Genomic DNA, 72089 nt, shown 5'->3' on the forward strand with positions numbered 1-72089 from the left:
TCTATATTTTTAGTGCATTTTGTAGAAATAGTCTAGGGTTTAATTGTCAAAAGAACCTGGAGCTTAGCTAGAGATTTTAGCCATTCTATAATGGTGCACATCTTGGAAAGTGATCAAATTAAGCAACAATATAAAGAAAATGAATAGGTTAGTGGGAGAATGTGTTTAGAGATTTGGGGCCTCAGTTATCCGTCACAGTGAGTGACCTAAAAGAGTACTGTTTGAAAAATGGCAGAGCTAGACTAAATTTGCCAGTCCATCATCAGGCAGGGTTCTTGCCCTTGGGTTACCTTGTTGGTTTGCTGGATTCAATTATGCAGGCGAAGTTCTGCAAACCAGTGTCAAGATCGAGCCAATTTCTCTAGCCATGTAAGTGGCATGGAACCAAGTTTATGTGCTAAAGGAGAGTACAGGAGAGAATCCAGGAAACAAGCAAGGGTCAGGAAACTTGAGTTCAAGCTGTACCCAAGACATAAAGCACAGGGAGAAGTCAGAAGAGTAGTACAAAATACAGTTCCAATGGTCAGCAGCCAAGTAATCTGTCTGAAACAAGTAATTTAGCAAAATGGCCTGCAAAAGATAAGATTTAGAAGGCAGGCCAAGGTCGTAACAGGAAGGGAGGATCATGAATGACAGATCTAACCAATAGCCCAATAGCATTTTCACAGGCCTTTTAAACCTTTACATGCCATTTTTGGTAGAAGTTCTGCCTCATAGTCACTTCCATTGTTGGGGTAACACATAGCATTGTCCTCAATACATAACTCACAGTCTGCACTATATTTAGAGCGTCACACATTGCACTATACTTAGTATACCCCTCCTCTGAATCATTGCTACACTCAGAGCTAATTTCCACAGCTTCTTCCCACACACACATAAACGGGGTGGAAAAATATTAATATGGGCTAATAGTCTGGGTAAAAAAGTTACAATTCCATTCAATGTTAAAGAAAGGAAAAAAGTCTCATCCACTGTAGCCTGTAGCCTGTAAGCTCTTTGAAGCATAGCCCTGCTCATCCTGTACTAACTTGTTTTGTTTAGTCTGTTATGTATTTACAGTATATTTTACCAAAAATCGTTGTCTTTGTATACCCCTATTTTTGCATACAGCACTACAGAACTTTGCGGAGCTGTATAAATAAATGGTAATAATAATAATAATATTAATTTTAGTAATTCCTTACTTGTCTAGGACTAGTAAACTTGTGGAAATCTCTAGACATATTGGGCTAGATTATGAGTGGAGTGCTATTTATCGCTAGAAGTTGTATGCGCGCGTTGGGCAGCACGCATATTACAAGTAGAAATAAACAATTTGCTTGTGCGCCACTTGTAATCTAGCCCATATATGGTAAGGTGATGTTTGAAATAAAGTTAGCGATGTATTAAAATATATTAAACGATTGCTAAATTATATAACAGATGATACACTATTTCACCAAAAAAGTGTATATTTGGATTTGTTAGGAATATAGCTTTGTGAAAGGAGTATTAAAAATAAATACTGAATGGTTGCTGTAGTCTAGAACTAACTCAAAGGGCTTTTTGGTTCTTATGTGCTGTTAAAATCTATCTTTGTATGAGTGTTTCTTCCCTTCTTCTTCATTGGCTTTTTTTTTTTGTATGGAACTATTATCACTTATTGTTTTACTTATGAGCATTAGCAATTGTAATGTATTTGCATTAATTTCTGTATATATGTGCAAGCCATAATGCTTACTTTCTTGCTACAAACTAACTGAATTCCTTCCACCAGGGTTTTTATATAACGCAGCATGTTTCCTGATCACATAAGTTTAAAGTTAAACATTTAGAAATGTGTCAACATTACATTTATGAGAAAGAATTGTCTGGGAAGGTATGAGGTATGTTTCGCTATTTATCACTCCCAGTCGTGCGCTAACTAATCACTACTTCTGCTTTTTGCGTGCATGGGATACTGCACGTATTACAATTTAAGAGTAAAAAAGATTTCACTTGCACGATAACCCGAAGCGCAAAAAGCCGAAGTTAGAATATCACAACCGCGTTAACATATTTTTCCTTAGACTTCAATAGAGCGCAAAAGGGGTAAAAGAAACTAACATCCAACAAGTCGTGCTCAAACCCGATAGCATTTTCTCATGTGCCCTAACCTGACATGAAAATATTACTATTTCACATTCCAATGTTCTTCAAATAGCAGAATATGTTCTATTTATTCATTAAAACATATTACTATATGCATATGTTTGTTTGTATTTTGTAAAATATATATCCATACCTATATATGCAGATGTATATATATATATATATATATATATGTATATATATATACTGTATATATATATGTATATATATATACTGTATATATATATATATATATATATATATATATATATATATATATATATATATATATATATATATATATAGGAATATCTATTTAAAAATACTTAGAACATATTCCCCTATGGGAAGAACATACATTGAATTTACAAGTTGTCAGCTACTTAACTGCAAAGGGCTCCAATGCCATTATACAGTATATGCATATATTGTATATGTATTTATGTGTTTATATGCGAATATATGTCTGTAAATACATATATACACATATTTATACAAAAATACATATGTACACACATATATACATACATATACATCTCATCTACATCTCTAGATATTTATATGTATGTATCTCTTTGTTAATGCCCTTCTTTTTCTAACACCTGAGACCTTATTACTTTGAGCCCTTATAACTTTTTATCACAATTTAAAAAAAAATATAAGATAATGTTATTATGAATGTACCTGTACTATTAAATATGTTTTTAATGTTTATTGTGGAACTTTTTATTTGAGAGCAAGAGTTAACCCCAGCTTTGAGGTTGTTCTAACCCGATGCTCATCAAATTAAATTGGGCTTGAATGAACGCTTTTACTTTCAACTCGTAATACTTGTGCAACTTCTGATGCACGCAAATAGCCGCAATAAAATCGTTATCGCTCGCTCACAATTGTTTGCACACCACTCGTAATCTGGCCCTAATATTGTTGCTAAATAATTAAGGTACATGTTGTGCATTAGTATTTTGCTTTTAAGATATATTTTATTTAAACGGCGCTATTAAAAACAAAATAAGAAATTATTCTGTTCAAATTTGGAAAGCATTTCTAGTTTTATAAATACCTCAGAAAATATATTACAAAGCGTGGGATAAAATGTAGAAGTGTGATCACATGAACTCCCCACATACACCGTGTGAACACTTTTCACTGATCCGGTACAAGTTAAAAGTACACAAGTGAGAGTCACTTAATGGGAGGACACCCTCCAAACATTCCCCACAGAAACAATGGCGGTAAGGATCTGGAAACATGTTATGCACCACTAGCCTTTCATGTGCAAGATGTGTGATGTGTATAATAGGACTCGTACCTGTCGACCTCCGGAACGTATCAGGCAGAAGTAGGGGCTGACCGCAGATCCGTCGTTTCACTTCAATACATAGTGCCTCTTTTTCTTTCAGGGTATTTCAGCTGAGTCCTATACCCGCCCTTACTGGCGGTTGCTTCAATTTCCAGTCCTCCTCCCGTTTGAGAAACCTGAGCTGTGTGTGCAATACGGTGATCACCTCCGGTCCGTGCTCACTCTGTAGGCCTTAGACGTATACAGGGACAAAAACAGAAATAGAGGAGCATAGACCGGGTGGTATGCAGGTAAAACGATTTATTTCAAGTTAGCGCCGTAGCGCGACATGAGTGAAGTCAAATATAACAGAATACACAAAAAATGTGGAGGGGATAAATACCCCGGGTTAAACACGGAAAAAATCTATATACACAGAAGGGCTGGAAAATATCAGGTAAACGCGTTTCAGCGTGTAGCGTGTAGCCTTACTCGTTACCAGTAATGAGTAAGGCTACACGCTGAAACGCGTTTACCTGATAGGGCTGGAAAATATCAGGTAGGGCTGGAAAATATCAGGTAAACGCGTTTCAGCGTGTAGCGTGTAGCCTTACTCATTACCAGTAATGAGTAAGGCTACACGCTGAAACGCGTTTACCTGATAGTTTCCAGCCCTTCTGTGTATATAGATTTTTTCCGTGTTTAACCCGGGGTATTTATCCCCTCCACATTTTTTGCGTATTCTGTTATATTTGACTTCACTCATGTCGCGCTACGGCGCTAACTTGAAATAAATTGTTTTACCTGCATACCACTCTGTTTTTGTCTCAGAAAATATATTATTTTTCCTTGTTTTAAATTTGTTTTCTAATGTAATATTCATAAAACAATAACAAGAGTCCAAGAAATCAAAGGCCAGGAAAGACTACGGAGTATAGAAAGTGCTTTCACTTTTGGCTTCATTAGTACTAAATTATGTTACAAGGTGTTCTGATATAAATGGTATAAGTTGTCTGATCTTTTATTTAACAAACATGTTATGAGGAATATAACTTTTAATCCATTTAAACATAGTATATATTTATACATGTATATGGCTAAAGGTAATATCCTTTTAGCTTTAAAATATACAATGTTTACAAAATAACCTCTTTATACCTTGACATGTAAACAATGAAAGAGATTTCCACCGGAATCTAAACTTCAGAATTATAGTGATGGTAAAGTGTAGCATTTCTGTGATGCTAGCTTTATCCAAGGGTTAATATAAACGGTCCTTCATTCATGAGTTTTAATTAAACATGCTGTAAAATGTACCTTTATTTTCTTTCTCTTTATACTAAAATATCACCCTCCGGCCGCCCAAAGCAAAGCCAATTTCTTTTTCCCAAGGTGACGTTTCCACCTCTTCTCCAGTAGCTGTGCTAGTCATACGGCACTTAACGGTTGCCAACACTGCCAATATTAGCTGTATAAGGGATCACCATTCTTGAGCCATTCACACAAGTTTTGTAGCCTCATTCTGGAGCACAGTGAACCTCACTCATGGGCAAGCACACCTGCCATAAGCACGCCTGTCCAATCTATTAGAGACATTTGGAACCCTGTTTGCTATCTTAAAATTGATTAAACTTATCTCCAGGGGTGGAACTACCCTTGGTGCAGCAGGTGCAGTGGCACCTGGGCCCAAGTGCTGGGGGGACTCGTAGCGGCCAGTATATAAATGTGCATGTGCATAATCTGTATAATTCTAATGCAGGGGAGCCTTTTTTAGTGTAGGTTGCATGCTCAGGTCCATCTTATTTATCTATCTATATTCAAAATCATTATACATAGCAGCATGTATATTATTACTGTTGCTTACTACTGAGTTACCTTTAGGGGTCACCAAAGAAAAAATTACACCAGGGACTTCCAATGAGTAGGTCCGCTACAGCTTACCTCAGTTTGAACCAGATTAATTTTGTACCTAAGAAGAAAAAAGAAAATCTTAAAAAAAAATCAGTTATAGTTTTATTAAAATTTGAAAATCATCCCCTCTAAAAAGTAATGAGAAAATATAGAAAAGGTACAAAGCCTGATTAAAATATGAATTAAAAATTGTAATAATAATAATATTGGAATTTGTTTAAAAGTGGTTCTAACTATAAAGCTTCAATATAGAAACTGAAAAGGAATAAAATAAAAATGCTGCTACATAGTGTAGTAAATCAGTAAGATAGGTAGTGTGAACACCAGACCACTTGTGCAGCACTTTAAGATATCAACAAAATTATGAGTGTGGCTCTTTGAGTTTTAATTCAAAGCAAGGTATATAATCTATGGTTTTACTGTATGTGGCGCCCCTTCTTTGTTTTTATTTTCTAATTTACGATTTCTTTTTATCCAGGGGATTGAATAATAAAGGCCTATCATAAGGCCGAAACGCGTTGATAGTATATGGTAACACTATTTCCAATTATTCTGTATTATTCCTTGCGATATTGCACTATTGTATTTTCTTTATTTATAGGTTTCAAGAGATAAAAATAGCTCTGGATAACTCAGGACCTATCCTTCTAAGAGATATACATTCACCATTTGTTTGTCAAGATATACATTCACCAATTTTTTCGTCAGGGTGGACATTGCACCATTTTTTTATTCTTTTGATGGTTTGGATTTTTTGAATTTTTTATATATTTTTTTCACTTTATTTTGTCACATTTTTACACTTTTGTATTTTTATCTTTTTTTCCCCTCTTTTTTACTTTTTGAGTTTTGATATCACCAGTCAAGGATTTATCTACATATCACGGCATCCACATAAGGAACATTCACAATTCCACTAATTTGGAACGACAGACTCATCCTATACCAGTATTCCCATACACGTGTTTTGTTTGGACATAGGAATCTGCTTTAAACTACAAGTATTCTGTTGTGTAACATGGATCCATGCTAATTTGTACGCCATATATATGGTGCATTTTTAAGTTTGTTTTTAACATCTAATGTTTTTATACTATATATTTTAAGATTAAATGTGTATATTTTAAAGATCTATATCTGAGTTTTAATTCAAAGCAAGGTATATAATCTATGGTTTTACTGTATGTGGAGCCCCTTCTTTGTTTTTATTTTCTAATTTACGATTTCCTTTTATCCAGGGGATTGAAGTGGAGCTGCTTTTAGTGAGATCTCCCTCAATACTTTTATGTTTACTGTTTTGATCAACCCCTTCTATTTTCATTATCTTTAGGTGGGAATTCAGGCGAATATTAAAGATTCATCATACTCCTTTTTTGTTGTTGTTGTTGCTTATTCCCTATATTTGTGTGTGCCCCTTTAAAGGACCACTAAATACAGTAGCTTTGCATAATCAACACATGCATAATAAAAAGACAATGCAAAAGCACTTAGTCTAAAATTCAAATAAGTCATAGATTTATTTATTTATTTTTACAAATTTTAAAGTTATTTTTATTTTCCATCCATCAGCTAATCACAAAATGCACTTACGTATATAGTATGAATTATTGCAGATGCTCCGTAGGAGCTGGTGCCAAGGAAACTGTGCATAGAAAAAGATTGTGCACATTGATTGGTTGTTTAAAATGTGGTGCTCTATCTGAATCGTGTTCCTTTAAGAAGGATTTTTTACAAGAAACTCTTATATACACATATGTTACGCATACCTTCGCACCAGCATTCAAATACTACACCTACTCAGAGTTGGAGGTATCCTGTAAGGCTCAAATTGAGTCATTACTGACATGATACACATACAGAGACAGCATCAGAACTTCAGCAGCAGCGAAGGGGGTAAGTCGTGCAGCAATTATAAATATATATGTATATGCTAATATACATATATATTTATGTGTTAATATGTGTATATACATATATATATATATATATATATATATATATATTTATATTTACTGGGAACACACAGTTCCCATAGAGTGCAATGTAAAGGCACCCCACTCCCGCCAACTTTAACCCCAAAATATTGCCTAGTGCAGTAATTTTATTAAAAATTAAAGATGACAGCATCTACAAACTACTCTCGACAGTATTTTAGTAGATTCAGGAGTAATTTGAGGAAGCACTTCTTTACAGAAAGAGTGATTGATTTATGGAATAAACTTCCTCAAGAGGTAGTAATGGCAAACACTGTGGGGGACTTTTAAAATGCCTGGGACAAACATAAGGCTATCCTAAGAACTAGATACGTTTATACTGTTAGGTAATATCAGGGAGATTTGCTGGGCCTATGGCTTTTATCTGCCGTCAATATCTATGTTTCTATGTTTTGGGGCCATTTGGGTCAGATTTATAAAATTAACCAGAGATCTGATTTCTGGTTAATTTTATAAGCACTAATTGCTTGTAATGGCTGATTAATTATCTCGGTCCCGCAAAGTTGCCCATTTGCGGGAGCTCGATAATTTAGCACTCCACTTAAAATGTAGCCCAAGATGTTTAATTATGCATAATTTAAATATTTTGCAGAGCCCTTTCATTATTTATTTTGCCTAGTTTTCCTGTAATTTAACTCTGAAAATGATATTTTTCCATTGAGGCAAAAGTGCAGCTCAGTGGAATGCAGAGGCTGACATTTCAACATTGCACAGTGATTGGTTGATATATGCAGAAGTTTGATTACATCTGTCTCTTAATTTGCCATAGTTGAACATTCAAGAGGCTTTTCAAAGGTTGTGTCCTAGACCTGAAAAACTGTTATATTTTTCTAATAAAATTACAGTTTCACATTCTTTTAAAATGTTTATTTTACATGCAGATCTTTTGCAATGTAGTGAATCATTTCAGGTGCATACATTTAAAAAAATGACTTAAATGTCCCTTTTAATTGGATACAATTAGGTATGTGACAGAAATAAGTAATCGATGGTCAAAGTCAAAATTCTTAAATGTCATAAGCTGTAACTCAGAAGGTAAAAAAATAGATATTTTCCATCTCTAACTATTGTTTAAAACCCAATTTCTCAGCTCTATAATACCAAATTTGAGATAAGCAGATACTGGATGGGTCCCTCCCTTCACCTTTAGGGGTAGTGGTTTTACTTTGTCACTTATGATTGAATAGTGTTTGTCCTCTTATCTGTCAATTTGTACAAGAGTTATTATGATTATTTCAGAGCTACAGCCTTCTAACCACACAAACTCCTCTCACCATAACTTTATATAATTAAAATTTGAGTTATAATTGCACATTTGTTGATCGATTACTTCTGTTTAATATTAAACATACATCTCGATGATTGTGTTTATTGTTTTTGGCTCCCAACATTGGAATGATCACAATGTAAATTACTTTATTTTTTTATTGGAAAAATATCCTATTAGATATTGAAAAAGTCACCCATAAAATGTATTGACATAAGTGACTTTGGAGAAGACAATTTATTTTCTTACGTGCTAACAAGGTTTTTTTTTCCAGCACACCCTTAAGACAACACTGTTATTACGAGTTGTCTGAATGGCTATGTTAGCCTCAGAAAAGAGAGTGTTGAGCATAATTTAGCTTCCTTTCAACTCTCAATACCAGCGTTGCCTACAGTAGCGGTAACCTGGAAAAACGTGCTTGTGCACGATTTCCCCATAGGAAACAATGGGGCTGAGCTGGCTGAAAATAAACCTAACACCTGCAAAAAAAGCAGCATTCAGCTCCTAACGCAGCCCCATTGTTTCCTATGGGGAAAGACTTTCTAAGTCTACACCTAACACCCTAACATGAACCCCGAGTCTAAACACCTCTAATCTTACACTTATTAACCCCTAATCTGCTGCCCCGCTATCACTGACACCTACATTATATTATTAACCCCTAATCTGCTGCTCCAGACACCGCCACAACCTACATTATAGCTATGAACCCCTAATCTGCTGCCCCTAACATCGCCGACACCTATATTATATTTATTAACCCCTAATCTGGCCCCCCCAATTTCGCTGCCACCTACCTACAATTATTAACCCCTAATCTGCCGACCGGACCTCGCCGCCACTATAATAAATGTATTAACCCCTAAATTGCCGCAGTCCTGCCTCGTAAAACTAAATACTTACCTATAAAATAAACCCTAATATAGCTACAATATTACTAATAGTTACATTGTAGCTATTTTAGGATTTATATTTATTTTTTAAACTATAGTACAAAAAACCCCACTAATTACACCTAATCTAAGCCCCCTAATAAAATAACAAAGCCCCCTTAAAAGGGCTTTTTGCGGGGCATTGCCCCAAAGTAATCAGCTCTTTTACCTGTAAATAAAACTGCAATCCCCCCCAACATTACAACCCACCATCCACATACCCCTACTCCAAAAAACACCCAATGCCCCCTTAAAAAACCTAACACTACCCCCCCTGAAGATCACCCTACCTGGAGCCGTGTTCACCCAGCCAGGCACCGATGGGCCAGAAGTGGACATCCGGAGTGGCAGAAGTCTTCATCCGATCGGGGCAGAAGAGGTCCTCCAAGAGGCAGATGTCTTCATCCAAGCGGCATCTTCAATCTTCAATCAACCGGAGCGGTGCCATCTTGAATCCATCCGACGCGGAGCCATCCTCTTCGTATGATGTGCTAAGTCCGAATGAAGGTTCCTTTCAATGATGTCATCCAAGATGGCGTCCCTTGAATTCCGATTGGCTGATAGGATTCTATCAGCCAATCGGAATTAAGGTAGGAAAAATCCGATTGGTTGATTTAATCAGCCAATCGGATTAAACTTCAATCCGATTGGCTGATTGGATGAGCCAATAGAATTGACCTCACATTCTATTGGCTCATCCAATCAGCCAATCGGATTGAAGTATTTCCTGTTGGAGGCGGGGCATGCAGGTAGTTGCAGGTAACTGCAGGTGCCGTGGAAGCTCCGCTCCTCTATGTGAGGCCTAATTCACCACCAACATATGCCTTTGTTCCCCTTGGCCATACATAGGCTTGGGTATTAGGATTTCTATCCTGCATGGGAATTTAGGATTGCAGCCTAAGAACGCACGTTGGCTGGTGCACACTATTTTTGCACGGGCTCTCAGGTGCTGGAACAAGCAGCTCTCGGATAAGCCCTTAAAGTTGCCTGGGACTCAATATTGATGGCTGCCAATTTACCACGCTACTGCATCTGGCATTTAACCTTGTCTGCCTAGAGACACCTGGACTCATCTACACAAGCGCTGCTCTCTGGGCAAGCAAGCTGCACTCCGGAGTGTACTGAACAGAGCCGCGACTTATCACTTACCTGGCTGAGTGTACTCTACAAACAAGCGGCGGTCCCTCCGTTCCCTGGCAGGTATCGAAGTGTACGCTAAAGGTGACGTGACTCCTGAGCCCACCTGGATGGGCCAGCACCATAGGCGGCAGTGCTCCTCTCCCTGGTTGAGAGTGACCAATGTCAAAGTGACTCAAGCACCAGTGATAAAGATTCAGTATGTAACAAGTGCAAAGAAATTCCAGCAGCACAACAATAGTGAATAATCTTCCAATTTTATTAGGTACCTGGAGGTAAAGCAATGACGTTTCGGGCTCAGTAGCCCTTAATCATATATGATTAAGGGCTACTGAGCCCGAAACGTCATTGCTTTACCTCCAGGTACCTAATAAAATTGGAAGATTATTCACTATTGTTGTGCTGCTGGAATTTCTTCGCACCTGGTTGAGAGTGAATCAGTGCTGAGTTTCCTGGAAGGAGCCAGGGCCCCCTGGAAGGGCAAATAATAAAAGTAGTTCTGTCTCTCCTAGCGGAAGGAGTTGCAGGTATCACTGCATGCCAGTCTTGGTTATTATACAACCAGGGCCCTTTCACCTCAAGCTCACACATGATTGGAGGAAGCGTGTCTGGGATGGCCGATCTGACCGATGTCTACATTGCTCCCGGTGGCGGACGGGCTGCCACGCCGTGGAGCGGCTTCTTTCTTGTTTACAGCAAGGGGTTCCTCCGCTCTTACAGTTCATAGCCTGGGAAGATTAAGTGAGTAGAATACCAGCCGAGGCTCACGACATCTGTGGCGAGGTATCGTATCCTTGTATGACTGTTTGTTCTCCGCTGGGCATAAAAGAACATTGAATTCACTATAGCTGTGGGGCTTGCCTTGGTGGACTATCTATTGCGGTGCGCGGAGCACTGGACTCTCTTAGAGCCATTATACGAGTAGCTGTCTTTGGCTGACAGAGCAGGTTGCTGTGGATGCAATGAAGAAGATGTACTGTTACCTGTTCTGTTCAGTTTATTAATGTGGCTGTTTGTGTGGGAACTGTAATCTCCATCTACTGTCATTTTCTGGCCTGTTAGTATCTCACGTGTATAAATCCTTTCTATGCAGGTTTATGGTAGAAGGGTTTTACACCCCTGAGCGTGAGATTACTGGGAACAGTATATATGTAAGGAATCTATCACAGGTACTCCCCAGGTATTAAAACATAGCAGGTTATTTTTATATAAGTTCTATCTTGCATTACGCATTTGAAGAGCTCACTAATGTTGATATTTACATGCTTTATTTAAATGGTATATACTGTTATTATATTATGCCTGATTTGCTAAGTCTAAAACAACAGTTTTTCCTGTGATTGCTTTTTCGAACCGGTGGGCTGTATTTAAGGATATGGCGTTTTATCTTAAAGGGACATAATACTCGTATGCTAAATCACTTGAAACTGATGCAGTATAGCTGTAAAAAGCTGATAGGAAAATATCACCTGAGCATCTCTATGTAAAAAAGGAAGATATTTTACCTCACAATCTCCTCAGCTCAGCAGAGTAAGTTCTGTGTAAAAAGTTATACTCAACTGCTCCCAGCTGCAGGTAAAAAAAATTTAAAAAAATGAAGAAATGAACAGCAGCCAATCAGCATCAGCAGTGCTGAGGTCATGAACTTTTACTGTGATCTCATGAGATTTGACTTGACTCTCATGAGATTTCATTGTAAACTTCCTTTACCTGATTGGTGAAATAAGATGAGAGCGCACGATGCTCATCCCTTCAGATGTCCCAGGGCAGACACACTAAAATGCTGCTTAGAAATCCTTTACAATGGGAGGTGGCTATTGAGGAACTTTTGAGGTAAAATATCTTTCTTTTTTACATAGAGATGTTCAGGAGATATTTTCTAGTCAGCTTTTTACAGCTATGCTGCATCACTTTCAAGTGTTTAAACATTTGGGTATTATGGCCCTTTAACCAAACTAACCCCTTTTAGTCATATATTATTGTATGCCTTATATACAATTTTTTCTATGCAGCTTCTCGCTGGGCCACTGTGAATTATGAAACTATGCTAGCATATATCCCAAAACGTTCTGTGCTACAAAGCTTAATTTCATGCTAGAGCATATTCTAGATATAGTTTAGAATTAGGGAACACTATTTAGAAAGTGATACACTTTAGATAAAGTTCAAATTTAGGGAATACATTTAAATTAGAATTGATGCTTGAAGTATAAGCACTTTATCACTTTGGAGCATATACTGTTATATTTTGTCTTGGGTAGCAATAATATAATAGAAATTTAAGCACTTTACACATTTTTTTAGGTCTGCTCCTTTTGTGTTTTTTTTTTTCTTTTTTTAAAAAAAACAGCTACTATAACACTAAATATAGGATTTTTTGCACGATGGGTAATATTTGGAGATAGTTTGTTAGAGTAACACAAGTACGAATTGCTGACACATAGATATCACAAGAACTATCTCCCTGGGGTGTTAGATGACCAATACTTATATACATTTTTTTATTTTTTTTTCTCACATTCAATAGAAGTGTACTTATGTAATTGTTATGGAAATTGTTTAGTAACTCTGGAAACATTGGAGAAATCTGTTCTGTTCCCCATCTTTCTAAGCTACACAGATAGCATTTGCCCCATTGTAGATAAATAAAGGGTACGTCCTGTCCATGGACAGGTATATGCATCAAAGGAGCTCTCCCTCCAATATGCCTCCTAAATCAAAGCAAATAAAAGGGAGTAGCAGGAATCTGGAATCTAGCATTGTCTCCCCTCAAGAAAAAGGTGTCTCTAACCCTTTCCCCAATAATATGATAGAATTTGCAGCTGAAGTGGCAAAAATTTTGATACCCCAATTTGATATGATTAAACAGGAGATCAGGCATGAGATATCAAACCTCACTATAGAGGTTAGGCAGTTCTCATCAAGATTAGCTGAAATCGAGAATAGGATCTCGGACCTGGAAGACAGATTTAATGTACTAGATCCAACTATGGATACTTATAGCAAAACTATTACTTCCCTGCAAGCTAAGATTGAGGATCTTGAGGACCGATCGAGACGTAATAACTTAAAAGTGATTGGTCTGCCTGAATCTCCTGAATTTCAAGATCTAATAAATTTTGTCACTACTACATTACCACAGGCTCTGCAGATTCCAGCTCCTGCTTCTCCCTTCCAGATTGAAAGGGTTCACAGGATAGGCCAACGACGGGAACAAAGTGAGGCCCTGAGACCTAGGCTAGTAATTTTTAAATTTGTGAATTTCCAAGATAAATTATTGTATCTTAAGCATTACAGGAAATGTAACCCTTTTTCTTTAGGCCCTCATAAGTTATTAATGTTTCAAGATTTCTCCTCTGAAACTCTAACTAAGAGAAGAGATATGTCCTTTTTCTATGGGAGACTCCAGAGGGAAAATTACAACATTAAGTTGATCTACCCTGCAAAGTTAATAGTGTTGAAAGATGGTACCACACATACACAAAATAATGTTATGGAGGCTGAGACTTTTTGCAGGGAAGCAGGTGTACCATGAATACGTATCCAATACCACCAGGCAGATGTTCTATGATGGTAGAGTTACTATGATGGTAGAGTTAGAATATTTTTACGTTAGGCGATACCCAGCTGATATATATGGCCCTTTCTCTTGGTTTTTCGTTTTGTTTTGTGTGTTTCAATTTTGCTTAATTCAAATTGTGAAATATGCTGGTTGTAGAAATGGTGTTTTTTGTGTGTGTGGAGGGGGGGGTTCTCCTCTTTCCTCTTCTCCTCTCTCTCTCTTCCCCCCTCTTTTTGTATTTCAGTGTATTTCCTCGATTCTCCTTAAGGGTGGGTAATTTTATGGGTTATTCCCTCTTGTATGTTTGGCCCTCAAGATGAATAGAGTCGATGGCTTTTAATTTCAATCTATTATCTTGGAATGTAGGTGTTCGCACCTATACGTGTGTATCCCATGTCCAGCGATCCTTTTCTCGGCTCGACTATTTCTTAGTATCAGAATCAATGCTTGCCTGGAATTGGGCGACCATAATCGAGGACATAGTCATCTCTGACCATGCCGTCATAACATTGAATTGTGGTATTGGTAATAAGCGCTTAGGTAAAAATCATATTTATTTCCCCAGATATTTGGGTAATAATATTAAGTTTCAGAACCAGTTACGTCTGAAATGGGCAGAGTATTTTAATAATAATGAAAATATATATAGATAAAATTGAAGTATTATGTGATACCTCTAAGGCTGTTTTACGTGGAGAGATTAAATCCTACACGCTCCATTGGACAAAAAATTGTAGTTTAGTGGCCAGACAGCTAGCCAATCGGGTTAAGAATACATATAGAGCTTATATCATTAATCACACTAGAGAATGTTGGGAGGCTTATGTCACAGCAAAGACACTTCGAGATACACATATGAAACAGAATAGTGCCCAGGAAGAACTTAGAATGAAAGAAATATACGGGGGCTTTACAGGAAGATCGGCTAATTTTTTAGCCAGATTAGCCAAATCCTCTCCCAGATATGCAATTGCTTCCATCAAACAAGGAGCTATAAGATATACGAAACACACAGATATTGAAAAAGTATTTTTTGAATTTTTCCAAGATCTGTATAGACAAGATACTCCCAAGCTAGATTAGAAAGACACATTCTGGGAAAAGATCAAGGTGCCAAGACTATCCATAGAGGCCAGAGACACTATTAATGCGCCCATCACCGAAGAGGAAATAATATGGGCAATTAAGAATGCGAAACCCAACAAAGCGGCCAGATCAGATGCACTCCCCATTGAATATTATAGAATCTTACAAACCCAGGTGATGCCTATACTAATCAAGTTATTTAATTTCTACTTTTCAGAGAACACGAGCTGTTCTGCCTCTTTTACATCCGCAAACATTTCGTTGATCCTAAAAAAGGATAAAGATCCCGAGCTGCCAAGTTCTTTCAGACCTATTTCTGTCCTAAACACCGATTATAAGCTGCTCGCAGCTATTGTGGCCTCACGATTGAAACCTCATATGGGTGACCTAATCCATGAGAACCAATCCGGTTTTATGCCTGGGCGGAACCCCGTAAGAAATACAAGGAAACTGTTAATTTTGATTGAGTCTTTCTGGAATAAGTATAAGTATTTTGAGCCCTACGAAAGTATGGATAAGGCTATTCTAACGGTCAACGTGGAGAAGGCCTTTGATAGGGTCAGTTGGGACCATCTGTTCTCCGCTTTGGATCAATTTGGATTCTCGGGATACTTTAATAACTATATACGGTTAATTTATAGTGCCCCCTCATCCGCGGTTGTTATCAATAACACGTCCACTCAACGATTCGATCTATTCAGAGGGACTAGACAAGGTTGTCCACTTTCCCCTTTCCTGTTTAATCTTAGTGTAGAACCTTTGGCCATCCGATTAAGGCAAGAACTTGATGGGATTTCATTGGTGTATGAGAAATTGGTTCTGCTTCTTTATGCGGACGACCTCCTATTATTTCTAGCTAACCTTAAGGTTTCTTTACCTATTTTACAGGCTACTATTCAAGAGTTCGGGGAAATTTCTGGGTTCAAGATCAATACGTCTAAATCAGAACTAATGTGGATATATAAAAACCCCTATCTTTATATTAATCACCCTTTCCTAGAGGTTTCCCAGATTACATACCTTATCCAGAAACCCGGAAGAATGGTATAGGTTCAATTATAGGGCGGGGCTGGACCTTTCTAAGAAAAAACTGGAGGAATGGGCCATGCTACCTATATCTTTATCTGCCCGTGTGACTTTGATTAAATCAGTCATTTTTCCAAAACTCCTCTATATCTTTCAAAACATCCCTTGGTTTTTACATAAAAAAGATATCGCTATATATAATAAGGCATATTCTAAATTTCTATGGAATGGAAAGAGACCACGGATTGCTTCCCATAGGCTTATGAATTCTAAGGTATCAGCTGGCCTTGCACTCCCTAATATCCAGACATACAACCTGGTTATTATAGCTAGATTTGCATTAAACTGGCTAACTGGGAAGGATCAAATTTCTTCGTTTATATGGGAATCCCAGATTGTGGCTCCCTTTCAGTTGAAAGCTCTTTTGCACTGTCCACTTACCTCAATTCCATCCAATATATTTTATCTGTCCACCTTTAAGAATGTCATTGTGCTTGGCAAAGATTATGTACGGAATTAGAATGTTCACCTTATGTCTCACAATATTTACCCATAGTCGGTAACCCTGAGTTCAGTCCAGGCCTTTCTAAGCAGATATTTAAAGATTGGGAGTCAAAAGGTCTTAAAACCATGTGCCAAATACGGGATACAGGAGGCCATCCATTATTATTTCAAGAAATTGCAACCCAATTTGATTTAGGTGCACGTGAGTTCTATGCCTACCTTCAAGTTAGGCATTTTCTTCAAGAGTTGCTCACAAAATATGGGAATAATTGGACTATGGGCGAATTACAGGCTAGGATTTCTATTTACACGGCAGGAATACATGCAATCTCTCCATTGTATTTACTTTTAAATCAGAAAGCGTCAAACTTACAAGTGAGTGAAATGGTTGCAAAGTGGGTCATCCAATTTCCAGACATAAATGAGCAGACCATTATTGGGAGCTTTAAAATAATTCAACAGAACTGGGTCCAGACAATAGGGAGGGAGTCACAGATAAAAGTTGGTTTACAGAGATATCTTACACCTGCTGTTCTTTCAAAATGGTATAAGACGAAGGTCCTATGCTCTAGATGTTCATCCATAGGAGCAGATATATTCCATTGCTTATGGAGTTGCCCTAAAATATGCCAATATTGGGGAAAAATTACATTCTGGATGACGGTAGTTTTGGAATTGGATCATAAGTTATCCCCAAATTGAAATTTTCTTTCTGGTTAAATTCCAGGGAATAAGTAAGAACTATAGTCTGATAAATACTATAATATTAACAGCACGTAATCTTATTTTTAAATCATGCAAAGCATCCTCTGCACCTACAATGGCACAATTTATTGGTTGTATTTCTTAAAAAATGGGAGATGTTTGTAAGATCCCTGCCCTTAGTACAACAAAAAAAAATAAACGGCTAGATTTAGAGTTTTGTCGGTAAAGACCCACGTAGCTAACGCCGGCTTTTTTTCTGGCCGCACCATAAAAATAACTCTGGTATTGAGAGTCCACATAAAGGCTGCGTTAGGCTCCAAAAAAGGAGCGTAGAGCATTTTTAACGCAGCTTCAACTCTCGATACCAGAGTTGCTTACGCAAGCGGCCAGCCTCAAAAACGTGCTCGTGCACGATTCCCCCATAGGAAACAATGGGGCTGTTTGAGCTGAAAAAAAACCTAACACCTGCAAAAAAGCCGTGTTCAGCTCCTAACGCAGCCCCATTGTTTGCTATGCGTAAACACTTCCTACGTCTGCACCTAACACCCTAACATGTACCCCGAGTCTAAACACCCCTAACCTTACACTTATTAACCCCTATTCTGCTGCCCCCGTTATCGCTGACCCCTGCATATTATTATTAACCCCTAATCTACCGCTCCAGACACCGTCGCTACTTACATTATCCCTATGTACCCCTAATCTGCTGCCCTAACATCGCCGACCCCTATATTATATTTATTAACCCCTAATCTGCCCCCCACAACGTCGCCTCCACCTGCCTACACTTATTAACCCCTAATCTGCCGAGCGGACCTGAGCGCTACTATAATAAAGTTATTAACCCCTAATCCGCCTCACTAACCCTATAATAAATAGTATTAACCCCTAATCTGCCCTCCCTAACATCGCCGACACCTAACTTCAATTATTAACCCCTAATCTGCCGACCGGAGCTCACCGCTATTCTAATAAATGTATTAACCCCTAAAGCTAAGTCTAACCCGAACACTAACACCCCCCTAAGTTAAATATAATTTACATCTAACGAAATTAATGAACTCTTATTAAATAAATTATTCCTATTTAAAGCTAAATACTTACCTGTAAAATAAATCCTAATATATCTACAATATAAATTATAATTACATTGTAGCTATTTTAGGATTAATATTTATTTTACAGGCAACTTTGTAATTATTTTAACCAGGTACAATAGCTATTAAATAGTTAAGAACTATTTAATAGTAACCTAGTTAAAATAATTACAAAATTACCTGTCAAATAAATCCTAACCTAAGTTACAATTAAACCTAACACTATACTATCATTAAATTAATTAAATAAAATACCTACAATTACCTACAATTAAACCTAACACTACACTATCAATACATTAATTAAATACAATATCTACAAATAACTACAATGAAATAAACTAACTAAAGTACAAAAAATAAAAAAGAACTAAGTTACAAAAAATAAAAAAATATGTACAAACATAAGAAAAATATTACAACAATTTTAAACTAGTTACACCTACCCTAAGCCCCCTAATAAAACAACAAAGCCCCCCAAAATAAAAAATGCCCTACCCTATTCTAAATTACGAAAGTTCAAAGCTCTTTTACCTTACCAGCCCTGAACAGGGCCCTTTGCGGGGCATGCCTCAAAAAGTTCAGCTCTTTTGCCTGTAAAAAAAACATACAATACCCCCCCCAACATTACAACCCACCACCCACATACCCCTAATCTAACCCAAACCCCCCTTAAATAAACCTAACACTAAGCCCCTGAAGATCTTCCTACCTTATCTTCACCATACCAGGTTCACCGATCGGTCCTGAAGAGCTCCTCCGATGTCCTGATCCAAGCCCAAGCGGGGGGCTGAAGATGTCCATGATCCGGTAGAAGTCTTCATCCAAGCGGGGCAGAAGAGGTCTTCCATCCGATTGAAGTCTTCATCCAGGCGGCATCTTCTATCGACATCCATCTGGAACGGAGCGGCAGCATCCTGAAGACCTCCGACGCGGAACATCCATCCTGGCCGACGACTGAACGACAAATGACGGTTCCTTTAAATGACGTCATCCAAGATGGCGTCCCTCGAATTCCGATTGGCTGATAGGATTCTATCAGCCAATCGGAATTAAGGTAGGAATATTCTGATTGGCTGATGGAATCAGCCAATCAGAATCAAGTTCAATCCGATTGGCTGATCCAATCAGCCAATCAGATTGAGCTCGCATTCTATTGGCTGTTCCGATCAGCCAATAGAATGCGAGCTAAAATTGATTGGCTGATTCCATCAGCCAATCAGAATATTCCTACCTTAATTCCGATTGGCTAATAGAATCCTATCAGCCAATCGGAATTCGAGGGACGCCATCTTGGATGACGTCATTTAAAGGAACCGTCATTCGTCGTTCAGTCGTCGGCCAGGATGGATGTTCCGCGTCGGAGGCCTTCAGGATGCTGCCGTTCCGTTCCAGATGGATGTCGATAGAAGATGCCGCCTGGATGAAGACTTCAATCGGATGGAAGACCTCTTCTGCCCCGCTTGGATGAAGACTTCTACTGGATCATGGACATCTTCAGCCCCCCGATTGGGCTTGGATCAGGACATCGGAGGAGCTCTTCAGGACCGATCGGTGAACCTGGTATGGTGAAGACAAGGTAGGAAGATCTTCAGGGGCTTAGTGTTAGGTTTATTTAAGGGGGGTTTGGGTTAGATTAGGGGTATGTGGGTGGTGGGTTGTAATGTTGGGGGGGGGGGTATTGTATGTTTTTTTTACAGGCAAAAGAGCTGAACTTCTTGGGGCATGCCCCGCAATGGGCCCTGTTCAGGGCTGGTAAGGTAAAAGAGCTTTTAACTTTAGTAATTTAGAATAGGGTAGGGCATTTTTTATTTTGGGGGGCTTTGTTGTTTTATTAGGGGGCTTAGAGTAGGTGTAATTAGTTTAAAATTGTTGTAATATTTTTCTTATGTTTGTAGATATTTTTTATTTTTTGTAACTTAGTTCTTTTTTATTTTTTGTACTTTAGTTAGTTTATTTCATTGTAGTTATTTGTAGGTTTTGTATTTAATTAATGTATTGATAGTGTAGTGTTAGGTTTAATTGTAGGTAATTGTAGGTATTGTATTTAATTAATTTATTGATAGTGTAGTGTTAGGTTTAATTGTAGGTAATTGTAGGTATTTTATTTAATTAATTTAATGATAGTATAGTGTTAGGTTTAATTGTAACTTAGGTTAGGATTTATTTTACAGGTAATTTTGTAATTATTTTAACTAGGTAACTATTAAATAGTTCTTAACTATTTAATAGCTATTGTACCTGGTTAAAATAAATACAAAGTTACCTGTAAAATAAATATTAATCCTAAAATAGCTATAATATAATTATAATTTATATTGTAGCTATATTAGGATTTATTTTACAGGTAAGTATTTAGCTTTAAATAGGAATAATTTATTTAATAAGAGTTAAGTAATTTCATTAGATGTAAATTATATTTAACTTAGGGGAGTGTTAGTGTTAGGGTTAGACTTAGCTTTAGGGGTTAATACATTTTATTAGAATAGCGGTGAGCTCCGTTCGGGAGATTAGGGGTTAAAAAAATGTAATCGAGTGTCGGCGATGTGGGGGGACCTCGGTTTAGGGGTACATAGGTAGTTTATGGGTGTTAGTGTACTTTAGAGCACAGTAGTTAAGAGCTTTATGAGCCGGCGTTAGCCCAGAAAGCTCTTAACTACTGACTTTATTCCTGCGGCTGGAGTTTTGTCGTTAGATTTCTAATGCTCACTTCAGCCAAGACTCTAAATACCGGAGTTAGAAAAATCCCATTGAAAAGATAGGATACGCAATTTACGTAAGGGGATCTGCGGTATGGAAAAGTCGCGGCTGAAAAGTGAGCGTTAGACCCTTTTTTGAGTGACTCCAAATACCAGAGTTAGCCTAAAACCAGCGTTAGGAGCCTCTAACGCTGGTTTTCACGGCTAACGCCAAACTCCAAATCTAGGCCTAATTAAACCATTCAGAAATTCTGAGTTTGTTCAGATGAATATTTTGGCGGGCCACTTCCCTGGAGAATGGGCAGCGGGTATTGAGTGAGCTGCCCGGGAGAGACGGGGGAGAGGGGGAGGGGAGGTGGGAGAGGGGGAGGGGAGGTGGGGGAGGGGGAAGGGAGGAGAAGGAATTTTTTTTTTTTTTTCTGGGGGGGAGAATAAAGGTAAAAAATAAGCAAAGGAGAAGAATGATTAGTAATTTGATACACGTGTAGTTGGTTACCTTATGCACTTGTAGCCGGCCATATATATGTCCGTTCTACATAATTTTTATGACTTGTATTAATGTATGGGGTCTATTGACCCTTACTCTGACATTTATTGTTATCACTTAAATATGTATGTATTTTTTCTATTAATCGTGACACACAGTTTTTATAATTGGCAACTGACGTTGTTGTAATTTCTTCAGTCTTTGTTATAAATAAAAGTAAAAAAAAAAAAAAAAAGAAGATGCTGCTTGGATGACGTCATCTGCCGCTTGAAGGACCTCTTCTGCCCCGATTGGATGAAGACTTCTTCCGCTCCAGATGTCCACTTCTGGCCCATCGGTGCCCGGCTGGGTGAACACAGCTCCAGGTAGGGTGATCTTCAGGGGGGGTAGTGTTAGGTTTTTTAAGGGGGGATCGGGTTTTTTTAGAGTAGGCGTATGTGGGTGGTAGGTTGTAATGTTGGGGGGGGATTGTATTTTTATTTACATGTAAAAGTGCTGATTACTTTGGGGCAATGCCCCGCAAAAAGCCCTTTTAAGGGCTGGTAAAAGAGCTGATTACTTTTTAATTTAGGATAGGGTAGGGCATTTTATTATTTTGGGGGCTTTTGTATTTTATTAGGGGGCTTAGATTAGGTGTAATTATTTTAAACTTCTTGTCATTCTTTTTTTTTTGTAATTTAGTGTTTGTTTTTTTTGTACTATAGTTTAGTTTATTTAACTATATTTTAGTTTAGCTAATTGTAGTTAATTTATTTAATTAATTTATTGATAGTGTAGTGTTAGGTGTATTTGTAATTTAGGTTAGGATTTATTTTACAGGTAATTTTGTAATTATTTTAACTAGGTAGCTAATAAATAGTTAACTATTTAATAGCTATTGTACCTAGTTAAAATAAATACAAAGTTGCCTGTAAAATAAATATATTGTAGCTATATTAGGGTTTATTTTATAGGTAAGTATTTAGTTTTAAATAGAAATCATTTATTTAATGATAGTAAATTTATTTCGTTTAATTTAAATTATATTTAAGTTAGGGGGGTGTTAAGGTTAGGGTTAGACTTAGATTTAGGGTTTAATAACTTTATTATAATAGCGGCGACATTGGGGGCGGGAGATTAGGGGTTAATAATTGTAGGTAGGTGGCAGCGATGTTAGGGAGGGCAGATTAGGCGTTAATAAAATTTATTATAGTTTTTGCGAGGCGGGACTGCGGCGGATTAGGGGTTAATACATTTATTATAGTCGTGGGGATGTCCAGTTGGCAGATTAGGGGTTAATAATTGTAGGTAGGTGGCGGCGACGTTGGGGGGGGAAGATTAGGGGGTAAGAAATATAATATAGGTGTCTGCAATGTTAGCGGCAGCAGATTAGGGGTTCATAGGTATAATGTAGGTTGCGGCGGTGTCCGGAGCGGGAGATTATGGGTAAAAACATTTATTATAGTGTTTGCGATGTGGGGGGGCCTCGGTTTAGGGGTACATAGGTAGTTTATGGGTGTTAGTGTACTTTGTAGCACAGTAGTTAAGAGCTTTATGTTCTGGCATTAGCCCATAAAGCTCTTAACTACTGACTTTTTTTTGCGGTTGGAGTCTTGTCAGTAGAGGCTCTACCGCTCACTTCTTCCAAGACTCGTAATACCAGTGTTAGGCAAATCCCATTGAAAACATAGGATACGCAATTGACGTAAGGGGATCTGCGGTAGCCTTGAGTCGCGGAAAGAAAGTGAGCAGTAAACCCTTTCCTGCCTGACTCGTAATACCAGCGTTAGATAAAAAGCAGCGTTAGGACCCCTTAATGCTGCTTTTTAAGGCTAACGCAGAACTCGTAATCTCGCCGTAAAAAATTTTCAACAGTTTTTTTTTTTTTTATGATTTTGCACAAATTTAATTTATCTGCTAAATGGGATTGATAAAGTGACCTTCATAATATGTTTACGAGTATTCCAAAATGATTTGGAATAATTCTATAATGTTGTGTGTCAGATATACTGTATATACTTATCTATGGTCTAGATGCATTAAACCTATTTTCATCACTATAGTATAGTAGATATATAGTTACAAATGTATATGAATTTTATAGACACATGTAATCTGCAGGAAATGTGAGAAAATCAAAGTCACAACAGCAACATCTAGAAATGGCGGCTAGCAAACGCTTTCTTAAATTTATTTCTTTTTATTTCATACTCACATTTTTGTAATTGTAGTTGACAGTAATTTTTTTTAAAACTTCTTTATTCAAAAAAAGAAAAGGTTACATGACATGAAAAGTACAGGATCAAACATTATTTATCTCAATTGTAAACAGTTTTGTTACTGGTATATAAAGGATATGGAAACATCTTGCTACGCCTTCTGTTAAATATAAAGGACATGGTTTGAGATACAATACTCCACAATAAACAAAGTCGTTGTCTGAACAAGAGCACACTAAACCTTAATATTAGAATTTCTCATTGTTTGGATAAAGTCCCACCTGTTTAAATATTTTGGGGAAAAATAACCAGGTATTAACATTAGTAACCCAGACAGTTTGGTCCACAGTACTATCCTTATTGCAAGGTCACCAGTGGCATTATATTTTAATTTACATATCATTAAAAGTTAAAAAGTAGACTCTAGTTATATTATGTGCTTGGAGCGTTATATTCAAATAGATAATTTCTCACTCCTCTATTTATGCTATGTTTAGGGGTAATTGTGGTTTCGTTTCCTACAGGAAAGTTATATCATAAAAGATAACCAATCTATTAGTAGACATATAAAAATACCTTCCAAGGACAGATTTGTTGTTATTTGTTGTAACCAATTTTGTATAGAAGGAACTTTATCCTGTTTCCAAAGTCTTGGAATGAGCTGTTTTGCACTATTTAAAATAGAATGGAATAGTCTAGCATGCAATTTCGAAGGGGGTTTAGGAAGCACATTAAACAAAAATATCAGTGGGTCCAGGGGCCAGTTGCAATCAAACATGTAGTTTACATGGATTCTGATTTCCTCCCAATAATCACTAATTTTTGGACAATCTCACCAGATATGATAAAGTGTAAATAAATATGTGTTTTAGTCTTTGTAGTGTTAAGTACCAGTGCATGAGGAGTTTATAATTTGTTTCTAGTATTGTCGATGAGTGTGATGAGTGAGAAATGGATTAGAAGACAGAGTTCCAATCAGATTGTGTTATTTGTAAGGTAAGCAATCTTGTAACTTTTTGGTGTATGATGGTTGCTTTTGATATTGTGGTGAGAGTAGGATTCTATAAACCAAAGAGATTGAGTGTTTTAGTGGATTTGGTGTAATACAGAGCGTTTCAAATGGGGTTTGTGGCCAAAAAAAATATGATTTCTATTTATGATGTAGAAAATGTGCTAGTTGGTGATAATGGTACCAGGTCTTAAAGGTGTCTTTACATAGGTCTTGTATTTGTTCTATAGGTAGAAGGTTAGAGCCATTAGTGGTCAAATATATGGGTATGAGTTTGTTTATATCTGTTATATCTGTATTTATATGTCTTGTCCCTAATGGTATTTCCGGATTATATAAGATTGGGGTGAGGGGTGAAGGGATGTTTGATATATTAATATATTTTCGTAATATTGTGTACCATGTATCTAATGTTTCTTTAATAATCAGAGACTGATAAATTGTATGTGGTCTAAGCTGTGGTGGTAGCCAGCAAAGACTACCTATTTGAGGGAATTTGACTAGATCTTGTTCAATCATAATCCACATTTTGGTATAAGGGTTCCCATAATGACACCAGTCTACGATTCTTGTTAGGATGGTTGCAAATATATAAGCTTGGAGGTCTGGGATACCCAATCCACCCTGCTGTTTGGGAAGGTATAATGTTGTTCTGGCGATTCTCTGTGGTTTTCAATTCCATATGTAAGATATTAAGGTATTCTGTAGTTGTGGAATATACATTTTTGGCAGTGGTATAAGAACTGTTTCGAACACATATAGTATTTTAGGAAGGAGGGTCATTTTGATGGCGCTAATTCTGCCTGTCCATGATATTGGTTTGAGGAGCCAATCCCTGGTTAATTGGTGAAATTCATGGATAAACTTTTCATAATTTAGTTTAAATAATTGAGAGGGGTAAGGTGGTAAATAAATACCCAAGTATTTTAATGCAAGTGTGGATATTACAAAGTGGGTAGATTGGGATAGTTGTATTTTATTTTGTTGGGTCAATTGTAAAGGGAGGAGTTCTGATTTGTTAAAATTAATGGAATAGTTAGAAAATTTCCCATATGTATCCAGAGCTGACATGGTGGGAGGTAGGGAAATTATTGGATTAGACAAAAATAAAAGGAGGTCATCAGCAAACAAGGGTAATTTGTGTGACTGTGATTCTAAGGTGATTCCGTGGATAAGAGGTTGTTGTCTAATGTGTATAGCTAATATTTCTATGGAGAGAACAAAAAGTAGAGGGAAAAGGGGGCAACCTTGTCTCCTTCCATTTAAAATGGGGGGAAAATCGGAGAGGATTCCATTAACTCGGATTCTGGCTGATGGTTGGGAGTATAGGGCAAAGATTTTTGTTAAAAATTTATCCGGAAATCCAAATTTCTGAAGTGTGAGAAGTAGAAAAAATCCAGTCCAGCCTGTCAAAGGCCTTTTCCTCGTTCGTCGACAGGAGGACTGAAGGGATATGGGTCTTGGTAATGTGATGAATTAGATGTAAGCTTTTAACGGTGTTATCCCTCTATTCCCTTCCCTGTACAACGCCCGATTGATCTTGATGTATGATGCGGGGTAGTATAGGATTGATCCTATTAGCTAATATTTTTGAGTATAGTTTTAAATCTACATTAAGCAATTAAATAGGCCTAAAATGGGCTGGTCGGTCTGGGGTTTTTCCTGGCTTTGGGAGGACACTTATATGTGCTTCTAGCATGTTGGTCGGGATTGGGTTATCGGAATCTATATTTTGGAATTATGCCAATAGATGTGGACTGAGGAGGTCTTTAAAAGTTTTGTAATATGCTCCAGAAAAGCCATCTGGCCCTGGGCTCTTTCCAGGGGATAAAGATTTAATTGCCTCTTTGAGCTCGTCACAGTCTATTGGCTAAATAAGGGTCTCTTTAATTTCTGGAGTAATCTGATGGATTTGTAACGTGTTGAGGTACTTCTGACAATTTTCTCTATGGTTATTCATGTCCCTATGTGGAAATAGGTTATATAGGTTGGCATAATATTTTCTGAATATATCTCCCATTGAGAGAGAGTCTTTTATACGCGTGCCATTTGGTTAAGTTAAGTGGTGTATATAGTTTGCGTTTTGTTTTTTCTTAAGGGCTCTTGCAAGGAGTTATTACCCTCTGTATGAAATTTTTGTTTTAGGAAAAAAGAGGCTTTTTGTGCTTTAATGTCTAACAATCACCGAGATTACGAGTTTTGCAGTAATAGGAGTGCGTTGCTAATGCTTAGTTTCAGCTAGTATTACAGGTTTTTTTTTTTTTAAACCCGGCGTTAGCCGCTAAAAAGGTGAGCGTAGAGCAGAATTTAGCTCCACATCTCACCTCAATACCAGCGCTTCTTACGGTAGCGGTAAGCTGGCTAAACGTGCTCATGCACGATTTCCCCATAGGCATCAATGGGGCTGATTCGGCTGAAAAAAAGTCTAACACATGCAAAAAATCAGCGTTCAGCTCCTAATGCAGCCCCATCAATTCCTATGGGGAAACAAAAGTTATGTCTACACCTAACACCCTAACATGAACCCCGAGTCTAAACACCCCTAATCTTACACTTGTTAACCCCTAATCTGCCGCCCCGACATCGCTGCCACCTGCATTATATTATTAACCCCTAATCTGCCACTCCGGACACCGCTGCCACCTACATTATACTTATTAACCCCTAATCTGCTGCCCCCAACATTGCCGACACCTACATTATATTTACTAACCCCTAATCTGCCCCCCCAATGTCGCCGCCACTATAATAAAGTTATTAACCCCTAAACCTAAGTCTAACCCTAAGTCTAACCTCCCTAACTTAAATATAATTTAAATAAAACTAAATAAAATTGCTATAATTAAATAAATTATTCCTATTTAAAACTAAATACCTGCCTATAAAATAAACCCTAAGATAGCTACAATATAACTAATAGTTACATTGTAGCTAGCTTAGGGTTTATTTTTATTTTAAAGGCAACTTTGTATTTATTTTAACTAGGTAGAATAGTTATTAAATAGTTATTAACTATTTACTAACTATCTAGTTAAAATAAAGACACATTTACCTGTAAAATAAATCCTAACCTAAATTACAATTACACCTAACACTATACTATCATTAAATTAATTACCCAAATTAAAATAAATTACCTACAATTACCTACAATTAAATAAAATAAACTAAAGTACGAAAAAAAAACCAACTAAATTACAGAAAAAAATAAAATAATTACAAGAATTTTAAACTAATTACACCTAATCTAATCCCCCTAATAAAATAAAAAAATCCCCCCAAAATAAAAAACTCCCTACCCTATACTAAATTACAAATAGCCCTTAAAAAGGCTTTTTGCAGGGTATAGCCCCATAGTAATCAGCTCTATTACCTGTAAAAAAAAATACAATACCCCCCAACATTACAACCCACCACCCACACACCCAACCCTACTCTAAAACCCACCCAATCCCCCCTTAATAAAACCTAACACTAACCCCTTGAAGATCACCCTACCGTGAGACGTCTTCACCCAGCCGGGCACAAGTGGTCCTCCAGAGGGGCGGAAGTCTTCATCCAATCCGGGCAGAAGAGGACCTCCAGAGGGGCAAAAGTTTTCATCCAGGTGGCATCTTCTATCTTATCCATCCGGAGCAGAGCAGGTCCATCTTGAAGCCAGCCGACACTGAGCATCCATCCAGTCCGACGACTACACGACTAATGACGGTTCCTTTAAATGACATCATCCAAGATGGTGTCCCTTGTATTCCGATTGGCTGATAGGATTCTATCAGCCAATCGGAATTAAGGTAGGAAAAATCCTATTGGCTGTTCCAATCAGCCAATAGGATTGAGCTTGCATTCTATTGGCTGATTGGAACAGCCAATAGAATGCGAGCTCAATCCTATTGGCTGATTGGCTCAGCCAATAGGATTGAACTTCAATCCTATTGGCTGATTGCATCAGCCAATAGAATTTTTCCTACCTTAATTCTGATTGGCTGATAGGATTCTATCAGCCAATCGGAATTCAAGGGACGCCATCTTGGATGATGTCATTTAAAGGAACCGTCATTCGTCGTGTAGTCGTCGGTCTGGATGGATGCTCCACGTCGGCTGGCTTCAAGATGAACCCGCTCCGCTCCGGATGGATGAAGATAGAAGATGCTGCCTGGATGAAGACTTCTGCCCCTCTGGAGGTCCTCTTCTGCCCGGATTGGATGAAAACTTCTGCCCCTCTGGAGGACCACTTGTGCCCGGTTGGGTGAAGACCTGTCAAGGTAGGGTAATCTTCAAGGGGTTAGTGTTAGGTTTTATTAAGGGGGGATTGGGTGGGTTTTAGAGTAGGGTTGGGTGTGTGGGTGGTGGGTTGTAATGTTGGGAAGTTATTGTATTTTTTTTTTACAGGTAAAAGAGCTGATTACTTTGGGGCAATGCCCTGCAAAAGTCCCTTTTAAGGGCTATTTGTAATTTAGTTTAGGGTAGGGTTTTTTTTTATTTTGGGGGGCTTTTTTATTTTATCAGGGGGATTAGATTAGGTGTAATTAGTTTAAAATTCTTGTAATTATTTTATTTTTTCTGTAATTTAGTGGGGGGGGTTTTCGTACTTTAGATAATTTTATTTAATTGTAGTTAATTGTAGGTAATTTAGGCAATTAATTTAATGATAGTGTAGTGTTAGGTGTAATTGTAATTTAGGTTAGGATTTATTTTACAGGTACTTTTGCATTTATTTTAACTAGGTAGTTATTAAATAGTTAATAACTATTTAATAACTATTTTACCTAGTTAAAATAAATACAAACTTGCCTGTAAAATAAAAGCTAGCTATAATGTAACTATTAGTTATATTGTAGCTATCTTAGGGTTTATTTTATAGGTAAGTATTTAGTTTTAAATAGGAATAATTTATTTAATTGTAGTAATTTTATTTAGTTGTATTTAAATTATATTTAAGTTAGGGGGGGTTAGACTTATGTTTAGGGGTTAATAAATGTAATATATTAGCGGCGACGTTGGTGGCGGCAGATTAGGGGTTAATAAATGTAGGTAGGTGTCGGCGATGTTAGGGACGGCAGATTAGGGGTTAATAAAATTTAAATAGTGTTTGTGAGGTGGAAGTGCTGCGGTTTAATATATTTATTAAAGTGCCGGCAATGTCCGGTCGGCAGATTAGGGGTTAAAACCTTTATTTAAGTGTTTGCGATGTGTGGGGGGTTCTCGGTTTAGGGGTTAATAGGTAGTTTATGGGTGTTAGTGTATCTTTTATCACTTTAGTTAAGAGTTTTATGTTACGGCGTTAGCCCATAAAACTCTTAACTACTGACTTTTAAATGCGGTAGGAGTCTTGACAGGAGAGGGTGTACCGCTCACTTTTTCCAAGACTCGTAATACCGGCGTTAGGCAAATCCCATTAAAAAGATAGGATACGCAATTGACGTAAGGGGATTTGCGGTAAGCTCGAGTCGCGAAATAAAAGTGAGCGGTACACCTATACCTGCCAGATTCGTAATACCAGCGGCGTTAAAAAGCAGTGTTGGGACCTCTCAACGCTGATTTTTAAGGCTAACGCAAGACTCGTAATCTCGTCGAATGTGTTTAGTTCATGTCTACGTTGGGTCAGGTTATGTAATATAGAAACATCTAGAGGATTTAGTTTGTGTAGCTGATCAAGTTGGCTAATTTGTTGTATTAGGTCTTGTTGTTGCTGTCTAAATATTTTAGAGTTGACAGTAATTTTGTCTTCTGAAACTGGATTTCTCTTAATAATCAATTTTTTGTAATCAGGATTTAACTATTTGCTGTTCCAACTTGTTTATTGGTGACTGTGATTGTACAGGTTGTTACAGATAACAAAATTATGAATTTAAATAGGGAATAAGGTAAGAAGGTGGCACGTTTCAGCAGCTGAGATCAAATGTGAATCAAATGGCAATATATTATTACAATAACTAGTATCTACACAGTATAAAAAAACTATATTATTGACATTTTTAATGTTTAGCCAAATAATTTTAGAGACGTATTCCTCTTCTTTACCTTCTTCTTCTTCTTCTTCTCATTATTATTAATAATATATATATATATATATATATATATATATATATATATATATATATATATATATATATCATTGCCTAAAGCAGTAAGCAAAATTAATAATTAAATAAACATTGTTATATTCATTTTTGTAAAGCATTTCTAGTTTTATAAATACCACAAAAAATGTGCACAAAATGTGTTTTTTTCCAGGGAGAGTAAAATGGACATTTATAGGCATTGTTTGTTCAATTCTATTAAAAACAGCCAGAGCTAGCTTTATTTTAATCTGTTTTCTAAAGAACTATTTACAAAACAATGAAATTGTGGAATCCAGAAAATCAGAGGCCAGGAGAAGACTCAAGAAAATAGACTTTGATGTCACTTTAGGTATCACCAGCATTGGGTTATAGTGACATTTTTTGTGATATAACTGTTAAAGGGGCAAGGTACTGTTTTTTTTTTTTTTTTTTTTCCATATTAAAGAGCATGTTTCAAAATGTATAGATGTAAATTAAAAAAAAATGAACACAGAAATGGACTGCACTTTCAAACTGGACTGGGTACACATCCCATGCCCCTGCACAATTCACAGCTCAGGGTGCTCACCAGTACTCACAGTCAGCTGAATAGCTTTCAGTAACTCAGGCAGTTAAAGGGACACTGAACCCAAATTTTTTCTTTTGTTATTCAGATAGAGCATGAAATTTTAAGCAACTTTCTAATTTACTCCTATTATCAAATTTTCTTTATTCTCTTGGTATCTTTATTTGAAATGCAAGAATGTAAGTTTAGATGCCGGACCAATTTTGGTGAACAACCTAGGTTGTCTTTGCTGATTGGTGGATAAATTCATCCACCAATCAAACTGCTGTCCAGAGCTCTGAACCAAGAAAAAACATTAGATGCCTTTTTTTCAAATAAAGATATCAAGAGAATGAAGAAACATTGATAATAGGAGTAAATTAGAAAGTTGCTTAAAATTGCATGCTCTATCTGAATCACAAAAGAAAAAAATGTGGGTTCAGTGTCCCTTTAATTCCAAAATATTTTGGGTGCAAATCCCATAGGAAAAATGACAAAACAAAACCGTTAGCACAACACATATAAAGTCTGGCACTCTCTTGCAAGTGCACAGCTAGATTAAAAGCAAAATGGAAAAGTTAGTTACAGCATTTTGAGAAATGGTGATAGGCCCAGAACCACGTTAAGGTTGCTCCCTCCCTGGGTACCTAATTTATAGACATAATGCATGCCTTTAACCAAACACACTAAAATACAAGCAAGGGCGACAAAGGCACTTTAAAATTTCCCTAGACAAAAAACAAAACACAGAAATGGACTGCACTTCCTAACTGAACTGGGTCATCCCATTACCCTGCAAAACTTACAGCCCTGGGTGCTCACCAGCACTCAGAGCCAGCTGCATAGCTTTCAGTGATTCAGGCAGTTAACCCCAGACTAGCCTGGGTGCAAAGCCTATAGGGAAAATTACAAAACAAAACTATTAGCACAGCACATAGAAAGTCTGACACATCAAGGGGCATATTTATCAAGCTTCGTATGGAGCTTGATGCCCCTTGTTTCCAGTGAGCCACTGCTCTATAACCTGTCCGTCTGCTCTGAGGCGGCAGACAGAAATCAACCCGATCGAATACGATCGGGTTGATTGACACCCCCTGCTAGCGGCTGATTGGCCGCGGATCTGCAGGGCCAGAGATATGTTTTTAAACAAAACGGCTGCTTTATAAACTTTGATGAATGAAAGTGCCCCTGTTTTTAATACTATTTTTAAAAACCGGGCATTCTTTCATCAAAGTTGACCCTCACTTTAAGTAAATCCATCAATTACTGTTATTTATTTTACACAGCTTGTGTATACTGACGATGTATAAATATTTATTTTTCACATCATAAAATATATTTGTTTGTATTAACAATGAATAATATTAATGGAGTACTACGTAGACAGCAATATATAATCAATAAAAAAATAATATTTATGAGCATGAGACTAAGGTCAAAATTGAGAAATGGATTCCTGCATCATCTGTAATAATGTTCTTTGAGTCTGAATATACTTGATGTAAGAATCTGATATTTTTATAATATCATGACATGATTTATTATATTACCTTAGCCTAAGCCCGAAGCACAATCTTTCATTTTACATCAACAGTGTGCAATAATGTCAAACTTGATTATTTACTTATTAATAATAGATAAGCATAGTAATTTATCTTACAATGTAGTGAGTCATCCAGCTATCAGATGCTTACAAATTTTAAAATTCATTATTTAACAACATTTAATCTATAAAATTACTTTAAAAAGTTAATTAATGAAAGCAGAAACAATCTAATGCACAAAATGCATTGGTTTTCTATACATCTTATCAAGAAAATGCATTTGTATTGCCCCAAAACCTAATGAAACGTAACACACATAAAAAAAGCCCTAGGATATCACATTCATTGTAATAATTCTTTTTCCATTAAATGAATGCTTACAAGCTGTGAACAAACATATTAGTTGGGCATTCCAGTCTTACGTTCCATCTACCTTCCTTTGATTAACAGAAGATAACATTATATTTTCCATTGCATTGTTTTCTTACACTGACAGTGTTATACAGTGGATGTGAAAGGTATATGGTAGACTTATTCACGTGCGAACCCTTCAGGCTTCTTGATTTCCTTGTCAGTTTGCCCCATTAATTTGCACTTGTGGAGGAGCATAAGAAATAGGTGGCAAGACGAGAGTTTAAACTCATTACCTTCAGTATCTGCTAGAGTATTCCTGTTACAATCCTCATTAATCATTTGCAAGTTCATTAATTAATTACGTAAGACAGAAAAACGCGTACTTCAAGAACTTGTGCTCATTTTATTTAGAGAAGAGCTGCTATAACTTAAAGAGACATGAAGCTAAAAATTAAAATTTTTATATAATGTTTATATTTTATTTTATTTTACTATGCATACTTAAAGGCACATAAAACCCAAAATATGTTTTTCATGATTCAGATAGAGAATACAATTTTAACCAACATTCAAATGTACTTCTATTATCTAATTTGCCTAATTCTTTAGATATCCGTTGTTGAAGAAATAGAAAAGCACATGCATGAGCCAATCACACGAGGCATCTATGTGCAGCCACCAATCAGCAGCAACTGTGCTTTTCAACAAAGGATAACAAAAGAATGAAGCAAATTAGATAATAGAAGTAAATTGTAAAGTTGTTTAAAATTGATGAGAGAGCAGGAAATCATTTATATCTACACTTATCTACACTTAGGGCTAGATTACAAGTGCCACCCTAACTGTAGTGCGCAAGCGATATGGGGTATTTATCAGCTCTTTGCACGCCACGGAAATAGTGCACGTATTATGAGTTGAAAGTAAACGAGTTTGCTTGAGCACAATCAAATTTAATGTGCGTCAGGTTAATGTGGCTTTAGAGCTCTGTTTAACTGTTACACAAGACAAAAAAGTTGCACAAAATACTTCAAAAATACATATAACAGTACAGTTACACTCATTTTAACAATGTCTGATAAAATTATTTTAAAAAAATGCATTAGAAAGTTAAAAGGGTTCAAAGATATGAGGTCTCAGGTATTAGAGGGGAAAAAAAGCCTGCAAAGGGCTATAACAGAGATACATACACACATGTCATGTGTGTGTACAGTATATATATATATATATATATATATATATATATTTATGTATAAAAATATAGGCATAGATATATATTTTACCAAAAAATTATCATATATATATATCTATATATATATATATATATATATATATATTATTTTTATTTTTAAATTTAGCATATTCTTTTATGTGAAGAACATTGGAATGGGAAATATTCATAATTTATGTCGAGATTAGCTCACTTGAATAAACGTGATTGGGTTAGCTCAAGGGGTATGAGCTTTTTTTTGCCATTTTTGAGCTCCATTGAAGTCTATGGGGTCTATTTATGCAGGTGCAGGCAGGAATTTATTATTGCTTCAGCAGTTCTGGTGAACTGCTGGTGCAATACCGCCCCCTGCAAATTTGGCCGCTAGCAGGGGGTGTCAATCAACCCGATCGCATTCGATCGGGCTGATTGCTGTCCGCCACCTCAGAGGTGGCGGACGAGTTATGGAGCAGCGGTTTTAGGAACGCTGCTTCTTAACTTCCGCTTCTGTCGGAACTGAAGCAGAGAGGGTCGGAAGCAGCATCTGCTGCTTCATAAATAGATCCCTATGAGAGAATACTTTAACGCATTTGCAATATTCGAAGTTCAACTCTTTTTACTTGTAACTTGTAATACAAGCACAACATGCACGCAAAAAGGAGCACTCCACTCATAATCTAGCTCTTAATTGGTGCCAGCAAAGGAAACAAGATAAACATGTTCAAGGTTTTCCAACGTTTGTGTATCTTGAAGGCAAAAGAACACACATTTTTCTTTAAAAAAAAAAGTTTTAATTGCCTTTCAAACATTGATTTTTTTTATTTCTTTCATGTAATTAGCAAGAGTCCATTAGCTAGTGACGTATGGGATATACATTCCTACCAGGAGGGGCAAAGTTTCCCAAACCTCAAAATGCCTATAAATACACCCCTCACCACACCCACAAATCAGTTTTACAAACCTTGCCTCCCATGGAGGTGGTGAAGTAGGTTTGTGCTAGATTCTTCGTTGATATGCGCTTCGCAGCAGGCTGGAGCCCGGTTTTCCTCTCAGTGTGCAGTGAATGTCAGAGGGATGTGAAGAGAGTATTTCCTATTTGAATTCAATGATCTCCTTCTACGGGGTCTATTTCATAGGTTCTCTGTTATCGGTCGTAGAGATTCATCTCTTACCTCCCTTTTCAGATCGACGATATACTCTTATATATACCATTACCTCTACTGATTCTCGTTTCAGTACTGGTTTGGCTTTCTACTACATGTAGATGAGTGTCCTGGGTCTCGGTGCCCTTCTATCTGTAATCAGAGAACAGGGTATTGTGGTATTTCCTTATTTGAATGATATCTTGGTACTTGCTCAGTCTTCACATTTAGCAGAATCTCATACGAATCGACTTGTATCGTTTCTTCGAGAACATGGTTGGAGGATCAATTTACCAAAGAGTTTGTTGATTCCTCAGACAAGGGTAACCTTTTTAGGTTTCCAGATAGATTCAGTGTCCATGACTCTGTCTCTGACGGACAAGAGACGTCTGAAATTGGTTTCAGCTTGTCGAAACCTTCAGTCTCAATTATTCCCTTCGGTAGCCTTATGCATGGAAATTCTAGGTCTTATGACTGCTGCATCGGACGCGATCCCCTTTGCTCGTTTTCACATGCAACCTCTTCAGCTCTGTATGCTGAACCAGTGGTGCAGGGATTATACAAAGATATCTCAATTAATATCTTTAAAACCGATTGTTCGACACTCTCTGACGTGGTGGACAGACCACCATCGTTTAGTTCAGGGGGCTTCTTTTGTTCTTCTGACCTGGACTGTGATCTCAACAGATGCAAGTCTGACAGGTTGGGGAGCTGTATGGGGGTCTCTGACAGCACAAGGGGTTTGGGAATCTCAGGAGCATTTAAGAATGAAGCTTCGGTTGATCAGATTTGCAAAGCAGCAACTTGGTCTTCTTTGCATACTTTTAGTAAATTCTACCATTTTGATGTGTTTTCTTCTTCTGAAGCAGTTGTTGGTAGAAAAGTACTTCAGGCAGCTGTTTCAGTTTGATTCTTCTGCTTATGATTTCAGTTTTTTTCATTATAAGATTTAAACTTTGTTTTGGGTGTGGATTATTTTTCAGCGGAATTGGCTGTCTTTATTTTATCCCTCCCTCTCTAGTGACTCTTGCGTGGAAGATCCACATCTTGGGTATTCATTATCCCATACGTCACTAGCTCATGGACTCTTGCTAATTATATGAAAGAAAACATAATTTATGTAAGAACTTACCTGATAAATTCATTTCTTTCATATTAGCAAGAGTCCATGAGGCCCGCCCTTTTTGTGGTGGTTGTGATTTTTTTGTATAAAGCACAATTATTCCAATTCCTTATTTTTTATGCTTTCACACTTTTTTCTTATCACCCCACTTCTTGGCTATTCGTTAAACTGATTTGTGGGTGTGGTGAGGGGTGTATTTATAGGCATTTTGAGGTTTGGGAAACTTTGCCCCTCCTGGTAGGAATGTATATCCCATACGTCACTAGCTCATGGACTCTTGCTAATATGAAAGAAATGAATTTATCAGGTAAGTTCTTACATAAATTATGTTTTTTCATAAACAACAATCAACTCAGACAACTAGCTGATAAGAATTCATTGTATTCAAAGCAGCTGCAGGAAAACCCTTTCAAATGAGTTCTATCTCCCATCACCCACTAGGAGGTAGATTTCTGCTTTTACCTCTTGTTAACGTAGCTTTTCTATGGTCAATATTGCAGCATTGAAACTTTTAGTACAGATGACAATTTCAACAGGCAATAGCAGATATTTCAAATGCAACGCTAAACGATCTATTTTTAAACAATTTAATATACTCAAGCAGTTAGAATAGCTTACTGGGGCACATCAAAGGGTGAAAAAAGTATAATATATACCTTTATTTCCAAAGTATAATTAGTGAATTTGTTACCAAAATATCAATGAGTTTGCATCACACTTCCATGTGTTTTTGTTTTTTAATATTGCGTATTTAAAGGGACAGTCTAGTCGAAAATAAACTTTCATGATTCAGATAGGGCACGTAATTTTTTTTTTTGAACAACTTTCCAAAAAAATGTATCATCAATTTTGCTTTGTTCTCTCGGTACCTTGAGTTGAAAGCTAAACCTAGGTAGGCTCATATGCTAATGTCTTAGCCCTTGAAGGCCACCTCTTATCTGAATGCATGTTGACATTTTTTTTCATGTGTGCCATATGGATAACATTGTGCTCATGCCCATGGAGTTACCTAGGAGTCAGCACAGATTGGCTAAAATGCATGTCTCTCAAAATAACTGAAATAAGGGGGCAGTTTAGATAAAAGGTAATCACAGAGGTAAAACGTTTATTAATATAACTGTGTTGGTTATGCAAAACTGTGTAATGGGTAATAAAGAGATTATCTATCTTTTTAAACAATAAAAATTCTGGTGTAGACTCTTCCTTTAATGAATCAATTTCCAGTTAGTATAATGCATACATAATCATACATAACACATATAAACTTGCATTAGTACACAATAAGAATTTGGTATTTTATTTCTAAATGAACCTTAGATTCTTATTACTAAAACTACAATACCCGTTGCAGTCTTTCTGTAATTTCAGGGGTGATAAAAACTATTATGTCACTGTAGTGAAAAAAATAGCTACCACCAACACGTTGCTACACCAATATTATGCTGACTGCATTTTCATCACAGTGATATAGTAGGAGATGTTGTTTAAATCAGTCACCATGGACAAAAGTCAATAAGGGCCTGATATTCAAAACCTCCCGACATGGAGAGAAATTTCACAAAATCTTTGGGATTTTTTAGACCTTGCATTGTAATGTATGAGTCTCTGTTTCACATAAAGAACATGACAAAGCAACATAAACTTTTCTCAAGATAAAATTTGTGTTTCTAAAAAACTTTTAAGGTCCTAGCTGTACCAACAAAATGTATTAGATCTTTTCACCTGAGCAGCGAGGTTTTGTATATGAGGCCCTTAGACACAGCTACAGGTGTAGGGGATTTAGATGATAAATAGGAACATGATTTTCTATACAGACAAATTGTTATTTTTTTCCTTATATTATTTACACCAATGTTAGATGCAATTTCTTTTTTAAATGATTTCAAACAAAATGTCTGGCTTTGCTCTTCCCAAAAATTGTCCAGGATTCCAGTATACCCCAATGTCTTTCCAAAACTTTCCAGATTGTTATCTGTTATTGGACATAAAGTGATAGGTCAAATTGAAATATACATGAATGCATTTTCATAACAGTGTTGTAGTAGGAGATGTTGTTGCCTCCAAAATAATATCAAATGTTGGTGGAAAGTAATGTTGAGCCTTTGTATAACAGAGAGGGCTGCAGTGCATTAATGGTCAATGCATTGCAGCTCCCTCTATCACTCAGAGAATTAATGGGACACTCAAGTCAAAATTAAACTTTCATGAATCAGATAAAGCAGGCAATTTTAAACCACTTTCCAATTAACTTCCACTAACAAAATGTGCACAGTCTTTTTATATTTACACTTTTTGAGTCACTAGCTTCTCCTGAGCATGTGCAAGAATTCACAGAATATAGGTATATGCATTTGTGATTGTCTTGTGATTGCCACATGATACAGAAGGAGTAGAAATAGACATAACTTTGAAACATGTCAGAAAAAAAAATCTACTACTCAATTGAAGTTCAGACTAAGGGGTTGATTTATTAATGTGTGGGCAGGCTTGATCCGCTGTAGATAAAAACCTAAACTCCTCTTATTCACAGCATACATTAATCATAGATACACACAAACCAAATTTCACCCCAGGCGTCCCTAGGGTACTCAGGTAGGTACTAAGGCCGTCATCTTAGGTGCAATATATAATAATAGTCTCAAGGAGAATTTGTATTCCAAAATCCGGTAATATTTTGTAATTCCAAAGATGAGGGCAGTATTAGAATAACCGTCTTAGGAAAAGTTAGCAAGCAGAGTTAATGTCTACTAGTACCCAGTGGCGTAGCGTGGGGGGGGCAACAGAGGCGGTTGCCCCGGGCACATAATTCTGAGGGGCGCTTCCAGCCTCAACTTAGCAAAGGGAAGAAGGGAGGCTAAAAATTCTGACAGGCCCCCAGCTCTGTTCTGCGATCCGTCAGGAATGTGGTGATGCCGCGACTAAGGTAAGGTGTCAGGACCAGACTTACTTATAGCCCTGTTTTTGCCTGATACTAGCAACATGCAAAATGCAGCTTAATTACGGTTCTATTATTACCCAACAATTAAGTTCCCTTCCAACAAAGGACCCAGAGCCAGAATGCCACGCATTGCCTGGGACACTTTTTAAGGATCTCTAAGCAGAGGTGGGGGGGAGGAATCCTTAAAAAGTGCAATAAATCTCTTTCAAACCCGTGGCACTGGTGGCAGCATGGCTGGGCTATGCTTTTCTGTTAACCCCAGTTACCTAGTTAGTGGGATCGTGGGGTGATCAGAGACCATACTTTCATGTTTGACCGGATTCTGATTACAACTTACGCCATCTTGTCCTTGCACAAAAAAAAAAGTATATTTGTGACTGTTGACAAAAATGAGGCCTTGTTTCCTGTATTTGATTTTTCCCCTCCATGATCTTCCCAGGGCAGAAGTAGATTTAGGGATTTGTGTGCTGTCTGGCACCAGGATTGTGCTGCTCACCAGGCATTTCACTGTGTTTGTCTCCTATCAAAGAAGTCCTATGAATTCACCATCTTGAATCTATTTCTTGCTGGACTCCTGAGGTGTGGACTTTTACCGATTTTTAGGGTTTGTGTGCTCATTGCCTTTTTTATTTACATTAAACCCACCCTTACTGCATTTAAAGTAAAAAAAATAACTATAATTTGTGTTAATAAATAAATTTAACAGCACCCCCCTAAATACCATACACCCTCCCCCCATATATGTATGTAATGCTGGGTTGTCTGTCCCATGCCCCTTTTATATTGATTACTTACAATTGTTATATTTATTAAGGTAGAATATATACCCCACTTTTATATGTCATTGGCACCCAAAAGACAGTCTGCCCAGCAGGGACAACCTTATGTAACAGCTGCCAACCTGTGTGTCCCCTTTTCCTCTTTTTAACGACTTACCAAAAACCTATTGCACCACATATACAATATGGGTTGCTGCAATGTGGGGGTGGGTGCACCCTGTGGTCTGCAGTATTTGTACCATGAAGTTTTACAGATCAGGACGTCACCACCAGATGGGGGTTAAGGGGGGCTTTCCACCCCTGTGTAAAATGAGAATAAATCTTAAAATTTAATATTGTATATATTTGCCCAGCTCTGGAGAGCTGCAGACAGGGTTTGATCACAGGGGGATAGCACATAATGCTTGCAGGCTTCACCCACTGCCTCTTGTATTGCAAATATATTATTTTCATGGCTTTGTTTGTAAGGCGCCACTGATTAGCAGCTACTTATGACAAGGGACATATTTTGGGGATATGGGTATCATCAGCAATAACTGTTAGTTATCCAGTAAAGATGGTTAAGGGAGCATTTTGTGGGAGAGGAGACAGTGTCCCTTGCTTTATGTGATCTACCAGGCTTGGGTCTTTGCTTGGTTTGTCCCAAATGTAAGAAGAAGCAGCATATCTAAAATGGGGTTGGGGGGGGCGCAATACTTGCCTTGCCCTGGGCACTGACAACCCACGCTACGCCACTGCTAGTACCATCTGTTATTTAGTGTGTTAGCTTGTCAGTATGTTACAACACTGAACAAAGTTCCTCTCCTCCTGAACCCTTAATTAGTATTATGCATATGTTAGTCCCATAGTATGAGATCTCACTCTGTTCACTCTATGCTGAATGCGAGCACCTCTAGTGTATAATGTCAGCATCACAGCCCAGTGTAACAGGTGATAAATAATAGCCATCTACATTGTTAGGAATCAATACTTGTGGTTACGTGAGTAAAGCAACTTCCGTAGTATGTACTTGTCACATGCAGTTAGGCCATCATTTCATCAGGGTAGCTCCGTGGTTCCCAAACAACAGACATGCAAGCAATCTAATAGAAAGGGTTCAACCATGTGGATCAAAGTAACATCCCGGCAAACAAACAACAGACAGGTACTATAGCGAGTTGACGGCACCAGCAAAAAACTCCTCAAAATACCTTCAAATTTATCACAGTATTCACTGTCCCTAAATAGGGTAGGATGTAGATGACTCCTCAGTACCCTAGGTATTCTTTTTTGCCTATAGTATTCTATATATATTTGTCAATCAAGTGGACAGTGTTCACGTTAACAAGGAGGCCCAAAGATTAAAACATAATCAAAACATAATGTAACAGTACCACTTTATAATAGCATCAATGTGATGAAAGATAATAATAAATAATACCTTTTTCTATATGTAAGAGGGTGCACGAGTATAGTTTTGCTAAAATACTCCAACAAATATAAACAATAGTACTCAGCACACCAAAATGATTTCTAACTGTACTTTATTCACTATATAACACTTGAATAGAAATGTGATGCAATCTATGAAAACAAGAGAAGACAGATGCGCCACATGGCCCAATATTGTTTGGTCCAAATATGTTTTTGATAGATGTACAAAGATTGAACTCACATTTGTTAAAGCACCTCAGTCAGTGCTATAGAGGCAGTCTGGGATATCTTACAGTCACCCAGGGGACCAAACTCCGGTAGTAATATAATGTCTGTATCAGAACGACATAAGAGACATAGGTGCCAATATGGCCTAGTATTGTTTTTGACACAGTAAGCAATATAAAGTGATAGAATGGTACTCACAATAGTTGTAGCATCTCCTTTGATGCTATAGAGGCAGGATGGGATCAATATAGTCACCCACCAGACTTGAGCACAGGCCCACTGGACCAGAATGGATGTCAGGACCACAGGTCGTCAGGAAATATCCAGGATAGGATAACCCCTCTCAGTCAGAGAGATAGCAGGCAGGCAAGCAATAGGATAGCAAGTGTTTAGATAATTTAAAAAAGTTTTATTAAAATAATAAAAACAAGGCAACGCGTTTCTCAGATACAAGCTGTTTCATCAGTTGAAGCCTGATGAAACAGCTTGTAGCTGAGAAACGCGTTGCCTTGTTTTTATTATTTTAATAAAACTTTTTTAAATTATCTGAACACTTGCTATCCTATTGCTTGCCTGCCTGCTATCTCTCTGACCGAGAGGGGTTATCCTATCCTGGATATTTCCTGACGACCTGTGGTCCTGACATCCATTTTGATCCAGTGGGCCTGTGCTCAAGTCTGGTGGGTGACTATATTGATCCCATCCTGCCTCTATAGCATCAAAGGAGATGCTACAACTATTGTGAGTACCATTCTATCGCTTTATATTGCTTACTGTGTCAAAAACAATTCTAGGCCATATTGGCACCTATGTCTCTTATGTCGTTCTGATACAGACATTATATTACTACCGGAGTTTGGTCCCCTGGGTGACTGTAAGAGATCCCAGACTGCCTCTATAGCACTGACTGAGGTGCTTTAACAAATGTGAGTTCAATCTTTGTACATCTATCAAAAACATATTTGGACCAAACAATATTGGGCCATGTGGCGCATCTGTCTTCTCTTGTTTTCATAGATTTCTGCTTTGGGTCCTGGCCTGGATCTCTACAGATAGCTGCCTGATCATCATCTCAGTGATTCCTCACTATACACCAATAGAGACTTTCATTTATATAACCTCTGTCTAATTGTTTACATCATATTGAGAGGTTGCACACCTAGGCTATATTGCCTGTATAATATCACTGTCACTTATATCTCTGTGTCTTTCTCTTAGGAGGTTGTGCTACATAATTATTCCTTTTAGGTACACCTTTTTCTATATTATTGTATATCATTTCCACTTATTTTTATTTTTGTGTCTTTCTCTTAGGAGATTTATCTTTCTCTTAGGAGGTTGTGATACATATATATCATATCAGGTACACTTACCTGTATTACCATTGTACACCACTCTAAACTATATCTTTCTCCTAGGAGGTTGTGTTTCTATATATATAGAATCAATATAATCTTATCCATATATATGTATATTGTTGATGGAATAGATCACATTCTTATATATTAAGCACTAGATCTTGTTCTTTAGAGGTTGCTGGTTATATTTTCTATATATAACTCCTGCCTCATATTATACCTTGCCTATTATTGACGGCCATAGCGATTTGACTACATCACTTTTATAGTCGTTAGGAACACTAAGTATCCTATATAAGGGCGCCCCCTCCTCTATATTTTAGTGATGCAATCTAAACTCCTCTTATTCACAGCATACATCAATCATACATACACGCAAAACAAATTTCACCCCAGGCGTCCCTAGGGGAAAATACTCAGGTCATCATCTCAGGTGAGATATATAATAAAAGTCTCAAGGAGAATTTGTATTTCAAAGTCCGGTGACATTTTGTAATCCCAAAGATGAGGGCAGTATGTTAGAATAACCGTTTTAGGAAAAGTTAGCAAGCAGAGTGTCATGATGCAGGACATATGCAGGATACAGCAATGATGGTACAACTCTATTTTATTACAGAGCATGGAAACATACATCTAGTCAGGTTGATTTCACTAACTAACTGCGACACAGACTACCGGACCTAAGCCCCGCCCCCAAACTAGTGACATCACTTCCTGCTCTCATCACATCTTCCCCCTTTTCAAAGGGCGAAGCATACATTTAAATATAACAAATAACAGGGTATACAAAGAGCATACAAAAACATTTTTGAACAGTATATAGCAAACTGGTTACAGAAAAATAAACAACATTAATTACATCCTGACTTGGACATCGGGGTAGACTACCCTAGTCCACAGTGACCATGGGATTATTCTGCCCATACTTCCAGTCACTGTTCTAGCTAAAGTCAGTCCCTATATCGGGCCGGAAGTTTCACCACTCTTCCGCTTGATGTAACTTTGCATGAACTGTCCTCTGATACAGAAGAAGGTGAATAAGAGTCTGCTGGAGGAAAAGACATATCCCTGATGTGATCTTGCTGAGGGGAAGGCACCTCTCGTAGAACAGGGGACCCCACCGGCGGTGGTACTGAGGCATCCAGTTCCAGACTCTCTGGTACAGGCTGAAGATGTCTTCGGTTACGGCGTGTAACCGTCCCTCCATCGGTAAGGACTACATAAGACCTTGGTTCTGGAGAGCGTCCAATTACCGTAGCAGGCGTCTTCCATTTATTCTCATCATCCAGTTTAATTCTGACACTTTGCCCACGCATTTAGTTCCTGTAAGGGCCTGACAGAATGTCTCCTGTCGTAGAAGAAACGATAGCCCTTTTTGGCCTCTTCATCCCTCCTAAGGACTTTGTCCTGAGGAACAGAGCCAGTCGGCTTGAAGACACCCACTGAGGGTAAAGTGGTGCGAATCTGGCGTCCTAGCATCAGCTGTGCCAGGCTAAACCCAGTGGCTTGAATGGGCGTCACCCTGTATGACAAGAGGGCTAGGTATGGCTCAGATTGCTTTAAAATGAACTTTGTTGTTTGAACTGCCCTTTCAGCCATTCTGTTGGCCTGCGGGTAATGTGGACTTGACGTGGAATGTACAAAGTCATATTCCCTGCTGAAAGCACTGAACTCTGTAGAAGCAAACTGCATGCCATTATCACTCACCAGCTCCATCGGAATGCCCCACCGTGCGAACAAGCTCTTCAGACAAATGATAACGGCTTGACTTGTGATATCATTCAAAGGTGCAATTTCCAAATACCTGGAATAGTAGTCGATCACAAGAAGGAACTTTTTCCCGTGCAGTTCACACAAATCAGCAGCTATTTTCTGCCACGGCCCAGCAGGCAGCGGAGTAGAAATCAAGGGCTCCCTTCTCTGAGTAGGCCGGCGTTCCCGGCAAAAGGCACATTTAGACACATGATTTGCAATGTCGGAGCTGATCCCAGGCCACCACACAGCTGTAGTTGCCCTTTCTCTGCACTTTGTAATGCCTAAGTGGCAATCGTGAATCCTGTTTAACATCTCCTTCCTCATGCTGACAGGGATAATGATGCGGTCTTGGAACAGCACTAACCCCTCCAGCTCTGTGAGCTGCGACCTCTCTGACTGGTAAGAACTTAAAGACATCCAGGCTGCCCGGCTCTCGGGCCAGCCTTCTTTTATGTACTTTATAACCTCTTGCAGATCTGTGTCCAAATATGTCTCTTTCTTTATTTCTTCTAGTTTCCTTGAAGAAATGGACTTTGAGGCCAGAACCGAATCAACATACACTTTCACATCAGATTCGGTTGAGGATTCTTCAGCAGCAGCCAGCGGGAGCCTGGATAGTGTATCTGCCACAACCAGTTGTTTGCCCGGCACATGCACTGCCTGAACATTGAACCTGAGTAGTCTCATTAAAAGTCTCTGGCATCTTAAGGGTGTTTTGTCGATATCATAAGAGTTGATTAGAGGGACTAGCGGTTTATGGTCAGTCTCCAGACTAAATTTCTCTAAACCCACTAGATAACGCTGAAAGCGCTCACAGGCCCAAACTGCAGCCAGGCACTCTTTCTCAATTTGAGCATATTTTGACTCAGCAGCCATCAGTATGCGGGAACAGTAGGCGATGGGCTGTAGTTTATTTTCAATTTACTGCAGGAGAGCAGCCGCCAACCCATAACTGCTTGCATCAGCACTAACCACAGTCTTTTTAGAAGGGTCGTAGAACCCCAGCACTGGGGCAGACCCCAGCAGGGACTTGGCCTGCATAAAAGATTTTTCTTGTGACGGTCCCGAGACCCAGGCAACGTCTTTCTTTAGCAACTCTGTGATAGGGTGTAGAACTGTTGATAAATCTGGAAGAAACTTGCCCACATAATTTACAAAGCCCAATATCTGTCTCAGCTCATGTACATCAGAGGGACTTTTCATCTGTTCAATAGCACAAATTTTCTCGGGGTCTGATTTGATGCCATCCCCATTGATAATATGCCCAAAGTAACATAATTCAGTTTTCCTAAAATGAAATTTTTCTTTATTTAACTTCAGCCCAGACTCTTTGATAGCCTGCAGCACACAACTTAAACGCTGATCATGCTCCTCCACTGTAGACCCATACACTAGAATGTCGTCCATGATGACTGTCGTGCCCACGTGGTCACTCAGGAGAGAACTCATTTCCCTTTGAAAGATTTCAGGAGCAGAGGATATCCCAAAGGGGAGTCTGCAGAAGCAAAACCAACCTACCGGTGTGATAAAGGTAGTCAGTTTGCGGCACTTTGGATCTAAGGGGATCTGCCAAAAGCCGCTAGAAGCGTCCAATGTAGAAAAGAACTTCGCCCCAGCCAACTTTGGAGCCATATCTTCTAATGTCGGCAGCACAAATCTCTCTCTCTTCACTGCCTTTTCAGATCCACACAGATGTGCACCTTTCCGTTTTTCTTTGCAACAGGAACAATGGGGGCACACCAGTCAGTCGCTTCAACAACCTCTTCAATAACCCCCATAGACTTCATGCGCATAAGCTCCTTCTCCACTTGAGGCATGAGCGGGAACAGAATTCTACGGGGAGTAGAAATACTGTATGGGACTGTGTCACTTTTAAGTGCTATACGGACTGGCTTGCAATTCAGTAGGCCCAATTCGCCAAACATATCTTCGGAGATCTCATTCACTCTGGCCACGAGGTCCAAGTCACAGGCTGCTTTTCTGCTCAATAAATTGCTAACACACTGACCTTGAATCACATGCACCCACATGGTAAATTTCCTTTGCTTGTACTCACAGCTGGCAAGAAATTTCCCCGCACAATCAATGCGGCCACCAGGACTATGGACATTTATAGTAACCTTCGCCAGCTGGGGCTGTCGAGGCAGTTTCATAAATGCAGCGAGAGACATTACAGTGATATCTGCTCCTGTGTCAATCTTAAAATCAACTTTGGCTCCCATCACAGTAAAAGTAACCTCCCAATCTTCCTCTGAGCTTGGCCGTTCCACAACAGACCCCACAAAAGACACTTCCTGACCCTCCTTGTCACTGTCCACCTGCATCTCCTTAATGTATTCAGTTTTACACACCACTTCAAAATGGCCAATTCTGTTACATTTTCTGCATCTTTTATCTCTGGCCGGGCATATAACACTCTGATCATGGGCACGGTAGCACCGTGTGCATCGGGCATGCTGCGCCCATCCACTTCTAGGTCTATCCATTATTTTAGATCTACCGCTCACACTGTGCCTTTCACTAGCAGTTTTCCTGGACTGTTGCACTTCATCCACAATACTCTCAGACCTCAGATCAGCACTTTGCCTTTTCACCAGTTCACTCTGGCGGGCCATCCTAATAGCCCCATCTAATGTTAAATCAGGCTCTAACTGCAGCTTCAGTGAGACTTCAGCATCTGCAATTCCTATAACTATTCTGTCTCTGATTTGCTCTTCTTTAGCAACACAAACTCACAGAATTCAGCTAGTTCATACAGGCTGCGCACAAATGACTCCACAGATTCACCCACACGCTGATTACGTTTGTGAAAACAAGCTCTCTCATGAATCACATTTCTTTTGGGCACAAAGTGGGCACTGAGTTTATCCATAACTATATCAAAGTTAAATTCTTCCCCTTCTTGGAAAGTAAAAGCATTGAACACTGGCTCTACATCTTTCCCCATGGAGTATAAAAGAGAATTAACTTGTACTTCACCACTCTCCTTGTCCAGCTTGGAAGCAATCCTGAAGCGCTGAAACCGCTGACGCCATGTGGGCCAAGCTGCAGGCTGAGAAAAATTAAGAGGCTCAGGTGGGGTAAACTTTGACATTGTCATCGATCAGGAACAGAAGCGCAGGCAAGAACTTCTGACACCATGTCATAAGATGCAGGACATATGCAGGACACAGCAATGATGGTACAACTCTATTTTATTACAGAGCATGGAAACATACATCTAGTCAGGTTGATTTCACTAACTAACTGCGACACAGACTACCGGACCTAAGCCCCGCCCCCAAACTAGTGACATCACTTCCTGCTCTCATCACACAGAGTTAATGTCTACTAGTACCATCTGTTATTGTAAAGTTCCTTGTTAGTCCCATAGTATGAGATCTCACTCCATTCACTCTATGCTGAATGCGAGCACCTCTAGTGCATAATGTCAGCGTCTCAGCCCAGTGTAACAGGTGATAATAGCCATGTACATTGTTAGGAATCAAGTGTAATACTTGTGGTTACGTGAGTAAAGCAACTTCCGTAGTATGTACTTGTCACATGCAGTTAGGCCATCCTTTTCATCAGGATAGCTCTGTGGTTCCCAAACAACAGGCATGCAAGCGATCTAATAGAAAGGGTTCAGCTGTATGGATCAAAGTAACGTCCCAGCGAGAGAACAATCTTTTTGTCCAGAATGTTGTAGCTTATTTATTTCACTTTCAATTAATGTGCTAATTGTAGAGTGCTGGTGTACTGTACATTTTTGCAATTGCTTCTATCGGACTCTTGTGCACAGTCTGGCACCCTTTATACAACTAGTGCTGGATCATCTCCTGCTATGCTTCTTTATTTGCCCTATATCTACATGCGGAAAGCTCTGAGCTGAATGTGGACGACTTTACTGTTTTAGACATATTTAAAAAGTTGGCTTAATTTCTTTTTTCTAGTGTTTATCTTGTTTTATTTTTACTTTAAAGCCTTTTTGCATTGGTGACATTATCACAATGTTATTGTTGTGACTAAAATATTGTAGCATTTGCACAATCTATGGCACAATATTATGGCACCGATATTTACATGCAAATATACTTATCTTCCAGACACAGTGTGGTGTCCTAAGGTTTTACCATAAAATTATATTTAGTTAGATTAAATAAAAATACATCAGATTTAAAACTACACCTAGAACACTGATAAAAATTATTCTGTTGGGTTGTAATTTTAACGCAAAAATTGTATAATTTTCAAGAAATGAATTATTGTTAGTTAATTTACTTTGATATTTTGAGCACCTTATTTAATATGCATTAGTTGTGAAATTCCTTTTTTACGATTTTAAATCGAACATATTATATTGAGTAATCTAGACAAATATTTTAAGCCGTGTGCATTTCCAAAATACTATTTAAATTAAATTTACTTAAAAACACTGATTCTGTGGAGCTGCATTAATAACAGGTTCTTGGCCTATATTTTGTATATATTTCGCATAACTTAATGGGACAGAATATTTGGAGTTGGTGTATGTGGCAGATGTTCCCCAGACTCCTCTTTCTTTTCCTCAGCGTAATATTTTGTGCTGGTATTGGTTCCTGTATACATATTTTGTGCAAATGTTTTATGTAGAGTGTGTCACCCCATGCTAAGTGTAGGGTTCTTAGAGGCTAGTCTCATTTGAAACAAAAGATCAAGTGTTAGTAGTTCCTTTGTCCAGTGGAACAGTTCTAGCACATGCTATAGAGCTGGTCTGAGAACCAAATTGTATTTTATAAAGAGAGTGTCCTGAGCTGGCAGAGACCATGCACCCCTATTATTGTTGTTACAATTATAGTTCCAGCCAAGATAATTAGTGTAGTCTTAACTTAAAACTATGGTCTGTATATTGAAAAAATTGAGTTGGCTTTCCTTAAAATTAAGAGTTTAGAACATGTAAAGTCTAATGAGTCAAACAAAAATAAGTTTAGTTGACATTACTTAAAAAGCTGATGTAAATAGTTGCCTCAATTTTTTGAGTATACCCAGAACATTATTTTTTACAGTGAACTGCAATTTTAATTATTGATATTATAACAAGCTTATACAATATCAAAGTTCCAGAGAAAGGCAACACAACCAATTATATCAAACTTATTTTATTTCTTTTTACCAGGAGTAGATACAGAATACAAGACTAGAAAGCAGCCGTATCATATTATCACAAAATTGATTCAAATCATAATCTCTGTTCATCCCCTTAGGGGTTAATGCATAAAGTTTATGTATCCATATCATTTCCCTCTTCCTTAAGAGAGATGATCTATTCTGACCCCTTCTAGGGGGAGCTTCCCAGTCTATTATCTGGAACCTCAATTGTGCAATAGAGTGACCTGCCTCCAAAAAATGGCATGCCACAGATGCCGCCATATTTTTTCTTCTAATGCTAGATTTGTGTTGCACTATCCTATCCCGTGCCCTCTGCGTTATCTCGTCAATATATTTCTTGGCACCTGGGCACTTAAGTACACAACAAAGCTAGCATTGCATGTAAAATAACCATTGATTCCATATTTTTGACCAGTATAGGGATGAAAAAAACTATCACTCTTGACTAAACTGTCACAACTGGAACAGCCTAAGCAAGGAAAACAGCCCTTCTTTTGACTTGCCAAGTATCCTTTATTATTTTTCTTCAAGCTACCTTCATATGCTCTCATCAATTGGGTGATAGTTGTGAGGAGAGTGGGAAGTGACGTCACCGGATGGGGGCGTGTTTAGGGGATTGATTGTCTATGTCGCAGTTACCAAGTTAGATGTGTTGTACAAGCTGTATACTTCTATGCTCTGCAATAAAATAGTGGTGTACCTTCTATGCTGTGTCCTGCATCTCATGACATGGTGTCAGAAGTACTTGCCTGCGCTTCTGTTTCCTGATTAATGATGATGTCAAAGTTTACTCCACCTGAGCCGTTTGATTTCTCTTAGCCTGCAGCTTGACCCACATGGCGTCAGCAGTTTTAATGCTCCAGGATTGCTTCCAAGCTGGACAAGGAGAGTGGTGAAGTACAAGTTAATTCTCTTTTATACTCTATGGGGAAAGATGTGGAGCCAGTGTTCAATGCCTTTACTTTCCAAGAAGGGAAAGAATTTGACTTTGAAATAGTTATGAACAAACTCAGTGCTCACTTTGTGCCCAAAAGAAATGTGATTCATGAGAGGGCTTGTTTTCACAAACGTTCTCAGCGTGTGGGAGAATCTGTGGAGTCATTTGTGCGCAGCCTGTATGTACTAGCTGAATTCTGTGAGTTTAGTGTTGCTAAAGAGGAGAAAATCAGAGACAGAATAGTCATAGGAATTGCAGATGCTGAAGTCTCACTGAAGCTACAGTTGAAAGCTGATTTAAAATTGGATGGGGCTATTAGGATGGCCCGCCAGAGTGAACTGGTGAAAAAGCAAAGTGCTAATCTGAGGTCAGAGAGTATTGTGGATGAAGTGCAGCAGTTCAGGAGAGCTACTAGTGAAAGGCACAGTGTGAGCGGCAGACTAAGGGCAACAGATAGTCTCAGAAGCAGATGGGTGCAGAATGCTCACTGCACGCGGTATAAATGTATCCATGATCAGAGTGTCGTATGCCCTGATAAAGACAAAAGATGTAGAAAATGTAACCGAATGGGCCATTTTGAAGTGGTGTGTAAAACTGAATACATTAAGTAAATGCAGGTGGATAGTGACCAGGAGGGTCAAGAAGTGTCCTTTGTAGGGTCCGTTGTTGAACGGTCTGGTTCGGATAAAGATTGGCGGGTTACTCTTACTGTAATGGGAGCCAAAGTTGCCATTAAGATTGACACAGGAGTAGACATCACTGTTATGTCCCTCACCACATTCATAAAACTGCCTCGACAACCTCAGCTGGCGAAAGTTGCAACAAAAGTTCATAGTCCTGGTGGCCACATTGATTGTGCGGGGAAATTTCTTGCTAGCTGCGAGTTCAAGCAGAGGAAATTCACCATGTGGGTACATGTGATTAGAGGTCAGTGTGTTAACAACCTATTGAGCAGTAAAGCAGCCTGTAGTTTGGGTCTGGTCGCCAGAGTGAATGAGATTTCAGAAGACATGTTTAGGGAATTGAGCCTACTGAATTGCAACCCAGTCCGAATATCACTTAAAGGTGACGCACACCCATACAGCATTACCACTCCTCATAGAATTCCGTTCCGGCTCATGCGTCAAGTGGAGAAGGAAATTCTGCTTATGAAGAATATGGGAGTTATTGAAGAGGTTGTTGAAGCAACTGACTGGTGTGCCCCCATTGTGCCTGTTGCAAAGAAAAACGGGAAGGTACATTTCTGCGTAGACTTGAAAAGGCTGAATGAGGCGGTGAAGAGAGATATGTGCTGCAGACACTTGAAGACATAGCTCCGAAATTGGCTGGGGCGAAATTCTTCTCTACACTGGATGCTTTCAGCGGCTTCTGGAAACTGACTACCTTCATTACACCGGTAGGTCGGTTTTGCTTCTGCAGACTCCCATTCGGGATATCCTCTGCTCCTGAAATCTTTCAAAGACAGATGAGTTCTCTCCTAAGGGACCACGAGGGCACGGCAGTCGTCATGGACGATATTTTGGTGTATGGGTCTACATTGGAAGAACATGATCAGCTGTGTGCTGCAGACCATTAGAGAGTCCTGGCTGAAATTAAATAAGGAGAAATGCCATTTTAGGAAGGCTGAGTTATGTTACTTTGGGCATATTATCAATGGGGATGGCATCAAGCCAAACCCTGATAAAATCCTTGCTATTGAACAGATGAAAAGTCCTTCTGATGAACATGAGCTGAGACAAATATTGGGCCTTGTGAATTATGTGGGCAGGTTCCTTCCAGATTTATCCACAATGCTACACCCTATCACAGAGTTGTTAAAGAAAAATGTTGCCTGGGTCTGGGGACCTTCACAGGAAGAATTTTTTGTGTAGGTCAAGTCCCTGCTGGGGTCTGCCCCAGTGATGGGGTTCTACGACCCTTCTAAAAAGACTGTGGTTAGTGCTGATGCGAGCAGTTATGGGATAGGGGCCACCCTCCTGCAGTTGAATGAGAACAAACTACAGCCCATCGCCTACTGTTCCCGTACACTGACGGCTGCTAAGTCGAAATACGCCGAAATTGAGAAAGAGTGCCTGGATGCAATTTGGGCCTGTGAGCACTTCCAGCGTTACCTAGTGAGTTTAGAGAAATTTAGTCTGGCGACTGACTATAAACTGCTAGTTCCTCTAATTAACTCCTACAATATTAATAAAAATTAAAAATCACCCCTAAGATGCCAGAGCCTTCTGATGAGGCTGCTCAGGTTCAACGTTCAGGCAGTGCATGTGCCGGGTAAACTACTGGTAGTGGTAGATACACTTTCCAGGCTCCCGCTGGCTGCTGCTGAAGAATCCTCAACGAAATCAGATGTGAAAGTGTATGTAGATTCAGTTTTGGCATCCAAATCCATTTTGTCAGGGAAGCTAGAGCAAATAAGAAAGGAGAAATATTTAGATACTGACCTTCAAGAAGTTATTAAGTACATAAAAGAAGGTTGGCCTGAGAGCCAGGCAGCCTGGATGTCTTTAGGTTCTTACCAGTCAGAAAGGTTGCAGCTCACGGAACTGGATGGGTTGGTGCTGTTCCAGGACCGCATTGTTATTCCTGTTAGCATGTGGCAGGAGATGTTAAGCAGGATTCATGATGGCTACTTGGGCATTACAAAGTGCAGAGAAAGGGCAGCTACGGCAGTATGGTGGCCTGGGATCAGTTCCGACATTGCAAGCCTTGTGTCAAAATGTGCCTTTTGCCGGGAATGCCGGCCTACTCAGAGAAGGGAGCCCTTGATTTCTACTCCACTGTCTGCAGGCCCGTGGCAGAAAATAGCTGCTGAATTGTGCAAACTGCACGGGAAAAAGTACCTAGTCATGATTGACTACTATTCCAGGTATTTGGAGATTGCACCCTTGAATGAGATCACAAGTCAAGCCGTTATCACTCGTCTCAAGAGTTTGTTCGCCCGGTGGGGCATACCAATGGAATTAGTGAGTGATAACAGAATGCAGTTTGCTTCCACGGAGTTCAGTTATTTCAGCAGTGGATATGATTTTGTCCATTCTACATCAAGTCCACATTACCCGCAGGCCAATGGAATGGCTGAAAGGGCAGTTCAAACAACAAAGTTCATTTTGAAGCAATCTGATCCGTACCTAGCCCTCTTGGCCTATAGGGCGACTCCCATTCAAGCCATGGGTTTTAGCCCAGCATAGCTGATGCTAGGACATCAGATTTGCACCACTTTACCCTCAGTGGGTGTCTTCCAGCCAACTAGCTTTGTTCCTTGGGACGAGGTCCTTAGGAGGGATGAAGGCTAAAAGGGGCTAGCGATTCTTCTACGACAGGAAACACTCTGTGAGGCCCTTGCAGGAGCTGAATGTGGGGCAAAGTGTCAGAGTTAAACTTGATGATGAGAAAAAATGGAAGACGCCTGCTACAGTAATTGGACGCTCTCCAGAACCAAGGTCTTATGTAGTCCTTACTGATGGAGGGTGTCAAGACACTAAGGTTCAACAACACTCATCCTCCTAACTTACATTATGCATACTCTATATTTGTAGTGTTGTACCTTTAAGACTCATTAGGGCTTCTTCCCTAAGGTATAAATTCCTCTTATGCCTTCACTTCTACGCTTGGTATTGTAACTTGTTTACTCCGTTTCAAGCCCCTCCTGCTCTTTGACGTTTGCCTCAGCACCTCATCAGCTGACTTCCGGCACTCTCAAATGCAAGCTTCAGCACGTCTTCCACAGATCTCCTGTTCACCGCTCCTCTCAGCTGTCCGGATCTCAGTGGTGACATCACACAGCGACAGCTTAGCAATCTCTGATGGAGTTGAACACAAACTGCACACGCTGCCCAACATCTGCAAGCAGTTCCAGGTTAGCCCTCTCACTCACTGTCTGGCACTTAACAGTTCTGTTGCATATTTAATATGTTTTCTGCAATTCTATTTTGATCAGTTTAATTTAACTTACCCAGATTCTTTATTTATTGCTTATTTGAATTTTGTTGAGAATTTCACTCTACATTTTAAGCACATAACATGTTATATTACTCAGGAGTTTTATGGGGCAGTGGACAACAACTACATCACAGAATCTATGTAGTTGTCTAACCATAGCCACAAATAAACAGTTTGTTTCCCTGCAGTTATTTTGTAGTTCACACACAGAACTGAAGCTTACCTCTGATTCATCTGCAGGGTAACTTACATACATCCAATACAACTTAAGATAGAATCTTTATCTGCAGTTGAGATCCACATATTTAATTCAAACCTCTTCACAGGCATATCTGGAATCACATTGCTTTGATAGAGGGACAGTCACACGTCAAAATTGAAAACATCTTCAGCCAGTACCTGAGGGTTTGGGACTGGATGCCTCAGTACCACAGCCGGTGGGATCCCCTGTTTTAAGAGGGGTGCCTTCCCCTCAGTAAGATCACAGCGGGGATACTTCTTTGCTTCCAGCAGACTCTCAATCACCTTCTTTTGTATCAAAGGATAGTTCATGTAAAATGACATTAAGTGAAAGGGTGGTAAAACTTCCAGCCCGATATCGGGATTAGCACTAGTTAGAGCAGTAATCGGAAGTATGGGCAGAATAATCCCATGGTCACTGTGGACTAGGGTAGTCTACTCCAATGTTCAAGTCAGGATTGTATTTCATGTTGTTTATGTATATCCTTTTTAACTTGTTATTTGTGATATATTAAACAAAACTATTTCTGTATGCTTCTTGTAAACCTTGTAATTTGATGTATTCAAAAAGAAAAAAAAATGTATACTTTGTCCTTTGAAAAGGGGGAAGATGTGATGAGAGTGGGAAGTGACGTCACCGGATGGGGGCGTGTTTTAGGGGATTGATTGTGTATGTCGCAGTTATCAAGTTAGATGTGTTGTACAAGCTGTATTCTTCTATGATCTGCAATAAAATTGTGTTGTACCTTCTATGCTGTGTCCTGCATCTCATGACAACAGTTTTTTCCATCCCTATACTGGTCAAAAATATGGAATCAATGGGTATTTTACCTGCAATGCTAGCTTTGTGGTGTACTTAATTAAGTGCGCATGTGCCAAGATATATATTGGCGAGACAATGCAGAGGGCACGGGATAGGATAGTGCAACACAAATCTAGCATTAGACGAAAAAATATGAAGGTACCTGTGGCATGCCAATTGTGGGAGGCAGGTCACTCCATTGCACAATTGAGGTTCCAGATGCTAGACTGGGAACCTCCCCCTAGAAGGCGTCAGAATAGGGAATCTCTCTTAAGGAAGAGGGAAATGCTATGGATACATAAACTTGATGCATTAACCTCTACGGGGATGAACAGAGATTACAATTTAAATCGATTTTTGTGATAATATGATATGGCTGCTTTCTATGATAATCTGTATATATAGTTGTTATGTGTGATTCATTTATTAATTTGTAATAGTTGGGGGCTAGGATCCCTTTAATATATGTCTTTTAAGTAATGATGACATGTTGAGGTGGGAGGAGTTACACCTGTGCAAAGGTACTTAAGGTGATGTGCTGCATTACACTATAGATATGACTAAGGGTTGATAGCCCGAAACATAGTCTTGTATTCTGTATCTACTCCTGGTGAAAAGAAATAAAAGAAGTTTGATATAATTGGTGGTGCTGCCTTTCTCTGGAATTTTAATATATTACATGGTATGCAGTAACCTTTTGGCGTGCACAACCTGACTGCTTGGGTGCTGGATCTAATTTGGTGTTATAAGTTTATACAATATGTAATAAAGATGGAAAAGCTAATACTTTTAGCTTTTTTGTTTTTTTTTAGTTTTTTGTTATTTTCAGGCATAATCCCCTTAAATTTTTTTATAAAAATAGTTTATATATGAATTATCTATCTATCTATCTATCTATCTATCTATCTATCTATCTATCATCTATCTATCTATCTATCTATCTATCTGTATTTGTGTGTGTGTGTGTGTGTGTGTATGTGTGTATATAAAGTAAAAAGCAGACTAGCACTCTGTAATATATCTGTGCTTTTTAGAGTTTTGTTAAACTATGATTTACTTTAAATTTGAGAACCATTTTACTTACAACTAACAGGTACTGTGATGGGTCCAATAAGGCCCCTTTGTATGCAAACTTGAACATGGTTGAATTTGAGACAACTGAGAATAATGTTCCATGACCCACGTGTAAAGTTCTTTATGTATTACACAGATGATCTGCTGCTAATATACAGCCAGATTATGAGTTTTGCGTTATGGCTGGCTCGCTACTAACTTGCAAGTTATTTCCACCGCTTACCTTTAATAGCGCTGCTATTACAGGTTTTCCAAAAAACGGCATTTGTGTGCAATATGGCAGCGTTGCTTTGAGCTGCTTTGACATGCTCATGCACGATTTCCCCATAGACATCAATGGGGAGAGCCGGCTAAAAAAAAGCCTAACACCTGCAATGACGGAGCGTAAAGCTTCCGTAACGCAGCCCCATTGATTCCTATGGGGAGAGAAAATTTATGTTTAAACCTAACACCCTAACTTAAACCCGAGTCTAAACACCCCTACTCTGCCGCCCCCGTCATTTCCGACACCTACCTACACTTATTAACCCCTAATCTGCCACCCCCAATGTCACCGCCGCCACTATACTAAAGCTATTAACCCCTAAACCTCTGGCCTCCCACATCACTAACACTCAATAAATATATTAACCCCTAAACCTAAGTCTAACCCTAACTCTAACGTAACCCTAACACCCCTAACTTTAATATAATTAAAATAAATCAAAATAAAAATTACTATTATTACCTAAATAATACCTATTTAAGACTAAATACTTACCTGTAAAATAAACCCTAAGCTAGCTACAATATATCTAATAGTTACATTGTAGCTATCTTAGGTTTTATTTTTATTTTACAGGTAAGTTTGTATTTATTTTAACTAGGTAGACTAGTTAGTAAATAGTTATTAACTATTTACTAGCTACCTAGTTAAAATAAATATAAACTTACCTGTAAAATAAAACCTAACCTGAGTTACACTAACACCTAACATTACACTAAAATTATATAAATTAAATTTAAAAAAACAATTATCTAAATTACAAAAAATAATAAACACTAAATTACACAAAATTAAAAAGAAATTATCAAATATTTAAACTAATTACACCTAATCTAATAGCCCTATCAAAATAAAAAAGCCCCCCAAAATTAAAAAAACCCTAGCCTACATTAAACTGCCAATGGCCCTTAAAAGAGCCTTTTTCAGGACATTGCCCCAATGAAATCAGCTCTTTTACCTGTAAAAAAAAAATACAAACAACCCCCCAACAGTAAAACCCACCACCCACACAACCAACCCCCCCCCCAAATAAAAACCTACCTAAAAAATCTAAGCTCCCCATTGCCCTGAAAAGGGCATTTGGATGGGCATTACCCTTAAAAGGGCATTTAGCTCTTTTACGGTACCGAAAGTCCCTAATCTAAAAATAAAGCCCATCCAATAAACCCTTAGAAAAAAACTAACAATAACCCCCGAAGATCCACTTTACAGTTTTCGATGACCGGACATCCATCCTCATTTTTCCGGGAGAAGTCTTCATCCAAGCGGCAAGAAGTCCTCAACGAAGCCGGGAGAAGTCTTCATCCAAGCAGCAAGAATTCATCCTCCAGGCGGGCAGAAGTCTTCATCCAGACGGCATCTTCTATCTTCATCCTTCCGATGCGGAGCGGCTCCATCTTCAAGACATCTGGCGCGGAGCATCCTCTTTTTTCGATGGCTATTGAAGAATTAAGTTTCCCTTTAAATTACAACATCCAAGATGGCGTCCCTTGAGTTCTGATTGGCTGATAGAATTCTATCAGCCAATCGGAATTAAAGGGTAAAAAATCCTATTGGCTGATGCAATCAGCCAATAGGATTGAGCTTTAATTGAGCTTTAATCCTATTGGCTGATCCAATCAGCCAATAGGATTGAGCTCGCATTCTATTGACTGTTCCAATCAGCCAATAGAATGCAAGCTCAATCCTATTGGCTGATTGGATCAGTCAATAGGATTAAAGCTCAATCCTATTAGCTGATTGCATCAGGCAATAGGATTTTTTACCCTTTAATTCCAATTGGCTGATAGAATTCTATCAGCCAATCGGAATTCAAGGGACGTCATCTTGGATGACGTCATTTAAAGGGAAACTTCATTCTTCAATAGCCATCGAAAGAAGAGGATGCTCCGCGCCGGATGTCTTGAAAATGGAGCCGCTCCGCGTCGGATGATTGAAGATAGAATATGCCGTCAGGATGAAGACTTCTGCCTGCCTGGAGGATGACTTCTTGCCGCTTGGATGAAGACTTCTCCTGGCTTCGTTGAGGACTTCTTGCCGCTTGGATGAAGACTTCTCCCGGCTGGATGAGGATGGATGTCCGGTCTTCAAAAACTGTAAGTGGATCTTCGGGGGTTAGTGTTAGGTTTTTTCAGGGCAATGGGGAGCTTAGGTTTTTTTAGGTAGGTTTTTATTTGGGTAGGGTTGGTTGTGTGGGTGGTGGGTTTTACTGTTGGGGGGTTGTTTGTATTTTTTTTTACAGGTAAAAGAGCTGATTTCTTTGGGGCAATGCCTTTTAAGGGCCATTGGCAGTTTAGTGTAGGCTAGGGTTTTTTTATTTTGGGGGGTTATTTTGATAGGGCTATTAGATTAAGTGTAATTAGTTTAAATATTTGATAATTTCTTTTTTATTTTGTGTAATTTAGTGTTTATTATTTTTTGTAATTTAGATAATTGTTTTTTTTTAATTTAATTTATTTAATTTTAGTGTAATGTTAGGTTTTAATGTAAGACAGGTTAGGTTTTAATTTACAGGTAACTTTGTATTTATTTTAGCTAGGTAGTTAGCAAATAGTTAATATCTATTTACTAACTAATCAACCTAGTTAAAATAAATACAAACTTACCTGTGAAATAAAAATAAAACCTAAGATAGCTACAATGTAACTATTAGTTATATTGTAGCTAGCTTAGGTTTTATTTTACAGGTAAGTATTTATTTTGTTTTAAATAGGAATAATTTAAGTATTAATTGTAATTTTTATTTGTAATTATTTTAATTATGTTAAAGTTAGTAGGTGTTATGGTTAGGGTTACGTTAGGGTTAGACTTAGGGTTAGGTTTAGGGGTTAATAACTTTAGTATAGTGGCAGCGACATTGGGGGCAGCAGATTAGGGGTTAATAAGTGTAGTTAGCTGTCTGCAATTTTGGGGGCAGCAGATTAGGGGTTAATAACAGTAATGTAGGTTGCCTCAATGTTAGGGACAGCAGATTAGGGGTTAATAAGTGTATGTAGGTGGCGACGACATTGGGGCAGCAGATTAGGGGTTAATAATATTTAACTAGTGTTTACGATGCTGGAGTGTGGCGGTTTAGGAGTTAATATGTTTATTATAGTAGCGGTGATGTGCGGAGCGGCAGATTAGGGGTTAATAATTTTATTTTAGTGTTTGTGATGCGAGAGGGCCTCTGTTTAGGGGTTAACAGGTAGTTTATGGGTGTTAGTGTACTTTGTAAAACTTTAGTTTTGAGTTTTATGGTACAGCTTTGTAACGTAAAACCCATAACTACTGACTTTCAGATGACGGTACAGATCTTGTAGTTATAGGCTGCACCGCTCACTTTTTGGCCGGACAGGCAAACTCGCAATACCGGCGCTATGGAAGTCCTATTGAAAAAGGACTTTTTGAAAGGTGCGGTACAGCTGTACCTACAAGACTCGTAATATCAGCTATAGTGAAAATGCAGCATTAGACTCATAACGCAAAACTCGTAATCTAGCCGATAGTCAGGAACAGAACAAGGTCTACTAGCCAGGTTTTATGAATTGAATATGGCTAATCCAGCACTGATCTTCTAATTGAATTTCCATTTACAGCAGATATATTGTTTAGGGAATTAGTGTGTACAAGAAGGATGGAACAATACAAATTGGGTATGCCAGTATAGGTATTGGTGGTGTGGTTATTTGCAGTGAGGTGGTTCAGGCAGCATAGTTATGGTTATTTGTAATGGGAATTTAAGGACAGCATGGGTAGGGTTGCTGTTGGTCAGGCTTACATTGAAGTGGGGGTTTCAGTACTGAGCAGTTGGATTTATTTACAGTGGGGAAATTTAAGAAAGTGCATTGAGGTTTAAAGGGAGTTTGGGACGGTGTAGAAATGAAGGGAGGTTGCCGTTTTACTACAGGACTCATTTAAAGAACAGGGTCATGGGATATTGTTGCTAAAATTTTTATTATATAAAATTAAATCTCATACAGCAGCCTCTCTTAATTAAGCAGCTGAAGCGGCTTTTGAGCCCTTGTGGCAAGTTAAGATATATATTGTTTTAAATGTACGTAGAATGCTATTATGGACAGTTTAATTTAAAAAACTCTGCATTCCTATTTCTCCACACCTACGCATTTTTGTGTTGTTTTTTTTCTTTTGCTTTAAAGAATGAATTCTATTTACACTTATTAGGTTCTTGTTTCTCACTTTGTCTGGTATTTTAAAATGGATCAAAGGCATGATCATCGAATTACACTTTCAAGCTAGTTTTTCATTCATTTTAAAACTGTCGCATTTATAATTAGCTTTCTTGTTAAACTACCTTGTTAGTATAAATCATTTCTTTAGAGCATAACCTAAAAGTGTCACAGGAATGTCACTCCTACAGATTTCATTAAAAATAGCATTTTACTTTTGAGCCTGGACATTTTAATATTCATATGGTTCTCAAAAGCAGCTATAACACAAAGTGATCGAAAGAAAACAGTCTAGTATTTCTAGTGACAGGAAAATAAAATCTGTATATACGTATATTTTAGGAAGCTTTGTAGTTTCATCCCTTCTTGAAAGGAAGTCTGTGTATGTTTACATCAGTAAGACAGTAAGGTAGATTTGCTTTGTATGTATCTTAAATTGTGAAAAAAGACTCAATATTCCTAGTGAAAACTGTATTTATTTTTTGCATGATAGATAGATAGATAGGGGTTGATTTATAAATTATCGAGCAGACATGATGCACTGTAGGGAATCATGTCCGCTCGAAATCGCTAAATGCAGACTTAACATTGCACAGGCATTTCTGGTGAATTGGCGGCCAATTGGCCGCTAGCAGGGGCTGTCAATCATCACGATCGGATCGGGATGATTTCAGTCTGCCACCTAAAAGTCTGTATGTGTACATATCTATATGTGCACACATACATACATAACATAAATACACATATACAAATACAAATACACACATACAAATAAATCTATTTACACTTAAATATATCCTATCTCTTTAAAACACTTTGTATACATTTATTCAATAATATACATATATTATTGTAAATATGTATATATGTATATAGATGAGTGTAATACTTTATTTTGTATGTTTTACATGTGTTTTATTCTAGCCCTAACACTTTTGCTTCAAGTCTCCATTATCATTAATATTAATGCTTATTAATGCTTCAAGTCTCCATTATCATTAATATTTTCTACTGAGTGAAAAACAAAGCAATTTAAACTATTACTTAACGCACCTTCTGGTGAGCGCAGTTAGGCTTTGTGTATCTTCGTGTGAGCACTCTAGCAATAGCTAAAATAGAGTTTTGTAGTGCACCCCATATAAGTCTATGAGGTGAGGAACTTGGCAATGCCATGATATCTGACCTCTATTTGTTAGCGCGCTTTTGCATAAATTCTGCCGTTTAATTTAAATTTGTAATCTGAGTGCAAGAATAAGAGCGCTATTGATTTAACCTAAGTGGTGTTAGCATTGGACAGTGCTAATATTTTTGTGCTCCACATGTTATCTGGGCCTAGATGTATTCAAATTTGGAGACATCTTAGTCAGAGCACCATTTAAAAAAAGGTATTTGGATGACTTTGGATACCTTTCACTGGACCAGGTTGTAATCTATAATCAATTCTGTGCAAAATCCCTTAGAAGATTATCTGCACGGAAGAAACAAGTGCAAAAAGAAAATGTTCTAGTAAGTTAGTTAGAATTTTTTTTTATTTTTAAATAATTTTAATTGAGGTAATATGGCAAACAGAAATACAATTTCAAAGAGAAAAATCATGGCAACATGCCCATTTGACTTACATTCAGGATTTACATGGTGAATTAAACAAACATGTCCTCACATCTGTAGCGTCTGAGTATATCCAAACCCAAAGGTACATTTTCTAGCCATGTATATCACCTCATTTTTACCTAAGTACATTTTCAAAAGGTCAAATAACACAGATTAAAACAACCAGTTTAGAATAAGCCTACTTTCAATGACCAATTCGTGACATGTGCAGGCTTGTACTTGTCCTTGATATATGCAACAGAATTTATAATACATACAGTTTAGTTTGGACAACAGAAAATAAGTTAGTGGATGATAATAGTAATACGGCCTAACTTTCATACTAAGATTCCAGATAAGAAGATGTAGGCCATTAAGTGTCCATAATATTCGCATCAAAACATAGAACAGTATATCCACCAGTTTAATAATATAAATTCTATACGCTTTATCTCAAAATACCTCCCTAAAACATTCAAAAATATGAGTGGAGTTAGAAAATTTGGTGGGACCACGGGTGGTGAAAATAAGTACAGGTAAATTTGGGGGGTTATAGCTGCAAGGGCCCTCTAGGACCCAGCATATAAGTAAGGTTCTATATACAAATTAGTGATGATATAGGCTCCTTGTAAGCCTGTGAGGAAACCTGCTAGGGTTGTTATATTAAAAACTTATGTGAATCTACGAAAGTGTGGTGGGGTTCTATATTTTTCTAACTGTAGTAACCAAACCTGGTATAGTGAAGCAATGGGTGTCAGCCTAAACAAACATTCACACAATCGCGCTGTACTTCCCATGCATACATCTGTCAAACATCTATGGAAATTAATTATATTAGAACCGCACAATAAAACTGAGTTTGCTTTCTAAATTATTATAGGTCGCTCCTGGACCTCATGCTGCTTAGATACAATATGTGAAGGCCTCAATAGAATGTTCTACATACCAACCTCTCAACTATCTAAAGGCCCCTCTTGGCTCCTACACTATTATGTTCAAACAACAGAGGGGTGTACAATTACCCAGAAGGGGAAATACATAGTGAGGTGCAAAATACATATAACATGTCATCAACATTGTAAGCCAGTTAGTATAACAAATCTGGATAAATAAAGAGGTTAGAAAAAGAGTAGCAGAACAGGCAACCATAACTGATAGACTATTCATAGGCCGTAAACTTGAATAAAAAACAATTGTATGGCAGTGTCCCATGCACCCCCCACACATATAGAAGGGAAATACAAACGTTTAATGTTTCTAATAAACATTACAGATCGCAGTATGTAGGGCACAGATGGGACACCCACCCACCCTATGGTCACAGTACCTAAACTGATAGAGCCTGAGTTCTGCAGGTAAAAACATTATAAATAAATATGATAGTACCTCTGTGCACAGTATAGGCTTAGAAGCTTAACTCATTCTAACAATATATATGCAAGGCTAAAGCATGTAATTCTCATCTTAGGGACCTCAGAGAGCTAAGTCTAGGTAGAAAGTCATAAATAGAAAGTCATAAAGTGCTCATATCAGGCAGCAAGGCCGTCATCAAAGGTATACACTTATGGCACTCCATTTTCAGTCCCGGCAGAACAGTCATATCTACCCGGTACCAGATCCTCAGGAACACCACTGCCAACTAATCAGCCGTCTTCCATCAAATGAACACAGGTAACAGGCTCAACATAGCAAACATCGGCACACATAGTTTATATAAAAAGGCCCAGTTCTTCAATACGAGGGGGGGTGAAGTTTTTAGTGTCGGACCTAAGAGTCCAACCTCATCTCCTATTGTTTCAGTGTCACCCAATGCCTGTCTGATCACAGCGGCAGGATAGAAGAAAAGACCTCCCAGTCTCCATGAGGCTAGGACAGCTGAGGAGGTAAGAGGAATAAATCTCGCCCGTGAGCCAGCCATTGAACTCCCAGGGTAGGCCGCTGCAATACTTAGGCGAAATCCCACCAGGGGGCTCCATCCTCCACCCAGGGAAGCCGGCCGCATCTCCCCTGGCAATGAATAGGGCCGACTCCGGACCGGGACTCCATATTTGACCCTCAAGCAAATAGCGCCACTAATCGCACCAAACCAAGAGGTGCCAGTCTGCAACGTTAAGGCCCCAGTCCCTCCCAGCATCATCAGGCACTCTCCGCTTATGCCGCTCTGAAGCCAACTCAGATGGCGTAACTTCAGGTATGTTGCGCTCTTGATTGCCTTTGCTCGTAGGGCTCGGACTGCGAGGCGGGAATGGTGGCGGATCACTATGCGATGCTTCATTAGAATTAACTGCGGATTCCACCAGGCATGGTACAGATTGCTGCGCAACTATTCGGTCGGTTCTCACACATATCAAAGCTTCCCGCTTCTCCATCAGAGCTTTAACAACCAGATATAGATCCTCCATGGTGGCTTGCTGGAGGTGGATATAATCACAACTCTGGATGAATACAGAAGTACAATTCTTCCTCTGCTTACCCTGGTTCCCGGGGGGGTGCTGGGTTTCCCTTCCTTGAAGGCCACCAAGAAATCCCTGCGGTCCGGTTTGGGAAGCTTCTTTTTCTTTAAATATAAATATATTCCAGTCCAGCAACGTGTTCTCAGCTTCACGAGAGTCGATTTCTGTCTGGATGGATGAAAATACCCTAATTACAAGGCGGATTGTAATATTATTTTATAGAGCTCCCAATTTAGCAGCCATCTTAGGCCCTGGCCCGGACACCAGTTAGAATTTTATTATTGAACTGTTGCCTACTTATAAATATGTGTTTATAACCCCGTGAAAAAAGGATTAAAAACATACGGGAAGATTACGAGTCTTGCGTTATGAGTAAAAAAGTAGCATTAAACCTCATAACGCTGCTTTTTTACTATAGCTGGTATTACGAGTCTTGCAGATTTAGGGACACCGCATACTTTTTTTGGCCTTACCGCAAATCAACTTACACAAATTGCGTATAGTCTATTTTCAATGGGACTTCCATAGCACCGGTATTACGAGCTTGGGAGGCCAAAAAGTGAGCGGTAGCCTATACCGTCAAGATTCGTACCGCATTCTAAAGTCAGTAGTTATGAGTTTTACACTACAAAGCCGTAGCATAAAACTCATAATTAAAGTGCGAAAAAGTACACTAACACCCATAAACTACCTATTAACCCCAAAACCAAAGCACTCCCTCATTGCAAACACTAAAATAAAATTATTAACCGCTAATCTGCCGCTCCCGACATCGCCGCCACTAGAATAGACATATTAACCCCTAAACCGCTGTACTCCCGCCTCGCAAACATTAGTTCAATATTATTAACCCCTAATCTGCTGTCCCTAACATCGCCGCCACCTGCCTACATTTATTAACCCCATATCTGCCACCCCTAATGTCGCCGCCACTATACTACATTTATTAACCCCTAAATCTAAGTCTAACCCTAACCCTAACACCCCCAACTTAAATATAATTAAAATAAATCTAAATAAAACTTATTATTAATAACTAAATAATTCCTATTTAAAAATAAATACTTACCTGTAAAATAAACCCTAAGCTAGCTACAATATAACTAATAGTAACATTGTATCTAGCTTAGAGTTTATTTTTATTTTACAGGCAAGTTTGTATTTATTTTAACTAGGTAGAATAGTTACTAAATAGTTATTAACTATTTACTAACTACCTAGATACAAATGTACCTGTAAAATAAAACCTAACCTAAGTTACACTAACACCTAGCCTTACACACAATTAAACTAAAACTGTCGGCAATGTTGGGGCGGCAGATTAGGGGTTAATAAGTGTAAGATTAGGGGTGTTTAGACTCGGGGTTCATGTTAGGGTGTTAGGTGTAAACATAAAATGTGTTTCCCCATAGGAATCAATGGGGCTGCGTTACTGAGTTTTACGCTGCTTTTTTTAAGGTGTTAGGCGTTTTTTCAGCCGGCTCTCCCCATTGATGTCTATGGGGAAATCATGCATGAGCACGCACAACCAGCTCACCACTGACTTAAGCAGTGCTGGTATTGGAGTGCGGTATGGAGCACAATTTTGCTCTACGCTCACTTCTTGCCTTTTAACGCCGGGTTTGTAAAAACCTGTAATACCAGCGCTGTAAGAAAGTGAGCAGTGAGAATAACGTGCAAGTTAGTACCGCATTCCTCATAACGCAAAACTCGTAATCTGGCCGATAGTTAAAGTCAACTTCAGAGCAGAATCACACTATTGGTACCTAGCAAAATACATCTGTGGAACCAATGACAAGATGCATATGTGTGTAGCTGCCAGTCACCAGTTAGCAACCAGTAGTGCATTGCAGCTCCAGAGCCTACCTAGATATGCTTTGCAAGAAATGATACCATGAGAATAAGAACATTTATTAATAGATATAATAAATAATAATAATTGATTATCAACTCATCCAGATTCATAAAATGTTATCAGACCTCCAAAGCCATGTGAATTATGTTTGCATATCTATTTATCATTTGACCAAACAATTTTATGACTTTAAAAAAATAGAAACTTTCAGTTTCCTTGTTTAATTTTTATAATTAATTATTTTTTAAAAAATATAACACTTCTGGCTCAATGGGGCCGATTTAACAAGGGTCGAATGGCCTTGAATGTAACTGTTTCCGCGCGAGCATTCAGGCTCGCCGAAAACAGGAGTTAAGAAGTAGCGATCTTAAGACTGCTGCTCCTTAACTTGAACTCCGTTCAATCGCATTGATTAACACCCCCTTCTAGTGGCCGATTAGCCGCGACTCTGCAGGGAGTATGATTATGTGGGTGCCCTAAATCCCTCACATAATAAGCTTGTATGGGGGCATGTAGTATCAGTTTTGTCAGATATTATTTAATCGATAAGCAAGGGTGCACAACTACTGCAGTTGTTTTGCGCTATACTAGTAATGATTTAATTCCAGTCTTAAATCTCTAAATTTTACAGTGGTATTTTGTTTTTGTGGTCAATTGCAATACTTCAATGTAATATGAATGAAATGAGCACGCTAATAGCTCTTTCTCCATTAAAAGCACATGCCATGCTAAAAAAAATTAGTCTGAGTTAAGATGCTTTAATTGCACTGTAAATATATTTAGTAGAGAAAAATGAGCAAAAAAGCACCAGCTGAATAAAACTTTATCTTTTTAAAAAGGTGAATAAAATCGTACTTTTTAAAAAGCGTATTCACATAAAATCCAAAAGCAGTAAATGCAGCTGACGCGTTTCAGCTCATAGCCATACTCTATGCTGTTTGTCTTGTATTTTTTGTAAATATATTTAACAATCTACTAATAATACTAGATTGTGTGTTACTCTTTGCCTGAGGTCACTCAAAAGATAACATATCCTGAGTTATCGATTGTGCTTGCTGCAATTTTAGTCTAGACTAGAACTTTATGGAGGAATTATATTTTAAGTTCCATGTCCCTTTAAAATGGTACTTCCTCCACCACCTCAAATACATTTGTTTTTGCCCTCTTTGACTGGGTGAGTTGATGTTTTTTTTTTTTTGGGGGGGGGTTAAACTGTGTTTAAAATTCCTCTGAATTTGAACAAAATGTCAGGAAATATTCTATGCTGGTTTTGGTGCTAAGAGCTAAGTTGTCTCTCTACAAATAAATTATAACAATGATATGGGGAATAGGGATCAAACAATCTATGTTCCCACAGACATTGCAAACATAATAGTTTCAAACTTAACCCAAGTGAAAGTGTTGATTATCAGCAAGTACAATTTTCTTAAATAACAACAGCTATTTTGTTCATACCATTAAATTAGAATACCATTTTCTTGCTTGTACTGTACTTAAAGATTTTCATATGCTGTGATTTCTCTGAGTGTTAAATGGACACTAAACCCAAAATTTTTCTTTCATGATTCAGATAGAGGGGGATATTTATAAAGCCGTCAACCTGAAATACGCTGGAATTCCGCAGAGTAATTGTGGCGAGCTTGATTCGATCTAGTTATCAAAGCCTACAGACCGGCAAAAGTTGAAATCTGTGACGTAACATACGATTCACCGGTCTCAATCCGACACAGATCGATGCTTACGTCATTACAGATGTTCCGAATACACATTCTGCACTATTTGACACTTTTTAAAAGTTATCAACTAGTTAACCGGTACGCTCGCGGCTATTCCAGCCCAGCGTACCTGGTTTTCAATCCGCCCGATGAAGATGGAAGAGTCCGCCCGGATGAAGACTTCTTGCCGGCTGGATGGATCCTTCAAGCAGAACTTCAAAAACTGTAAGTGGATCGCCAGGGGTTAGTGTTAGGTTTATTTAAGGGTTTTATTGGGTGGGTTTTATTTTTAGAGTAGGGTCTGGGCAGTAAAAGAGCTAAATGCCCTTTTAAGAGCAATGCCCATACAAATGCCCTTTTCAGGGCAATAGGGAGCTTCGTTTTTTTAGATAGGGTTTTTTTTTTTTTAAATATTTTTTATTGAGGTTATAAGCAAAAAAGACAAAAAAAAAACATGCAATTGTCGTCCATATATGAAAATTACAGTGGGGCATGGAAAATAATACAAGCAAATGTAATGAAAACCTTCAACTCCAACAAAGACCATGACTCTAGAAACCATTTTCTATTCTCTTAACTAAGAGTGGGTATAAATAAAATCAAAGGTTGGATAGCTAATAAGAAGTTATGAGCCAAAGCTTTAGGAAATGAAATTATATCTCCTGCGTCAATTTCCAATATTAAGGTAGAGGAAGCTATAATTTGCAATAATCAAGTGGAGGTGAAGGTAAGGATGATGCCTTAATACGATAAAGAAGAGGGGATTGGACTGAGTAAAATGGAACCTCATTTTAAATTATATAATATAAATAGTGTTCCCCACCTTGGAAAGGAGGTATACTCTTAAATCTTATAATGAATAGGTTTGGGGAATTGGCATATGGCCTGGCCACTCTTGGGCCAAAGTAGGCAAGGGGGAAGGGGACGCAGCGGGCAAGAGCCGCTCGATATATAAAGGAAAAAAGGGGGGAGGGGGGGATGGAGCGATTTAGTATAAGACCATAGAGATACCTGTGGAGAGAACAGAGAAAGGAATGATAGGTCTGAAGGAATGGTTGTTTCTAAGAATAAGGGACAGATGTTTCCTTATATTAAAGTATAAAAGACATGCCAGATAGACATGCAAGTAGGTGGTAAGTAAATTTCACCCAGGTTCTAGAGAAGGGTCTCACCTGGTAACTGTGGAAAACAAAGTGATATTTTAGTCGATGACAACCATACCAACAGGGTATTTTATATGGGTAGTATCCACATCATTCCACGTATACTCGTGTTAAAAAAAAAAGGGTTGTTAACCAGATAGGTGGTCTAGAATTTCAAAATAATCAAATATAATACAAATGATAATGGGAGCTAACTTCATAATCCTGACAATAAATATAAGGTTACAGGATGTTGTCTGGTTGAGATCTTAGAGCAAATAAACAATGGGGTGGTGCTGTGTGTTAGAGGTAGCTACGAAACAGTAATAACTTGGAAGCTAAGTATATAAGTTGTGGTATGAAGTGTTGTGGTAGTAAGTAATCCAGTGTTAATGACCAGGCAAAGCCCATACATAGGAAACCTTAGTTTTCTAATGAATGTTAGTATAGATACAACTGCTACGCTAGCCTCTCATGAGTCAGGTGGGCAAGAAGTATCATGGTAATTGGTTGTTACAAGATGACCGCTCAAGGACCAATTGGTGAAGAATTAGGGTAATTCAGCTGACAAAGGCTGCTCTGATAATAAGAGAGGAAGGGGATGTTAAAGTAAATTAATAATGTGATATTATGGCTATTAGGAGGCTCATGAGAAAACAATTCTCTCTCGGGAACAGTATATATATATAAGGAGGGGCTAGCAAATGTTTAGTAGATTCATGCATTAACCGTGTGATAGTAACATGTGGTGAGCTGTAACATTATAACCAAAGAGTCAGTGAGAGGTGTAACAACATATGAGATATAAGATATAAGATAGCAGACATATAGATCACATGAAAATGTCAGTGCAGCTACTTGTATTGCAAACATTTATACAGTTGAGGAAACGCTACACAACTTATACAGACCCCTCTAGGAAGTGTTAGTATAGGCTTGGGGCCCCTAGTACCCATTCTCTGTGTTGAGTGTAGGCTGTAAGAAATTTTAACCAGTACACATTTAGAAGGATAGCTTAATGTATATATACTACGATTAGGCATTAGCCTGAGTATATATATATAAAGAGTGATCTAACAAAAGACTGCCCTATCAGTGAAATAAACAAATACATATGATTATAATATTAAACAACTATTCCTTATCAAGAGGTAACTTGTTTACAAAATGTAATATAAATGAGTGGAGATCATAGATGTCACAGTTTATATAACAGACTGCAATCCTTGTCCTCAGACATTAAAGTCTTCATCCAGAAAGCAGTGCAAATCAGTATAGAGCGTTTAAGCAGGATGCCAGTCTGAGAGCTGAGTCATATTTAAGTAG

The sequence above is a fragment of the Bombina bombina genome, chromosome 6 (genome assembly GCF_027579735.1).
Source record: "Bombina bombina isolate aBomBom1 chromosome 6, aBomBom1.pri, whole genome shotgun sequence".
Lineage (NCBI taxonomy): Eukaryota > Metazoa > Chordata > Amphibia > Anura > Bombinatoridae > Bombina > Bombina bombina.